The sequence below is a fragment of the Alnus glutinosa genome, chromosome 13 (genome assembly GCF_958979055.1).
Source record: "Alnus glutinosa chromosome 13, dhAlnGlut1.1, whole genome shotgun sequence".
NCBI lineage: Eukaryota > Viridiplantae > Streptophyta > Magnoliopsida > Fagales > Betulaceae > Alnus > Alnus glutinosa.
The window spans coordinates 11,062,337-11,134,425 of record NC_084898.1 but is presented as its reverse complement, the minus strand read 5'-3'; the positions used below and the strand labels follow the sequence as shown (position 1 = coordinate 11,134,425).

The 72,089-nt window shown below is 39.0% G+C and overlaps 1 protein-coding gene, 1 non-coding gene and 1 pseudogene across 2 annotated transcripts; 1 reads left to right on the top strand and 2 right to left on the bottom strand.

The window, feature by feature from the left end:
* Positions 1–22,254: 22,254 nt before the first annotated feature.
* On the bottom strand, positions 22,255–48,162 carry LOC133853890 (uncharacterized; annotated as a pseudogene).
* A 6,144-nt stretch (positions 48,163–54,306) lies between these two features.
* On the top strand, positions 54,307–59,024 carry LOC133853650 (protein NRT1/ PTR FAMILY 6.3). Its single transcript, XM_062289647.1, has 5 exons — positions 54,307–54,509; positions 54,592–54,769; positions 54,867–54,906; positions 55,020–55,591; positions 57,975–59,024. Exons 1-5 carry the CDS (start codon positions 54,395–54,397, stop codon positions 58,843–58,845), a joined length of 1,776 nt encoding a protein of 591 aa, XP_062145631.1. The 5' UTR covers positions 54,307–54,394; the 3' UTR covers positions 58,846–59,024.
* A 12,247-nt stretch (positions 59,025–71,271) lies between these two features.
* On the bottom strand, positions 71,272–71,377 carry LOC133856428 (small nucleolar RNA R71). Its single transcript, XR_009898200.1, has one exon. It is a non-coding gene; the product is annotated as a small nucleolar RNA R71 (small nucleolar RNA).
* Between the last annotated feature and the right edge of the window lie 712 nt (positions 71,378–72,089).

Below are 72,089 nucleotides of genomic sequence, written 5' to 3'. Positions count from 1 at the left end.
CTAGGAATAGGATGACGATACTTTACCGTTATGTTGTTGATGGCCCGGCAGTCAACACACATTCTCCATGTTCCATCCTTCTTAGGAACTAATAGCACCGGGACCGCACAAGGACTCATGCTTTCACGCACATATCCCTTCTCCAATAATTCACCTACTTGCCTCTGAAGTTCCTTGGTCTCCTCAGGATTGCTCCTATAAGCAGGTCGGTTAGGAATTGATGCACCGGGTATGAAATCAATTTGATGTTCAATCCCTCGGATTGGAGGTAAGCCACTAGGTACCTCTTCGGGAAAGACATCTTCAAACTTCTGCAAAAGAGAAACAATATTGCTCGGCAAAGTACCGACGAGATCATTAGTACATAAAAGAGCCTCCTTGTACATGAGTACAATAAGGGGCTGGTGTGAAAATAATGCTCTCTTGATCTCACTTTTTTTTGCAATGTAACTGAATTTTTCCTCTCTTGCTCTCACTATGGCCGAAATCCTTTCTCTTTCTTTTTCACTCTGATCAATGTTTTTCTCTCTTTCTTTTTTTTTCAACTCTTTTTTTCCACTTTCGGCCTTCCTTTCTTTTTCTTTTTTCTTTTCATTTGATCTTTGTAACTTTAGTTGGTCCTCCATGACCTGTTTTGGAGTTAATGACACAAGAGTAATGGGTTGCCTTTTAAGAGTGAAAGAATACCTATTTGTGAATCCATCATGCGTAACCCTCCGATCATACTGCCATGGTCTTCCCAACAATAAATGGCATGCATGCATAGGAACCACATCACAAAGCACCTCATCCTCATATTTGCCAATGGATAATGCCACCAACACTTGCCTTGTCACCTTGATTTCGCCACATTCATTCAGCCACTGAAGCCGGTAAGGGTGAGGATGTTTCAAGGTGGTTAAGGCCAATTTCTCCACCAAATAAGTGCTGGCTACGTTTGTGCAACTCCCACCATCAATAATGACGCTGTAAACTTTGTTATTTACAAAGCACCGAGTATGAAACAAGTTTTCCCTTTGGTTACTTTCTTCCTCCTTAACTTGCACATTGAGAACTCGCCTTGCTACCAATAAATCTCCAACCACAGCATTTTGCTCATCATCGGCATCCTCCAAAGGTGGCATGTCATCATCATCTACTTCTTCCTCATTCTCCGACTCAAGCTCTCCTTGGGCGTTTATCACCATCACCCTTTTGTTTACACACTGGCTGGCTATGTGTCCCCGCCCCTGACATTTAAAACACTTAATATCACGTGTTTTAGAAATAGAAGCCTCGGTGTTACCTGAAGTAGTGGTGGTTGTTGGTTTGGCATTCTTAGAGGGTTCAAATTTTTGCTTATTTTGAAGCTGCTCGTCCCTTTTTGGAGCTGTCTTCCATGGGCTGGTGGTAGCCATAGGTTGTCCCCTCCTAGCCAATCCCTTTCGTTTGAATTGTTCCTCCACTTTTATGGCTTGATGCACCATATCTGTTAACTCAACATAGTGCTGCAACTCGACTATATCTGCAATCTCACGATTTAAACCGTGCAAAAACCTAGCCATGGTGGCTTCTCGGTCCTCTTCTACATTAGCCCGGATCATTGCTACCTCCATCTCCTTGTAATACTCATCCACACTCTTGGAACCTTGAGTTAACCTCTGCAACTTTTGATACAATCCCCTATAATAATGGTTGGGTACAAAACGCCTCCTCATAAGCATTTTCATCTCCTCCCAAGTGTCCACGAGTGGCTCTCTATTTCTCCTCCTATTAATCAGTAATTGATCCCACCAAACAATGGCATAATCTGTGAATTCAATTGCAGCCAACTTAACCTTCTTTATCTTCGAGTAGTTGTGACAATCAAACACCATCTCCATTTTAGTTTTCCACTCCAAATAAGCTTCAGGATCATTTTTACCTTGAAAAGACGGAATTTTAATCTTTATGTTTCCTAAATCATTATTCCTCCTAGGCCTACCCATCCTAGCTTCTCTATTCCCATACCCACGCTCAAACCTGCCTCGGTTCAAATATGGCTCATCAAATTCCTCCAACTCCGCCTCTTCCTCAACATTCCGCCACGGAACACGCCCACCTTGTTGCCTATTGGGATTGTCTTGTTGCTGTCCCCTAGGAGTTTCTGCTTCTACCCTGTCCAACCTCTCGTGAATAGGTTCTAATTCAGCCCTCAACATACGCCTCATCTCCCCTAACAACGCTTGCATTTGGAGGTTCGAAGCTGCGGGTTGTCGAAATTCTTCGGTTGTGTCTTCTTCTTGATTATTGGACATGTTTAGAATCTGCAAAACAAGGTTAGAATCCTCACAAGCACTCCCTCACGTGTTTCACTCAAGAATTAATACACTTACACTCATGTTTTCACTCTAAACGGCTTTTACCCTCTTTTGGTCTCACACACTCTTGCCTTTTTTCCACTCTTTTGTGTCTTCTTAGTTCTTAATCGAACTTCAAGAAACTAATTCAAAATAATCCAGCAGCAATTGAGAAATAACCAAAACTCATCAAAAAGGTCAAGAACTTGAATAATGTGAGAAACAAGATAGAAAGGAAGAAATTTTCTTACTCAGAAAGGTCAAGAACTTGAATAAGGTGAGAAACAAGATAGAAAGTAAGAAATTTTCTTACTGGAGTCGAGTACTTTTTCTTTTCTTCTTTTTTTTTTTTTTTTTTTTTTTTTTTTTTTTTTGCTCTTTTTTTTTTTTTTTTTCTTTTTTTTTTTTCACAGCAGGGAACAGGAGATTAAAAAAAATAGAAACAATAATAAAAGATAGTCAAACTTGCCTTAGAACCAAGGCTCTGATACCAAAATGATATGAACTCCACCAACAAATGTGATGAAACCCGATAGCAATGATGGTTTGAAACCCCAAGATCGTGTAGACAAGAATTGTTGAGGCTTGACCCGTCACCTAACTAGATGAGAAACCAAGACTACGAAGGATTGAAACGCCACACCAAGAATCTGAATCTCTTCAAGAATCAAGGTGATAAGTTTGGTTGTTTGAACGCCACAAGATTAACTTGATAAGCTCAAAAAGTTCTTTCAAGAACAAAGAGGAACACAAGACCTCACAATAATAATTTTCTGAAAACAAAATTCTATATTCCTTACAAAATTCGTTATGCCCATATATATACTTGGAACAACCCTCCAAGAATAGGAAAAGTCTTAATTATAGCTTTAAAAGCAACACAAGTGCCAACATAAACAAGTCCCAATATTTTTAGGTCTCTTTGGACTTCTAGAGGCAACCAAAATAACTAAATGACTAAATTCATAACCAGCCAAGACCAAGTTCATTCCCCTATTTAATATCCTTGAAACTCAATGAGTTCACACCCTTTAATGGTCAAACCAAGCTGGTCACGTTTTTGCATGCTAATTATCCTCTTCAACTGCTTTGATGACATGGACTAAGCCTTGATTATTATTTGAGCCCATCTTGGTCTTTTTAGAATCAGCCCAATTCTCTTGGATTAGCCCATTTAGTGCTTCCTTCAAACGTTTGGCTCTAAGTCTTGTAATTGGGCCACTAGGAAGTGACAAAGGGTCTTGCACAACTTCAGCCCCATTCCCATGTGTATGATCAGCATGTCCAGCTCCTTGGTTTCCATCATTCTCCCCCTCTTGAGAAGGATTTGTCCTCAAATCATCACCTACATCAAATGGAGACAAATCAGCAACATTAAAGCTTGCACTAACACCATACTCACTCGGTAAGTCAAGCTTGTAGGCATTATCATTGATGCGCTCCACTACTTGGAATGGTCCGTCACCCCGAGGTAGGAGTTTTGAACGCCGTTTCTCTGGAAAACGTTCCTTCCTTAAGTGTAACCAAACCCAATCTCCTGGTTCAAATACTACCTTCTTGCGTCCCTTGTTGGCTTGATGGACATATTGTTGAGTCCTCCTTTCAATGTTCAGCCGTGCCTTTTCATGAATCATCTTTACAAATTCTGCATTCTTTTTGCCATCTAAGTTCACACGTCACTCAAAGGTAAAGGAGTTAAATCCAAAGGTGACAATGGGTTAAAGCCATAAACAATTTCAAATGGTGAAAACTTAGTTGCAGAATGTATACTTCTATTGTAAGCAAATTCAACATGTGGCAAACAATCTTCCCATGTTTTCAAATTCTTTTTAATGATAGCACGCAACAAAGAAGACAAAGTTCTATTTACTACTTCAGTTTGACCATCCGTTTGTGGATGACAAGCAGTAGAAAACAACAATTTGGTTCCCAACTTTCCCCACAAAGTCTTCCAAAAGTAACTCAAAAACTTTGCATCCCTATCAGAAACAATGGTCCTAGGCATGCCATGTAACTTAACAATTTCTTTGAAGAACAAATCAGCTATATGTGATGCATCATCAGTTTTATGACAAGCAATGAAGTGTGCCATCTTGGAAAATCTATCTACCACCACAAAAATTGAATCTCTCCCCCTCTTAGTCCTAGGTAAACCTAAAACAAAATCTATAGAAATATCAGTCCAAGGTTCACTAGGTATTGGCAAAGGGGTGTACAAACCATGGGGTTTCAACTTAGACTTAGCATGTTTACACGTGATACACTTCTCACAGATTCTTTCCACATCACGTTTCATATGAGGCCAAAAAAAATGATCATGCAAAATTCCTAAAGTCTTAGCTACACCAAAATGACCCATCAAACCACCACCATGAGCTTCTCTCACAAGCAATTCACGCAAAGAACACATAGGCACACACAGTTTATTTTCCCGAAACAAAAATCCATCTTGCCTATAAAACTTATCAAACGCCACTTTTTCACATGCATTGAACACATCAGCAAAATCAGAATCTTGTGCATACAAATCCTTAATATATTCAAAGCCAAGCAATTTTGTATCTAAAATGGAAAGTAAAGCATACCTTCGGGACAATGCATCAGCCACCACATTTTCCTTACCTTGCTTGTATCTGATCACATAAGGAAATGTTTCAATGAATTCCACCCACTTGGCATGGCGTTTGTTCAACCTTTGCTGTCCTTTCAAATGCTTCAAAGATTCATGATCTGTGTGAATCACAAATTCCTTTGGCCATAGATAGTGCTGCCAATTTTCCAAAGCCCTTACCAAGGCATACATTTCCTTATCATAAGTGGGGTAATTTAGGGCTGCCCCACTCAACTTTTCACTGAAATAAGCAACTGGATGACCACCTTGCATCAAAACAGCTCCAATACCTATTCCTGAAGCATCATACTCAATTTCAAAAGTTTTAGCAAAGTTAGGTAAAACAAGCAAAGGTGCATTAGTTAACTTTTCTTTGATCAGATTAAATGCATTTTCTTGTTCTTTTCCCCACTTAAACGGCACATTTTTCTTGATGACTTCAGTAAGAGGGGCGGCTAAGCTACTAAAATCACGCACAAACCGTCTATAGAAGCTAGCTAAGCCGTGGAAACTCCTCACTTGGCTGATTGTTGTAGGCGTTGGCCACTCTTGGATTGCCTTCACCTTTTCCTCGTCCACCCCAATTCCTCTCTTACTAACAACAAAACCAAGAAACACAAGCTTATCCGTGCAAAAGGTGCACTTCTTGAGATTAGCAAACAACTTTTCTTTCCTCAAGATTTCCAAAACAGATTTTAAATGCATCACATGTTCTTCCAAGTTTTTGCTATAAATTAGGATATCATCAAAATACACAGCTACAAATCTGCCAATAAATGCACGCAAAACATGGTTCATCAAACGCATAAATGTGCTTGGCGCATTAGTTAAGCCGAAAGGCATCACTAACCATTCATACAAACCATATTTAGTTTTAAAAGCAGTTTTCCATTCATCACCTTCCTTCATCCTAATTTGATGATATCCACTCTTAAGATCAATTTTTGTAAAGACACAAGAACCATGCAATTCATCCAGCATATCATCTAACCTAGGAATAGGATGACGATACTTTACCGTTATGTTGTTGATGGCCCGGCAGTCAACACACATTCTCCATGTTCCATCCTTCTTAGGAACTAATAGCACCGGGACCGCACAAGGACTCATGCTTTCACGCACATATCCCTTCTCCAATAATTCACCTACTTGCCTCTGAAGTTCCTTGGTCTCCTCAGGATTGCTCCTATAAGCAGGTCGGTTAGGAATTGATGCACCGGGTATGAAATCAATTTGATGTTCAATCCCTCGGATTGGAGGTAAGCCACTAGGTACCTCTTCGGGAAAGACATCTTCAAACTTCTGCAAAAGAGAAACAATATTGCTCGGCAAAGTACCGACGAGATCATTAGTACATAAAAGAGCCTCCTTGTACATGAGTACAATAAGGGGCTGGTGTGAAAATAATGCTCTCTTGATCTCACTTTTTTTTGCAATGTAACTGAATTTTTCCTCTCTTGCTCTCACTATGGCCGAAATCCTTTCTCTTTCTTTTTCACTCTGATCAATGTTTTTCTCTCTTTCTTTTTTTTTCAACTCTTTTTTTCCACTTTCGGCCTTCCTTTCTTTTTCTTTTTTCTTTTCATTTGATCTTTGTAACTTTAGTTGGTCCTCCATGACCTGTTTTGGAGTTAATGACACAAGAGTAATGGGTTGCCTTTTAAGAGTGAAAGAATACCTATTTGTGAATCCATCATGCGTAACCCTCCGATCATACTGCCATGGTCTTCCCAACAATAAATGGCATGCATGCATAGGAACCACATCACAAAGCACCTCATCCTCATATTTGCCAATGGATAATGCCACCAACACTTGCCTTGTCACCTTGATTTCGCCACATTCATTCAGCCACTGAAGCCGGTAAGGGTGAGGATGTTTCAAGGTGGTTAAGGCCAATTTCTCCACCAAATAAGTGCTGGCTACGTTTGTGCAACTCCCACCATCAATAATGACGCTGTAAACTTTGTTATTTACAAAGCACCGAGTATGAAACAAGTTTTCCCTTTGGTTACTTTCTTCCTCCTTAACTTGCACATTGAGAACTCGCCTTGCTACCAATAAATCTCCAACCACAGCATTTTGCTCATCATCGGCATCCTCCAAAGGTGGCATGTCATCATCATCTACTTCTTCCTCATTCTCCGACTCAAGCTCTCCTTGGGCGTTTATCACCATCACCCTTTTGTTTACACACTGGCTGGCTATGTGTCCCCGCCCCTGACATTTAAAACACTTAATATCACGTGTTTTAGAAATAGAAGCCTCGGTGTTACCTGAAGTAGTGGTGGTTGTTGGTTTGGCATTCTTAGAGGGTTCAAATTTTTGCTTATTTTGAAGCTGCTCGTCCCTTTTTGGAGCTGTCTTCCATGGGCTGGTGGTAGCCATAGGTTGTCCCCTCCTAGCCAATCCCTTTCGTTTGAATTGTTCCTCCACTTTTATGGCTTGATGCACCATATCTGTTAACTCAACATAGTGCTGCAACTCGACTATATCTGCAATCTCACGATTTAAACCGTGCAAAAACCTAGCCATGGTGGCTTCTCGGTCCTCTTCTACATTAGCCCGGATCATTGCTACCTCCATCTCCTTGTAATACTCATCCACACTCTTGGAACCTTGAGTTAACCTCTGCAACTTTTGATACAATCCCCTATAATAATGGTTGGGTACAAAACGCCTCCTCATAAGCATTTTCATCTCCTCCCAAGTGTCCACGAGTGGCTCTCTATTTCTCCTCCTATTAATCAGTAATTGATCCCACCAAACAATGGCATAATCTGTGAATTCAATTGCAGCCAACTTAACCTTCTTTATCTTCGAGTAGTTGTGACAATCAAACACCATCTCCATTTTAGTTTTCCACTCCAAATAAGCTTCAGGATCATTTTTACCTTGAAAAGACGGAATTTTAATCTTTATGTTTCCTAAATCATTATTCCTCCTAGGCCTACCCATCCTAGCTTCTCTATTCCCATACCCACGCTCAAACCTGCCTCGGTTCAAATATGGCTCATCAAATTCCTCCAACTCCGCCTCTTCCTCAACATTCCGCCACGGAACACGCCCACCTTGTTGCCTATTGGGATTGTCTTGTTGCTGTCCCCTAGGAGTTTCTGCTTCTACCCTGTCCAACCTCTCGTGAATAGGTTCTAATTCAGCCCTCAACATACGCCTCATCTCCCCTAACAACGCTTGCATTTGGAGGTTCGAAGCTGCGGGTTGTCGAAATTCTTCGGTTGTGTCTTCTTCTTGATTATTGGACATGTTTAGAATCTGCAAAACAAGGTTAGAATCCTCACAAGCACTCCCTCACGTGTTTCACTCAAGAATTAATACACTTACACTCATGTTTTCACTCTAAACGGCTTTTACCCTCTTTTGGTCTCACACACTCTTGCCTTTTTTCCACTCTTTTGTGTCTTCTTAGTTCTTAATCGAACTTCAAGAAACTAATTCAAAATAATCCAGCAGCAATTGAGAAATAACCAAAACTCATCAAAAAGGTCAAGAACTTGAATAATGTGAGAAACAAGATAGAAAGGAAGAAATTTTCTTACTCAGAAAGGTCAAGAACTTGAATAAGGTGAGAAACAAGATAGAAAGTAAGAAATTTTCTTACTGGAGTCGAGTACTTTTTCTTTTCTTCTTTTTTTTTTTTTTTTTTTTTTTTTTTTTTTTTTGCTCTTTTTTTTTTTTTTTTTCTTTTTTTTTTTTCACAGCAGGGAACAGGAGATTAAAAAAAATAGAAACAATAATAAAAGATAGTCAAACTTGCCTTAGAACCAAGGCTCTGATACCAAAATGATATGAACTCCACCAACAAATGTGATGAAACCCGATAGCAATGATGGTTTGAAACCCCAAGATCGTGTAGACAAGAATTGTTGAGGCTTGACCCGTCACCTAACTAGATGAGAAACCAAGACTACGAAGGATTGAAACGCCACACCAAGAATCTGAATCTCTTCAAGAATCAAGGTGATAAGTTTGGTTGTTTGAACGCCACAAGATTAACTTGATAAGCTCAAAAAGTTCTTTCAAGAACAAAGAGGAACACAAGACCTCACAATAATAATTTTCTGAAAACAAAATTCTATATTCCTTACAAAATTCGTTATGCCCATATATATACTTGGAACAACCCTCCAAGAATAGGAAAAGTCTTAATTATAGCTTTAAAAGCAACACAAGTGCCAACATAAACAAGTCCCAATATTTTTAGGTCTCTTTGGACTTCTAGAGGCAACCAAAATAACTAAATGACTAAATTCATAACCAGCCAAGACCAAGTTCATTCCCCTATTTAATATCCTTGAAACTCAATGAGTTCACACCCTTTAATGGTCAAACCAAGCTGGTCACGTTTTTGCATGCTAATTATCCTCTTCAACTGCTTTGATGACATGGACTAAGCCTTGATTATTATTTGAGCCCATCTTGGTCTTTTTAGAATCAGCCCAATTCTCTTGGATTAGCCCATTTAGTGCTTCCTTCAAACGTTTGGCTCTAAGTCTTGTAATTGGGCCACTAGGAAGTGACAAAGGGTCTTGCACAACTTCAGCCCCATTCCCATGTGTATGATCAGCATGTCCAGCTCCTTGGTTTCCATCATTCTCCCCCTCTTGAGAAGGATTTGTCCTCAAATCATCACCTACATCAAATGGAGACAAATCAGCAACATTAAAGCTTGCACTAACACCATACTCACTCGGTAAGTCAAGCTTGTAGGCATTATCATTGATGCGCTCCACTACTTGGAATGGTCCGTCACCCCGAGGTAGGAGTTTTGAACGCCGTTTCTCTGGAAAACGTTCCTTCCTTAAGTGTAACCAAACCCAATCTCCTGGTTCAAATACTACCTTCTTGCGTCCCTTGTTGGCTTGATGGACATATTGTTGAGTCCTCCTTTCAATGTTCAGCCGTGCCTTTTCATGAATCATCTTTACAAATTCTGCATTCTTTTTGCCATCTAAGTTCACACGTTCACTCAAAGGTAAAGGAGTTAAATCCAAAGGTGACAATGGGTTAAAGCCATAAACAATTTCAAATGGTGAAAACTTAGTTGCAGAATGTATACTTCTATTGTAAGCAAATTCAACATGTGGCAAACAATCTTCCCATGTTTTCAAATTCTTTTTAATGATAGCACGCAACAAAGAAGACAAAGTTCTATTTACTACTTCAGTTTGACCATCCGTTTGTGGATGACAAGCAGTAGAAAACAACAATTTGGTTCCCAACTTTCCCCACAAAGTCTTCCAAAAGTAACTCAAAAACTTTGCATCCCTATCAGAAACAATGGTCCTAGGCATGCCATGTAACTTAACAATTTCTTTGAAGAACAAATCAGCTATATGTGATGCATCATCAGTTTTATGACAAGCAATGAAGTGTGCCATCTTGGAAAATCTATCTACCACCACAAAAATTGAATCTCTCCCCCTCTTAGTCCTAGGTAAACCTAAAACAAAATCTATAGAAATATCAGTCCAAGGTTCACTAGGTATTGGCAAAGGGGTGTACAAACCATGGGGTTTCAACTTAGACTTAGCATGTTTACACGTGATACACTTCTCACAGATTCTTTCCACATCACGTTTCATATGAGGCCAAAAAAAATGATCATGCAAAATTCCTAAAGTCTTAGCTACACCAAAATGACCCATCAAACCACCACCATGAGCTTCTCTCACAAGCAATTCACGCAAAGAACACATAGGCACACACAGTTTATTTTCCCGAAACAAAAATCCATCTTGCCTATAAAACTTATCAAACGCCACTTTTTCACATGCATTGAACACATCAGCAAAATCAGAATCTTGTGCATACAAATCCTTAATATATTCAAAGCCAAGCAATTTTGTATCTAAAATGGAAAGTAAAGCATACCTTCGGGACAATGCATCAGCCACCACATTTTCCTTACCTTGCTTGTATCTGATCACATAAGGAAATGTTTCAATGAATTCCACCCACTTGGCATGGCGTTTGTTCAACCTTTGCTGTCCTTTCAAATGCTTCAAAGATTCATGATCTGTGTGAATCACAAATTCCTTTGGCCATAGATAGTGCTGCCAATTTTCCAAAGCCCTTACCAAGGCATACATTTCCTTATCATAAGTGGGGTAATTTAGGGCTGCCCCACTCAACTTTTCACTGAAATAAGCAACTGGATGACCACCTTGCATCAAAACAGCTCCAATACCTATTCCTGAAGCATCATACTCAATTTCAAAAGTTTTAGCAAAGTTAGGTAAAACAAGCAAAGGTGCATTAGTTAACTTTTCTTTGATCAGATTAAATGCATTTTCTTGTTCTTTTCCCCACTTAAACGGCACATTTTTCTTGATGACTTCAGTAAGAGGGGCGGCTAAGCTACTAAAATCACGCACAAACCGTCTATAGAAGCTAGCTAAGCCGTGGAAACTCCTCACTTGGCTGATTGTTGTAGGCGTTGGCCACTCTTGGATTGCCTTCACCTTTTCCTCGTCCACCCCAATTCCTCTCTTACTAACAACAAAACCAAGAAACACAAGCTTATCCGTGCAAAAGGTGCACTTCTTGAGATTAGCAAACAACTTTTCTTTCCTCAAGATTTCCAAAACAGATTTTAAATGCATCACATGTTCTTCCAAGTTTTTGCTATAAATTAGGATATCATCAAAATACACAGCTACAAATCTGCCAATAAATGCACGCAAAACATGGTTCATCAAACGCATAAATGTGCTTGGCGCATTAGTTAAGCCGAAAGGCATCACTAACCATTCATACAAACCATATTTAGTTTTAAAAGCAGTTTTCCATTCATCACCTTCCTTCATCCTAATTTGATGATATCCACTCTTAAGATCAATTTTTGTAAAGACACAAGAACCATGCAATTCATCCAGCATATCATCTAACCTAGGAATAGGATGACGATACTTTACCGTTATGTTGTTGATGGCCCGGCAGTCAACACACATTCTCCATGTTCCATCCTTCTTAGGAACTAATAGCACCGGGACCGCACAAGGACTCATGCTTTCACGCACATATCCCTTCTCCAATAATTCACCTACTTGCCTCTGAAGTTCCTTGGTCTCCTCAGGATTGCTCCTATAAGCAGGTCGGTTAGGAATTGATGCACCGGGTATGAAATCAATTTGATGTTCAATCCCTCGGATTGGAGGTAAGCCACTAGGTACCTCTTCGGGAAAGACATCTTCAAACTTCTGCAAAAGAGAAACAATATTGCTCGGCAAAGTACCGACGAGATCATTAGTACATAAAAGAGCCTCCTTGTACATGAGTACAATAAGGGGCTGGTGTGAAAATAATGCTCTCTTAATCTCACTTTTTTTTGCAATGTAACTGAATTTTTCCTCTCTTGCTCTCACTATGGCCGAAATCCTTTCTCTTTCTTTTTCACTCTGATCAATGTTTTTCTCTCTTTCTTTTTTTTTCAACTCTTTTTTTCCACTTTCGGCCTTCCTTTCTTTTTCTTTTTTCTTTTCATTTGATCTTTGTAACTTTAGTTGGTCCTCCATGACCTGTTTTGGAGTTAATGACACAAGAGTAATGGGTTGCCTTTTAAGAGTGAAAGAATACCTATTTGTGAATCCATCATGCGTAACCCTCCGATCATACTGCCATGGTCTTCCCAACAATAAATGGCATGCATGCATAGGAACCACATCACAAAGCACCTCATCCTCATATTTGCCAATGGATAATGCCACCAACACTTGCCTTGTCACCTTGATTTCGCCACATTCATTCAGCCACTGAAGCCGGTAAGGGTGAGGATGTTTCAAGGTGGTTAAGGCCAATTTCTCCACCAAATAAGTGCTGGCTACGTTTGTGCAACTCCCACCATCAATAATGACGCTGTAAACTTTGTTATTTACAAAGCACCGAGTATGAAACAAGTTTTCCCTTTGGTTACTTTCTTCCTCCTTAACTTGCACATTGAGAACTCGCCTTGCTACCAATAAATCTCCAACCACAGCATTTTGCTCATCATCGGCATCCTCCAAAGGTGGCATGTCATCATCATCTACTTCTTCCTCATTCTCCGACTCAAGCTCTCCTTGGGCGTTTATCACCATCACCCTTTTGTTTACACACTGGCTGGCTATGTGTCCCCGCCCCTGACATTTAAAACACTTAATATCACGTGTTTTAGAAATAGAAGCCTCGGTGTTACCTGAAGTAGTGGTGGTTGTTGGTTTGGCATTCTTAGAGGGTTCAAATTTTTGCTTATTTTGAAGCTGCTCGTCCCTTTTTGGAGCTGTCTTCCATGGGCTGGTGGTAGCCATAGGTTGTCCCCTCCTAGCCAATCCCTTTCGTTTGAATTGTTCCTCCACTTTTATGGCTTGATGCACCATATCTGTTAACTCAACATAGTGCTGCAACTCGACTATATCTGCAATCTCACGATTTAAACCGTGCAAAAACCTAGCCATGGTGGCTTCTCGGTCCTCTTCTACATTAGCCCGGATCATTGCTACCTCCATCTCCTTGTAATACTCATCCACACTCTTGGAACCTTGAGTTAACCTCTGCAACTTTTGATACAATCCCCTATGATAATGGTTGGGTACAAAACGCCTCCTCATAAGCATTTTCATCTCCTCCCAAGTGTCCACGAGTGGCTCTCTATTTCTCCTCCTATTAATCAGTAATTGATCCCACCAAACAATGGCATAATCTGTGAATTCAATTGCAGCCAACTTAACCTTCTTTATCTCCGAGTAGTTGTGACAATCAAACACCATCTCCATTTTAGTTTTCCACTCCAAATAAGCTTCAGGATCATTTTTACCTTGAAAAGACGGAATTTTAATCTTTATGTTTCCTAAATCATTATTCCTCCTAGGCCTACCCATCCTAGCTTCTCTATTCCCATACCCACGCTCAAACCTGCCTCGGTTCAAATATGGCTCATCAAATTCCTCCAACTCCGCCTCTTCCTCAACATTCCGCCACGGAACACGCCCACCTTGTTGCCTATTGGGATTGTCTTGTTGCTGTCCCCTAGGAGTTTCTGCTTCTACCCTGTCCAACCTCTCGTGAATAGGTTCTAATTCAGCCCTCAACATACGCCTCATCTCCCCTAACAACGCTTGCATTTGGAGGTTCGAAGCTGCGGGTTGTCGAAATTCTTCGGTTGTGTCTTCTTCTTGATTATTGGACATGTTTAGAATCTGCAAAACAAGGTTAGAATCCTCACAAGCACTCCCTCACGTGTTTCACTCAAGAATTAATACACTTACACTCATGTTTTCACTCTAAACGGCTTTTACCCTCTTTTGGTCTCACACACTCTTGCCTTTTTTCCACTCTTTTGTGTCTTCTTAGTTCTTAATCGAACTTCAAGAAACTAATTCAAAATAATCCAGCAGCAATTGAGAAATAACCAAAACTCATCAAAAAGGTCAAGAACTTGAATAATGTGAGAAACAAGATAGAAAGGAAGAAATTTTCTTACTCAGAAAGGTCAAGAACTTGAATAAGGTGAGAAACAAGATAGAAAGTAAGAAATTTTCTTACTGGAGTCGAGTACTTTTTCTTTTCTTCTTTTTTTTTTTTTTTTTTTTTTTTTTTTTTTTTGCTCTTTTTTTTTTTTTTTTTTTTTTTTTCACAGCAGGGAACAGGAGATTAAAAAAAATAGAAACAATAATAAAAGATAGTCAAACTTGCCTTAGAACCAAGGCTCTGATACCAAAATGATATGAACTCCACCAACAAATGTGATGAAACCCGATAGCAATGATGGTTTGAAACCCCAAGATCGTGTAGACAAGAATTGTTGAGGCTTGACCCGTCACCTAACTAGATGAGAAACCAAGACTACGAAGGATTGAAACGCCACACCAAGAATCTGAATCTCTTCAAGAATCAAGGTGATAAGTTTGGTTGTTTGAACGCCACAAGATTAACTTGATAAGCTCAAAAAGTTCTTTCAAGAACAAAGAGGAACACAAGACCTCACAATAATAATTTTCTGAAAACAAAATTCTATATTCCTTACAAAATTCGTTATGCCCATATATATACTTGGAACAACCCTCCAAGAATAGGAAAAGTCTTAATTATAGCTTTAAAAGCAACACAAGTGCCAACATAAACAAGTCCCAATATTTTTAGGTCTCTTTGGACTTCTAGAGGCAACCAAAATAACTAAATGACTAAATTCATAACCAGCCAAGACCAAGTTCATTCCCCTATTTAATATCCTTGAAACTCAATGAGTTCACACCCTTTAATGGTCAAACCAAGCTGGTCACGTTTTTGCATGCTAATTATCCTCTTCAACTGCTTTGATGACATGGACTAAGCCTTGATTATTATTTGAGCCCATCTTGGTCTTTTTAGAATCAGCCCAATTCTCTTGGATTAGCCCATTTAGTGCTTCCTTCAAATGTTTGGCTCTAAGTCTTGTAATTGGGCCACTAGGAAGTGACAAAGGGTCTTGCACAACTTCAGCCCCATTCCCATGTGTATGATTAGCATGTCCAGCTCCTTGGTTTCCATTAGAGAGAGGTTTAGAAATACCAAGACAGAGAAGCAGCCGCCCGACGTGCTTTAACTGTTGATGTGAATTTTAAATGTACTCGTAAGTGCACGAATCGTTTGCAGTTAATGGATTGCAAGTGTGAGGTCGATCCCACAGGGAATTGCGTTTTTGCAAACAAAATTTAAATCCAAATTAATTTAATCCTAACCTAGTTCCAAAAATTAAGAGATTGTTTTTGTGAATAAAAATCAAAAGCAGAAACAAAATTAACTAGAGTGAATGTAATCAAATAAAAAAAGGCACTAAGGTATCGGAATCCGCACTCACAAACTCATAGCAACATATTCTCATGTTCATCAATACACATCCGAAGTTCTCACCATTCAACTCTTATGTATGTTCTACTATGCTTAAAAAAATCATTAAATCATTCAATGAATCCATTCTTTACACAAATCACAAAAGATATCCGGTTTAAACCAAATCATCAAATGTATCCGTAGAACGAAACACAATGAATATCCAACATTTTGATAAATAAAAACCGAAGCAATCAATTATGTGAAATTATCTCAAATCATCAAATGTATCCTTGAACCATAAAAGATATCCAAGAATCATCCCACAAATTGAAAAGAAGTAAAACATAGGAAAAATTAAACCAAATAAAATCGGATAGTATAAACTTACATGAAAATATTGTTGCTCTTCAATGGTGAGGCTTCATCCTCAACCTTAGTTGAAAAATTAGCTACACATGGCTATGAAAAATAAATTGTAAACTAAAGAAAAACTAAACTAAAAAGAAAAGAATATTTTGTGGTCTCTAGCTTCTCTCCTTTTTCTTAAGCCTTAGAGGTATATTTATAGGGAAAAAAACAAAATCCTAGAAGCCCTAGAATTCCTAGAAAAATCGGAGGTTAGTCTCCTAGTATGAGTAGGAGACTCAAAATTCAATCCAAGAAGGAAAAGGACTCCAAATTTGTCCAGATTTGTGGCCTTTTATTGCGGGGCACTTTTGGCATAGCAGACGTCCGAATTAGGAAAATCCTATTTCTAAGGATTTGTAGAAAATTGAGTTAGATTTCCAACACCACTTGATTCAACCTAATCGGATATTTGAGCTGAAAGTTATGGTCTACATATGCAATATTTGGCATTCATCAACTGTCATCCCCAAAAATATCTACAGAAGCTTCTCAAGATAACAAGAGAAAATATGGGGATAAAATAAACAGTTCCTCAAACAGAATGCAAGGCATGAGTAAAATATGACAAGATAGACATACCTGACATGCACTAGGATTAAGGAACCACAATCCTAGGCATGGGAGACTTCACCTTTACTAGGTAAGTCCACTCCTCCTCAAAGGGTGAATGGTTACATCCTTCCTGACCCATACCTGCTTCACCCGAGGCGGTAGCTTGCAGGTTTTGCCCATGTTGTCCATTCTCCGTAGCATACCTTGTATTAGGTTCAGCAATCCTTCATGGGCATGGCTGCCATTGGGCTTATGCGACTTTTTCTTGTAGCGCTTTGATTTGCCACTCTGATTAGTAGGAACAAACTTCCGCTGATGCTGTAGAGCCTGAAGAGCCATCGGAGGTGTAGCTCTTATTGGCAGCTTCCTCTGAACCTTCAACTTCTAGAGTTGTGGACATTTGGGTCGGATGTGACTGGTGATGCCGCAGTGATGACAGGTGGGCAAGCTTCTTTTGTTTGAATGCTTCTTGACATTCTCTGCAAAATTATGGTTAGCATTCTTATACATAACAGTGCCCTTACCTTCTATATGTCTCCTATGCGGAGGAACATATTTTGATGAGGAAGAATCTTCAACTTTACATTTCTTCATAGCATCCTGCTTGATCCAAGGCCTGTGGGATTTCAACAAACAACAATTTGGCCTAATATGACCAATCTTCCCCCAATTATGACAAGTAGGGACAAACTTACCATGAGCTTGTGTACCTGTGTCTTTGGATTTTGGCATCACACAATCATTCAAGCAATAATTATCCAAACAAGCAGTGTCTACTATCACAGGCTCAATAATAAAGGAATCTAATTCAGAATCAGAAACATGTGAAGTAGAAGCACTCAAATCATCAACAACTAAATTAGGCTTGTTGAAAATATCTGAATGAATACACATCATGCTTTTCAAATTATCACTAGAGAAAACAGAATCTTTTAATTTAATCTCTAGTGAATCAATAATGTTAAACAGCATGGTATTCTCAGATCTCAAAGAGTCAGTTAAGGCATGTGATTCAGACAATTGAACACTCAAAGACTCTTTTTCTTGCTTCACCTTTTTAAGCTCTTTATGTGAAATTTTAGAATGATGATCATTCTTCAATTTATTAAAAACCTTCAAGAACTTAATATCAGAATCCTCATTTGATAACTGAGAAGAATTCATGATAAAAGGTGTAATAAAAAATAGAAGTCATAAAGAGATGAGGATCACACTCAGGAATTAAATCCTAAACAGAATGTGCCGGCTCTGATACTAATTGAAAAATTGAAATGACTTCTAAAAGTAAAGTGTGTGCATAAGTGTCAACAAAAATTAAAGCACAGCGGAAAGTAAATGACACAGAGATTTTTGTTGACGAAGTGGAAACTCAGTTAAGAGAAAAACCACTCCGGGGCAGCCAAACCCAGGAATTCCACTATTCAGAAGACATAGCTAGATACAAGACAGTAACACTCACATGTACCGATGCAGTGGTCGTACCTTGATCTCTGACGTGAAACCTAACACGAACGCTTCCCAACCAGGTTCACCTACCTGAAGGGGTCTTCAATGGAACTCCTTACCTTAGAGCCGACCTCTAAGATAGACTTCGGTTTACAGCACAGCACACTTGTAAAACGGCTTCAGAGGGATTGATGACTTCTCTGAGCTCTAATGGAATTCACACCCTTGGCAAGGCTTTAGAGAAAATATCACGTCTCTAAGCTGTAGAGAATTCACCACCGAATTCTATGTTGAAAGCATGCCTCAAGCCTCTTATTTATAGGCTTTGGAAATCCAAAATCGACTCAAAAACAGAGTCTGAAACACGCGCGTCCGGACGGGAGCCAGGGCCATCCGGATGGGTCAAGTTTTTCTTGTCCGGAAAGTAATTCTGGAATTTTCTGCAGGGCCGTCCGGACGGGCAAATCTTTCCATCCGGACGGAGACCGTCCAAACGCTTCTAGGGACCGTCCGGACACTCAAATTACAGCATTTTTTCTAAGCTTTCCAATGAAGCCAATTTTGTCCCAATCCGATATTTGAGTAAAAAGTTATGATCATAATACCCGAGGGTGTCCGGACGGCTTGATCGAGCGTCCGGACGCTCAACTGCAACCGCCTTTCCAAAGTAGCACTGAAAGCTTCCATACAAGGCCGCGTCCGGACGGTTGCACTTCGGCTGCACGAAATTACCATAATAAGGCTTGGAGCGTCTGGACCTTGAAGGCTAACGCCCGGACGGTTGAACTGGTGCACGCAATTTCCATATATGAAGCTTGATCGTCCAGACCATGAAGGCTGACGTCCAGACAGTTGAACTTGGTATGTACGTTCTTGCCTTATAGAGGACATTGTCCGAACGGGATCACACATCGTCCGGACGGTAGCAGCCGTCTTCCCATAACTGTGTCTTGAGGCAGAAACCTTAATGCTTGTCAAACCCTGAATGGCGTCCGGACGGTATAACCACGTCGTCCGGACGGATGCGCTGGAACACTGGGATTTTCTCGAACTCTGAAGAGCGTCCGGACGATTTGCCATTACGTCCAAACGGATGCAATCTTGAACTGTTTGAAGCTTCTAGACACTGATGGACGTCCAGACGGAAAGATCTTGTCGTCCAGACGGATATTGTTGACTGATGAGCGTCCGGACGGAATACCACGTCGTTCGGACGGCTGACAGGGAACCGAAATAAATCTTTGAAAACTTCACAGAATCTTCTCGAAGAACATTGCTCAAGAGTAGACTCTGGATAAAGCAGCATCCCTGTGAAAGCAGCAACATTACATAGAAGTGATTTTGTCCAACAGAATGTAGCCAACACAAAAACTAACATAAGTGTAGAGTTTTAGATATTTCCCTTTTTCCACTCCTCTATTGGCCTAGGCACGGTTAGCGTTTTATTTGAAGCCTGGGCTTCCTCCCCTTTAACTTTTAATTATTTTCTTTGGGAGCCTAGGCTCCTGGAAACCTCGGTTTCCCTGGTGACCTAGGTACACCAGTTTTTGTATTTATTATTCTCTTTTCAGGTACCTCCTCATTCACTGATAACCTAGGAACTCATGTGAAGCCTCATGTACCCACTTGTGGATCTAGATCCAACAGCTTGTTATTAGACAGATTATTAAAAATAATAAAATATGAAAAGCCACATGCGCAAACAAGTAAATAAAGCAGTAAGCATATATTATAGGAAATGTTAACCAGCTTCGTCCTCAGTAAGTATAGAGATACTTACTAGTTTCTGCTCCAAATATTTTCCTTTACAACTGCATAATAATCATCATGTGATAATAATAGATTAATAAAGCATTTATGAAAACATTATTATTACCATATCTCTTCCTAGATATTACAACGGCCACAGATTTACACATGATCTCGTATCTATTTATTTATTTTAGAGCTTACTTACCAATTCTTATATTAGTACTACCATAATTATCCATTCTTTATGGCATCATTTAACACACAACATACCTTAAAAACAAGAATACAAATGTCATTTAATCAAGTACACATATGAATTTGTCTTCCTTTAATTCACACATCCTTATAACACACATAAATATTTGGAAACACATTCCTTTCTTTAAATACAAATTCATCTCTTTCCTCTTAATATTTATACTCACATATATCTCTTTCTCTCTCTCTCTCTCTCTCTCTCTCTCTCTCTCTCTCTATATATATATATATATATATATATATATATATCCTACAAAGTTATACACCTATTTCTTATTATATATATATATATATCAAAATCTCAACACATATACTCTCACACTAACATTTCTTGATCCATTTTAGAACACAATTTACCCACTCCAAATTACTAATCTCATGTAGTAAACACTCACCCACATACTTACACATATACCCATATGTCCATAATATAAGTTAACCAACTTTTCATACAACATACATATATGCTCATAATTAAAAGCAAGAGCAACTCATAATTTCAAAATAACAATAGAACTACTTGTTCTATGAGAAGTTTAAGGGAGAAAATACTCACCCAAAGTTTTCTAATGACTTAAAGAGTGGAGGAGAGTTGTTGTCCAAGAGAACTCCACTTGTAAAGCTTGGCTTCTTAGTCTCAAATCAAAGGTGGTTTCTACTCACATTTCACTACTGATTTTGTGGGAGAATGAGGGTGGTTTGGAGCTTAAATTTGGCTTGCTAGGTGCTGGAACGTGAGGTGAAATGGGAGGATTTTCGTGCTATTTCTACAGCACTAGAACAAGAGAGAGTTTAGGCTAAAATTTGGTTTCCTCTTCATGAAAATCAACTCCCCATACATCCTATATATAGTACTCTTGAAGGGCTGAGATCAAACCAACAAATCAAAACCTCAATGGACGGATTTGAGCCAGCCAACACCTCAAATTCATAGCTCAAATCTCATAGGTGACTATTTCATATCTTAGTCTATGATTACATGATATCCAAGGAAATCTAGTTGGGTTTCAACCAAAATGGACTAACTAGGCTAACTAAATATGGGTATGATCATTTGGCATCAAGTACAACGTGTGGGTCCCAAATTATTAGGTAGAAAAATCAATTTTCGCATTTAACGAAAACTGCACTGCACAGGGTGAAGTCGCTCGATCGATAATAAAGTCGCTCTATCGACTTCGACCTATAATCGCTCGATCGACCAGGAAGTCGCTTGATCGATTTTAACTTCACTGATCCAACTCTCTACATGCATAACTATATAATTTTATTAGACTATTAGTAATTCTTAAGCCCTATACTTATGTATGCACATATATCAATAACTTAAGTATGGTGACTTTTCCGGGCATTACACTTCGTGGCCCCATATGAAGAAAATGAGGATTCTCAATCTTACTGCTCTGAGAATAGTGAAGTAGAAGATATGCAGTTATCCTATCAACTTCAATATGTAGAGTTCTTAAAACTGAGGGAGAATACAAGTAGCAGGTACTAGAGCTTAACAGCCTCAGGATTGAGAAGACCGCCATGCTCATAAAGATCAATAATTTAGAAGAGAGGCTTCTGGAGACACAGTTACAGCTAGAGAGAGTCTCAGAAGTGTCCAACCGACAAGACCGGACTCGAGTATGTTCCTCCTTCTACTTCTAATATTCCTTCTACCTCCCAGACTATTTTTGTGAAGCTGGTTATTCCCGAGTCTCCACCCTCAAGCGTGGATAAAGGAAAAACCGTTATGGATGGGGAAGTACCAATCATCCCTCAACCTCTGGCCAAGCTTCCTATCAGAGGAAGGCCTCTCACATGTCATCACTTTGGCGAGACAGGGCACATCAGACCTATATGCCCAAATCGGCAAGTTCAGAGGAAGAAAAAGTGGCAGGCTCCTAAAACTCCCATGTGTCACCAATGTGGAGTTAGTAGTCATATCAGACCTAGGTTTCCTCCACCTAAGCCACCCAGGCATCATAGATCTCTGCCCAGAAATCATGTTCCAAGGCATCAGCAGCTGCAGAAGCCTACTCAAGCAAAAAAGACTTGGGTCCCCAAGAAGCTGTATATGGAGGAATAGAATACTGCAGGAAGGGAAATCTCCTATGAAGGACCATCTTCTGTCAGTTCCTTCATACAAGTTCTGGTCAGGTTTCTGGCACTACAGCTAAAGAAGGAAGGACATGACAAGAAAGAGGACACCCACCCCTCAAGGGGGAGCGAACCTACCCAGTAGGTGGTCACACATGCCTAGGATTTTGGTTCCTAAATCCTAGAGCATGACAGGTACACTTGCATAGCATTTTTATAGCATCTTATGAAATATTTGCATGTTTTTATGGAACCATCTTTTCTATCCCTATATTCCATCTTGTTTGTCTTGAAGAAATTCTGCAGGTATTAAATAGGGATGATAGAAAATGTACGTCGAGCGGCTGTTTCTCTATCTTGGTACTGTCAAACCTCTCTCCCTGAGATCATGGTTTGCTTTTAACTTACATGCTTGTACTAAACTATCCTCTTTATTATGAAACTTATTTTTGTTTTCTTTTTTAAATAAAAAAAAAGGTGGATAAAGGATGCAGAGTTTTGTTGTTCTATTACATAGCTTCCAGATATCTTATGTATGTTTAACTGATGTCTCAGTTTTTGATGCATTTATTCTTTTGTCTTTATATAACTGAGAGTTTTTCTTGATATCTGCAAAGTTTCCCAGTTGCATCCATATTATATAACCGGTCTTGTCGGTTGGGCACTTCTGAATAGAGAGCATGTGAATTAGCTTTTCGCCTAAAACTCTCTCTAGTTGTAACTGTGTCTCTAGAAGCCTCTCTTCTAAATTATTGATCTTTATGAGTATGGAGGTCTTCTCAGTCCTGAGACTATTAAGCTCTAGTACCTACTACTTCTATTTCTCCCTTAGTTTTAAGAACTCTACATATTGAAGTTGATAGGCTGACTATATATCTTCTTCTTCACTATTCTCAGAGTAGTAAGATTGAGAATCCTCCTTTTCTTCATGTGGGGCCACGAAGGCTAGGAATTTTTCTTCCTCATGAGTTTCTTATTCCTTCTTAGACTCATTGCTTAGAGTTGCATTAAAGGCTTTCCTTTTTAATTTCTTCAGATTTGCACATTCAATCCTGATGTGCTTGAAACCTGAACACAGCTGTGTGGGGAGCCTTTCTTAGTCTGTCAGAGAACTTCTTCTTGAATTTATTATTTTTCATGAACCGCTCGAAGTTCTTGGCTAACATTACAACTGCGTCTTCATCAACGTCAGAGTCTTCGTCAGATGAGACTCTAGATTTCTTCTTAGGTGCCTTAGATGCTTTAAGGGTAGTAGTCTTTGCCTTTCTGACTGGAGGTAATGAGTATTCATATGTTTGAAGAGATCCTACCAGCTTTTCAATCTTCATCTCCTCCAGATCTTTGCTTTCTTCTATAGTTGTCACCTTAATCCTGAAACACTCAGGCAAAGATCTTAGTATCTTTTGGATGAGTTTTACATCCGAGATTTGCTTCTCAAGACTCACCATCAAGTTTCTTAGGTCACTAATCTTAGTGTAGAACTCTCCGAAGGTCTCTTCTTCTAGCATCTTAATCTCTTCAAATTTAGAAATCAACATTTGAAGCTTGGCAGATTTCACCAGTTTTGTACCTTCATATGTTGTTTCTAGAATTTGCCATGCATCTTTAGCAAATTTACAATTTGAAATTCTTGCGAACTCAGATGGTGAAAGTGCTTGACATAGTGCATGGAGGGCTTTATCATTGGAGAGCCGTGTAATTTCGTCTGTTTCTTCTGGTTCAATCCAACCAGTTTCAACAATTTCCTTGACATCAATTGATTTTAAAAAGAAGTGCATGCAGGATTTCCCATAGCCATAGTTCGTCCCATCAAAGGGCGGAATTGAATTAAGATTTTGAGACATTTATAAAAATAAACAAAATAGAAGTCAAGAGATTACACTCAAGAAATAAATCTAAATTAGAGTGTACCAAGCTCTGATACCAATTGAAAATAAATATTGACTTCTAATTTAACCAAGTGTGTGTGTGTTTGTGTGCAACAAAATATCTTAAATGCGAAATTTAAATAAGACAAGATATTTGTTACGAAGTGGAAACTCTGGGAAGAAAAAAACCACTCCGGGGCAGCCAAACCCAGGAACTCCACTATCCAAAAACAAAGCTAGTTACAAGACACTTGTACTCACAAACCCTTATGCAATAGTCATACCTTTAACTCTGACACGAATCCTATCGTGAACGCTTTCCAACCAGATCTCCTACCTGAAGGGGGTTTTTGATGGATTCCTTTATTTTAGGACCAACCCCTAAGATAGACTTCACACGAATTGTTGAGCACACACCGGCAACGGCTTGAGAGTTAGCGGATCTTCTATTCTCCCTAAACACCCTCTAAAAGCTAAGAGAATTCAATACTGAATTTTATATAATTGACAAGCCTAGGGACCCCTATTTATAGGCCTACAGAAAACCTAAAACTTCTAAGATTCAGACTCTGGCTATCAAGCGTCTGGACGGAAGTTAGCCACCTCCGGACGGTCTTCTATGACATCTTTTAGAAACAGCGCAATTCTATCCTTATCAGGTCCACGTCTGGACGGCTTGGCCGAGCGTCCAAACGTGATGTGAACCCCGTCAAGAATAACGAGACCCAACAACGAAAGGGAACCCAAGACCGTTCTAAGGACAGATTCGAATGGAAAAACCTCGACCCGTTGTTTATGACAAACAAGAACCTCGGTATAAGGAAGACGCCACAAACGGTGGTGGAAATTCTCCGACTCAAGCTCTCCTTGGGCGTTTATCACCATCACCCTTTTGTTTACACACTGGCTGGCTATGTGTCCCCGCCCCTGACATTTAAAACACTTAATATCACGTGTTTTAGAAATAGAAGCCTCGGTGTTACCTGAAGTAGTGGTGGTTGTTGGTTTGGCATTCTTAGAGGGTTCAAATTTTTGCTTATTTTGAAGCTGCTCGTCCCTTTTTGGAGCTGTCTTCCATGGGCTGGTGGTAGCCATAGGTTGTCCCCTCCTAGCCAATCCCTTTCGTTTGAATTGTTCCTCCACTTTTATGGCTTGATGCACCATATCTGTTAACTCAACATAGTGCTGCAACTCGACTATATCTGCAATCTCACGATTTAAACCGTGCAAAAACCTAGCCATGGTGGCTTCTCGGTCCTCTTCTACATTAGCCCGGATCATTGCTACCTCCATCTCCTTGTAATACTCATCCACACTCTTGGAACCTTGAGTTAACCTCTGCAACTTTTGATACAATCCCCTATAATAATGGTTGGGTACAAAACGCCTCCTCATAAGCATTTTCATCTCCTCCCAAGTGTCCACGGGTGGCTCTCTATTTCTCCTCCTATTAATCAGTAATTGATCCCACCAAACAATGGCATAATCTGTGAATTCAATTGCAGCCAACTTAACCTTCTTTATCTCCGAGTAGTTGTGACAATCAAACACCATCTCCATTTTAGTTTCCCACTCCAAATAAGCTTCAGGATCATTTTTACCTTGAAAAGACGGAATTTTAATCTTTATGTTTCCTAAATCATTATCCCTCCTAGGCCTACCCATCCTAGCTTCTCTATTCCCATACCCACGCTCAAACCTGCCTCGGTTCAAATATGGCTCATCAAATTCCTCCAACTCCGCCTCTTCCTCAACATTCCGCCACGGAACACGCCCACCTTGTTGCCTATTGGGATTGTCTTGTTGCTGTCCCCTAGGAGTTTCTGCTTCTACCCTGTCCAACCTCTCGTGAATAGGTTCTAATTCAGCCCTCAACATACGCCTCATCTCCCCTAACAACGCTTGCATTTGGAGGTTCGAAGCTGCGGGTTGTCGAAATTCTTCGGTTGTGTCTTCTTCTTGATTATTGGACATGTTTAGAATCTGCAAAACAAGGTTAGAATCCTCACAAGCACTCCCTCACGTGTTTCACTCAAGAATTAATACACTTACACTCGTGTTTTCACTCTAAACGGCTTTTACCCTCTTTTGGTCTCACACACTCTTGCCTTTTTCCACTCTTTTGTGTCTTCTTAGTTCTTAATCGAACTTCAAGAAACTAATTCAAAATAATCCAGCAGCAATTGAGAAATAACCAAAACTCATCAAAAAGGTCAAGAACTTGAATAATGTGAGAAACAAGATAGAAAGGAAGAAATTTTCTTACTCAGAAAGGTCAAGAACTTGAATAAGGTGAGAAACAAGATAGAAAGTAAGAAATTTTCTTACTGGAGTCGAGTACTTTTTCTTTTCTTCTTTTTTTTTTTTTTTTTTTTTTTTTTTTTTTTTTTTTTTGCTCTTTTTTTTTTTTTTTTTTTCTTTTTTTTTTCACAGCAGGGAACAGGAGATTAAAAAAAATAGAAACAATAATAAAAGATAGTCAAACTTGCCTTAGAACCAAGGCTCTGATACCAAAATGATATGAACTCCACCAACAAATGTGATGAAACCCGATAGCAATGATGGTTTGAAACCCCAAGATCGTGTAGACAAGAATTGTTGAGGCTTGACCCGTCACCTAACTAGATGAGAAAACCAAGACTACGAAGGATTGAAACGCCACACCAAGAATCTGAATCTTTTCAAGAATCAAGGTGATAAGTTTGGTTGTTTGAACGCCACAAGATTAACTTGATAAGCTCAAAAAGTTCTTTCAAGAACAAAGAGGAACACAAGACCTCACAATAATAATTTTCTGAAAACAAAATTCTATATCCCTTACAAAATTCGTTATGCCCATATATATACTTGGAACAACCCTCCAAGAATAGGAAAAGTCTTAATTATAGCTTTAAAAGCAACACAAGTGCCAACATAAACAAGTCCCAATATTTTTAGGTCTCTTTGGACTTCTAGAGGCAACCAAAATAACTAAATGACTAAATTCATAACCAGCCAAGACCAAGTTCATTCCCCTATTTAATATCCTTGAAACTCAACGAGTTCACACCCTTTAATGGTCAAACCAAGCTGGTCACGTTTTTGCATGCTAATTATCCTCTTCAACTGCTTTGATGACATGGACTAAGCCTTGATTATTATTTGAGCCCATCTTGGTCTTTTTAGAATCAGCCCAATTCTCTTGGATTAGCCCATTTAGTGCTTCCTTGAAACGTTTGGCTCTAAGTCTTGAAATTGGGCCACTAGGAAGTGACAAAGGGTCTTGCACAACTTCAGCCCCATTCCCATGTGTATGATCAGCATGTCCAGCTCCTTGGTTTCCATCATTCTCCCCCTCTTGAGAAGGATTTGTCCTCAAATCATCACCTACATCAAATGGAGACAAATCAGCAACATTAAAGCTTGCACTAACACCATACTCACTCGGTAAGTCAAGCTTGTAGGCATTATCATTGATGCGCTCCACTACTTGGAATGGTCCGTCACCCCGAGGTAGGAGTTTTGAACGCCGTTTCTCTGGAAAACGTTCCTTCCTTAAGTGTAACCAAACCCAATCTCCTGGTTCAAATACTACCTTCTTGCGTCCCTTGTTGGCTTGATGGACATATTGTTGAGTCCTCCTTTCAATCTTTACAAATTCTGCCTTCTTTTTGCCATCTAAGTTCACACGTTCACTCAAAGGTAAAGGAGTTAAATCCAAAGGTGACAATGGGTTAAAGCCATAAACAATTTCAAATGGTGAAAACTTAGTTGCAGAATGTATACTTCTATTGTAAGCAAATTCAACATGTGGCAAACAATCTTCCCATGTTTTCAAATTCTTTTTAATGATAGCACGCAACAAAGAAGACAAAGTTCTATTTACTACTTCAGTTTGACCATCCGTTTGTGGATGACAAGCAGTAGAAAACAACAATTTGGTTCCCAACTTTCCCCACAAAGTCTTCCAAAAGTAACTCAAAAACTTTGCATCCCTATCAGAAACAATGGTCCTAGGCATGCCATGTAACTTAACAATTTCTTTGAAGAACAAATCAGCTATATGTGATGCATCATCAGTTTTATGACAAGCAATGAAGTGTGCCATCTTGGAAAATCTATCTACCACCACAAAAATTGAATCTCTCCCCCTCTTAGTCCTAGGTAAACCTAAAACAAAATCCATAGAAATATCAGTCCAAGGTTCACTAGGTATTGGCAAAGGGGTGTACAAACCATGGGGTTTCAACTTAGACTTAGCATGTTTACACGTGATACACTTCTCACAGATTCTTTCCACATCACGTTTCATATGAGGCCAAAAAAAAATGATCATGCAAAATTCCTAAAGTCTTAGCTACACCAAAATGACCCATCAAACCACCACCATGAGCTTCTCTCACAAGCAATTCACGCAAAGAACACATAGGCACACGCAGTTTATTTTCCCGAAACAAAAATCCATCTTGCCTATAAAACTTATCAAACGCCACTTTTTCACATGCATTGAACACATCAGCAAAATCAGAATCTTGTGCATACAAATCCTTAATATATTCAAAGCCAAGCAATTTTGTATCTAAAATGGAAAGTAAAGCATACCTTCGAGACAATGCATCAGCCACCACATTTTCCTTACCTTGCTTGTATCTGATCACATAAGGAAATGTTTCAATGAATTCCACCCACTTGGCATGGCGTTTGTTCAACCTTTGCTGTCCTTTCAAATGCTTCAAAGATTCATGATCTGTGTGAATCACAAATTCCTTTGGCCATAGATAGTGCTGCCAATTTTCCAAAGCCCTTACCAAGGCATACATTTCCTTATCATAAGTGGGGTAATTTAGGGCTGCCCCACTCAACTTTTCACTGAAATAAGCAACTGGATGACCACCTTGCATCAAAACAGCTCCAATACCTATTCCTGAAGCATCACACTCAATTTCAAAAGTTTTAGCAAAGTTAGGTAAAACAAGCAAAGGTGCATTAGTTAACTTTTCTTTGATCAGATTAAATGCATTTTCTTGTTCTTTTCCCCACTTAAACGGCACATTTTTCTTGATGACTTCAGTAAGAGGGGCGGCTAAGCTACTAAAATCACGCACAAACCGTCTATAGAAGCTAGCTAAGCCGTGGAAACTCCTCACTTGGCTGATTGTTGTAGGCGTTGGCCACTCTTGGATTGCCTTCACCTTTTCCTCGTCCACCCCAATTCCTCTCTTACTAACAACAAAACCAAGAAACACAAGCTTATCCGTGCAAAAGGTGCACTTCTTGAGATTAGCAAACAACTTTTCTTTCCTCAAGATTTCCAAAACAGATTTTAAATGCATCACATGTTCTTCCAAGTTTTTGCTATAAATTAGGATATCATCAAAATACACAACTACAAATCTGCCAATAAATGCACGCAAAACATGGTTCATCAAACGCATAAATGTGCTTGGCGCATTAGTTAAGCCGAAAGGCATCACTAACCATTCATACAAACCATATTTAGTTTTAAAAGCAGTTTTCCATTCATCACCTTCCTTCATCCTAATTTGATGATATCCACTCTTAAGATCAATTTTTGTAAAGACACAAGAACCATGCAATTCATCCAGCATATCATCTAACCTAGGAATAGGATGACGATACTTTACCGTTATGTTGTTGATGGCCCGGCAGTCAACACACATTCTCCATGTTCCATCCTTCTTAGGAACTAATAGCACCGGGACCGCACAAGGACTCATGCTTTCACGCACATACCCCTTCTCCAATAATTCACCTACTTGCCTCTGAAGTTCCTTGGTCTCCTCAGGATTGCTCCTATAAGCAGGTCGGTTAGGAATTGATGCACCGGGTATGAAATCAATTTGATGTTCAATCCCTCGGATTGGAGGTAAGCCACTAGGTACCTCTTCGGGAAAGACATCTTCAAACTTCTGCAAAAGAGAAACAATATTGCTCGGCAAAGTACCGACGAGATCATTAGTACATAAAAGAGCCTCCTTGTACATGAGTACAATAAGGGGCTGGTGTGAAAATAATGCTCTCTTGATCTCACTTTTTTTTGCAATGTAACTGAATTTTTCCTCTCTTGCTCTCACTATGGCCGAAATCCTTTCTCTTTCTTTTTCACTCTGATCAATGTTTTTCTCTCTTTCTTTTTTTTTCAACTCTTTTTTTCCACTTTCGGCCTTCCTTTCTTTTTCTTTTTTCTTTTCATTTGATCTTTGTAACTTTAGTTGGTCCTGACCTGTTTTGGAGTTAATGGCACAAGAGTAATGGGTTGCCTTTTAAGAGTGAAAGAATACCTGTTTGTGAATCCATCATGCGTAACCCTCCGATCATACTGCCATGGTCTTCCCAACAATAAATGGCATGCATGCATAGGAACCACATCACAAAGCACCTCATCCTCATATTTGCCAATGGATAATGCCACCAACACTTGCCTTGTCACATTGATTTCGCCACATTCATTCAGCCACTGAAGCCGGTAAGGGTGAGGATGTTTCAAGGTGGTTAAGGCCAATTTCTCCACCAAATAAGTGCTGGCTACGTTTGTGCAACTCCCACCATCAATAATGACGCTGCAAACTTTGTTATTTACAAAGCACCGAGTATGAAACAAGTTTTCCCTTTGGTTACTTTCTTCCTCCTTAACTTGCACATTGAGAACTCGCCTTGCTACCAATAAATCTCCAACCACAGCATTTTGCTCATCATCGGCATCCTCCAAAGGTGGCATGTCATCATCATCTACTTCTTCCTCATTCTTCGACTCAAGCTCTCCTTGGGCGTTTATCACCATCACCCTTTTGTTTACACACTGGCTGGCTATGTGTCCCCGCCCCTGACATTTAAAACACTTAATATCACGTGTTTTAGAAATAGAAGCCTCGGTGTTACCTGAAGTAGTGGTGGTTGTTGGTTTGGCATTCTTAGAGGGTTCAAATTTTTGCTTATTTTGAAGCTGCTCGTCCCTTTTTGGAGCTGTCTTCCATGGGCTGGTGGTAGCCATAGGTTGTCCCCTCCTAGCCAATCCCTTTCGTTTGAATTGTTCCTCCACTTTTATGGCTTGATGCACCATATCTGTTAACTCAACATAGTGCTGCAACTCGACTATATCTGCAATCTCACAATTTAAACCGTGCAAAAACCTAGCCATGGTGGCTTCTCGGTCCTCTTCTACATTAGCCCGGATCATTGCTACCTCCATCTCCTTGTAATACTCATCCACACTCTTGGAACCTTGAGTTAACCTCTGCAACTTTTGATACAATCCCCTATAATAATGGTTGGGTACAAAACGCCTCCTCATAAGCATTTTCATCTCCTCCCAAGTGTCCACGGGTGGCTCTCTATTTCTCCTCCTATTAATCAGTAATTGATCCCACCAAACAATGGCATAATCTGTGAATTCAATTGCAGCCAACTTAACCTTCTTTATCTCCGAGTAGTTGTGACAATCAAACACCATCTCCATTTTAGTTTCCCACTCCAAATAAGCTTCAGGATCATTTTTACCTTGAAAAGACGGAATTTTAATCTTTATGTTTCCTAAATCATTATCCCTCCTAGGCCTACCCATCCTAGCTTCTCTATTCCCATACCCACGCTCAAACCTGCCTCGGTTCAAATATGGCTCATCAAATTCCTCCAACTCCGCCTCTTCCTCAACATTCCGCCACGGAACACGCCCACCTTGTTGCCTATTGGGATTGTCTTGTTGCTGTCCCCTAGGAGTTTCTGCTTCTACCCTGTAACCTCTCGTGAATAGGTTCTAATTCAGCCCTCAACATACGCCTCATCTCCCCTAACAACGCTTGCATTTGGAGGTTCGAAGCTGCGGGTTGTCGAAATTCTTCGGTTGTGTCTTCTTCTTGATTATTGGACATGTTTAGAATCTGCAAAACAAGGTTAGAATCCTCACAAGCACTCCCTCACGTGTTTCACTCAAGAATTAATACACTTACACTCGTGTTTTCACTCTAAACGGCTTTTACCCTCTTTTGGTCTCACACACTCTTGCCTTTTTCCACTCTTTTGTGTCTTCTTAGTTCTTAATCGAACTTCAAGAAACTAATTCAAAATAATCCAGCAGCAATTGAGAAATAACCAAAACTCATCAAAAAGGTCAAGAACTTGAATAATGTGAGAAACAAGATAGAAAGGAAGAAATTTTCTTACTCAGAAAGGTCAAGAACTTGAATAAGGTGAGAAACAAGATAGAAAGTAAGAAATTTTCTTACTGGAGTCGAGTACTTTTTCTTTTCTTCTTTTTTTTTTTTTTTTTTTTTTTTTGCTCCTTTTTTTTTTTTTTTTTTTTTTTCTTTTTTTTTTTCACAGCAGGGAACAGGAGATTAAAAAAAATAGAAACAATAATAAAAGATAGTCAAACTTGCCTTAGAACCAAGGCTCTGATACCAAAATGATATGAACTCCACCAACAAATGTGATGAAACCCGATAGCAATGATGGTTTGAAACCCCAAGATCGTGTAGACAAGAATTGTTGAGGCTTGACCCGTCACCTAACTAGATGAGAAAACCAAGACTACGAAGGATTGAAACGCCACACCAAGAATCTGAATCTCTTCAAGAATCAAGGTGATAAGTTTGGTTGTTTGAACGCCACAAGATTAACTTGATAAGCTCAAAAAGTTCTTTCAAGAACAAAGAGGAACACAAGACCTCACAATAATAATTTTCTGAAAACAAAATTCTATATCCCTTACAAAATTCGTTATGCCCATATATATACTTGGAACAACCATCCAAGAATAGGAAAAGTCTTAATTATAGCTTTAAAAGCAACACAAGTGCCAACATAAACAAGTCCCAATATTTTTAGGTCTCTTTGGACTTCTAGAGGCAACCAAAATAACTAAATGACTAAATTCATAACCAGCCAAGACCAAGTTCATTCCCCTATTTAATATCCTTGAAACTCAACGAGTTCACACCCTTTAATGGTCAAACCAAGCTGGTCACGTTTTTGCATGCTAATTATCCTCTTCAACTGCTTTGATGACATGGACTAAGCCTTGATTATTATTTGAGCCCATCTTGGTCTTTTTAGAATCAGCCCAATTCTCTTGGATTAGCCCATTTAGTGCTTCCTTGAAACGTTTGGCTCTAAGTCTTGTAATTGGGCCACTAGGAAGTGACAAAGGGTCTTGCACAACTTCAGCCCCATTCCCATGTGTATGATCAGCATGTCCAGCTCCTTGGTTTCCATCAACCAACACTTGTGGGGCTCGGCCAATCTTGGATTGCACGTACCTTCTCTTCATCAACCTGTATACCTTGTGCACTAACAACAAATCCCAAAAATACAAGCTTATCGGTGTAAAAAGTGCACTTCTTCAAATTAGCAATCAACTTTTCTTTCCTTAGCACATCTAAAACGGATTTCAAATGTAGTACATGATCGTCTATGTTTTTGCTATAAATGAGTATATCATCAAAATAGACAACAACAAATCTGCCTATAAATGCACGCAAAACATGGTTCATAAGTCTCATAAAGGTGCTCGGAGCATTAGTCAAACCAAAAGGCATAACTAACCATTCATTCAAACCATATTTTGTTTTAAAGGCGGTTTTCCATTCATCTCCTTCTTTTATCCTAATTTGATGATAACCACTTTTTAAATCAATCTTAGAAAATATGCAAGAACCATGCAGCTCATCTAACATATCATCTAAGCGTGGGATAGGATGACGATACTTTACCGTTATGTTGTTGATGGCTCGGCAATCAACGCACATTCTCCACGTCCCATCCTTCTTAGGTACAAGTAAGACCGGAACCACACATGGGCTCAAGCTCTCCCTCACGTGCCCTTTCTCCAACAATTCACTTACCTGCCGTTGAAGCTCCTTTGTCTCCTCGGGATTGCTCCTATAAGCTGGTCGGTTTGGGATGGTTGCACCGGGAACTAAATCAATTTGATGTTCAATCCCTCGGATTGGAGGTAACCCATGTGGTGTTTCCTCGGGGAAGACATCCTCATACTCTTGCAAAAGAGAAACAATAGAACTAGGCAAAGCAAGGCCAAGTTCGTTATTGTTTAAAAGTGCCTCTTTGTACAAAAGTACAATCATCGGCTGTTTTGAAAACATTGCCCGCTTGATCTCACTCACTTTTGCATAAAAATTCTTTTGTTTTCTCTCTGATTTTCTCTCAAGGGCCGAACTTTGATTTTCTTTCTCTCTCATTTTTCTCGGCCTCTCTCTGTTTTTCACTCTTTTTCTTTTGCTCACTCTCTTTCTTTTGATCACTCTCCTTTTGTAATCTCACTTGATCCTCGTATACTTGCTGCGGTGTCAATGGTACAAGAGTGATTGATCATTGATTAAGTACAAAAGAGTACTTGTTCGTAAAGCCATCATGCTTCACTTGCCTATCGAATTGCCATGGATGCCCTAGCAATAAGTGTCCCGCCTGCATCGGTACTAACACTTCATCTTCATATTTACCGATTCGAAATGCAACTAACACTTGCTTGTTCACCCTTATCTCACCACTATCATTTAGCCATTGCAACTTGTACGGTCTAGGATGTTTTATCATGGGCAATCCCAATTTCTCCACCATAATTGTGCTTGCAACATTAGTACAACTACTACCATCAATAATCACACTACATACCTTGTCTTTAACGTAGCACCTTGTGTGAAAGATGTTCTCCCGCTGTACTTCATCAACTCCTTTTGCTTGCAAGCTCAATGCTCTTCTCGCCACCAATGTCAATGCGTCAGGGGCTAAATACTCCTCATCGGAAACATCCTCCAATGGCGGCATGTTGTCGGTGTCGGAATCTTCATTATCGGTCACAATTTCTCCATTGGCTTGCAACACCATGGCTTGCTTGTTTGGACATTGACTTGCTATGTGGCCCCTGCCTTGACATCTAAAACACTTAATATCACGATTCCTAGAGGTAGAGGCTTCGGTTTTACCTTGAGGAACGTGGCTGGTAGTCACGGACTTGGGCTCGGGTTTGGGCGTTTGTGACTTGTCCAGCGGCTTGGCTTGACTCATATTCCAAGAGGTAGAACTAGAGTTATGGCCTGCACGTGTCCCACTCCCTCTCTTGAGTTGTTGTTCCACTTTGATAGCCATATGCACCATATCTTCCAATTCCACATAATGCTGCATCTCTACCTTATCATGGATCTCCCGGTTTAAGCCAAGTAAAAATCTAGCCATTGTAGCCTCCCGATCCTCCTCTACATTAGCACGGATCATAGCAATCTCCATCTCCTTGTAGTAGTCCTCTACGCTTCGACTCCCTTGTCTAAGACCTTGTAGCCTTTTGTACAACTCTCGGTAGTAGTAACTTGGAACGAACCGCTTTCTCATCACTACTTTCATCTCCTCCCATGTGTCAATTGGGCGTTCTCTATTCCGCCTCCTGTTTATCACAAGCTGATCCCACCAAGTAATAGCATATTCAGAAAATTCAATCACAGCTAATTTTACCTTCTTTTTCTCGGAGTAGTTGTGACAATCAAACACGAACTCCATCTTCTTCTCCCATTCAAGATATGCCTCAGGATCAGATCTACCTTGAAAGGACGGAATCTTCATCTTAATACCACCCAAGTTGTTATCTTCACGATTCCTAGCTTCTCTAAATCTTCCTCCAGGTCTCCTATTGTTAACAATGGAACCCCGATCTTCTTCTTCATCAAAACCAGACCCATAACGCTCTTCATCCTCCTCCCTCGGTGGAACTCTTTCCCTTCTACGAAAATTACGACCGTTTTGTGGTTGCTCCTCACGTCTATTCTCCATCTGATCTATCCGTTCGTGAACCTGCTTCGTCTCCATCTTCATCACTCGCCTCATCTCACTCATCATGGCCTCCATAAACATTTTCGGATCGGCCAATTTTGTATCACCTTCGACAATGCTCTTACCACTATCGTGAGACATGATTGCTGCAAAACAAAGGTTAGAAAGAAAAAAAAATCCTCACGAATCACTCCCTTACGTGTTTACACTCAAGAAGGTGGATCACTCTCCACTCGTGTTTCACTCAAAATAATATGGCTTTTACCCTCTGATGTTCTCACCACTCTTGCCTTTTTCCACTCGATAATTCTCTCTTAGTTCTTTTGAAACTAAACAAACAACTCAAAATTTCCAGCAACAATTCACCCAGAACTACTCAAGGAATTTCAGATTTGAACACAAGGAATATGGAAATTTTCAGATTAGAAATAGAAGGAATATGACAGTTTGGAATTTTGGAAGCACAGAATAATGAATTTTTTTTTTTTTTTTTTTTTTTTTTTCTAGTCACAAGCAGCAATAATAATTGTAATTGCCAAAAACGATTGATCAGATTTCAACAAGCACATGAAACTATACAAAGGACAATTGAAAGCGACGTGTAAATCAAAGATGGAAGTTGCAGATATGGAAAGAAAATCCAAATCTTGAAATTATTGATCTGAAAATTAAAGCAAAGATTCGCGTAATCAATTAAGAATGGAATTCAAATCTGAAAATTTCAAATCTGAAAAATTAAAGCAAAGATTCGCGTAATCAATTAAGAATGGAATTCAAATCTGAAAATTTCAAATTTGAAAAATTAAAGCAAAGATTCGCGAAAATCACAAATCTGAATTTTGACAAGATTTTTTTTTTTTTTTTTTTTTTTTTTTTTTTTTTTGATGATTAGCAACTGGCTTTTAAGAATAATGAAATAAAATTTCAAAATAGTGATGTGAAGGGATATGCAAACCTGAACTAGAAACTGAGCTCTGATACCAAATGATGTGAACCCCGTTAAGAATAACGAGACCCAACAACGAAAGGGAACCCAAGACCGTTCTAAGGACAGATTCGAATGGAAAAACCTCGACCCGTTGTTTATGACAAACAAGAACCTCGGTATAAGGAAGACGCCACAAACAGTGGTGGAAATTCCGTTTGATAAGTCGAGATGAACGCCACGGGAAATCCCGATAAGTTCGAGTAGTTCTTCAAAGAACCAAAGAGAATAAAACCTCACAAGTTTTATGAATCATCAATGTCTCTATTACATGGTAGGTACACCTATTTATACAAGAAAATTAATTGCGGAGAAAGTAGTTCTAATCCTAATAAATAAAACAAATCAATTCCTAGCAAGGAAAGAAAATAAGTCCTAATCTAAAAAGTGAACAAATCAAAATATACTTAAATATCTAACTTAAATAAGGCGTGAAATCATTCTAAATATGGCACTCTTCATATTTCCATGCCGGTTCACCATCAATTATCTTTGTGGTCCAACATATTTCCATATAGCCCACCATCAATTATTCCGCATCAATTTGGTTTAGATTTTCTGCGATTGTTTTCTTGCCAATTCTTGGCCTTGACCGGATTCTTCTAGAACTTGAATCAATGTGACAATTTTTTGTTGGCCACGTGGATCATGCTCAATGGGCCTCCACAAATTTGCTTGAGCCCATAACTCTTGGATGAGTTCGTTGAGCACATCCTTAAACTTCTTTGCTCGTGCTCTCGTAACCGGCCCAATTGGTACTTGAACGAGATACTTCAAAGCGGTGCCTTGATTTCCATCATTCCCTTCCTCTTGAAAAGGATTTATCCTCAAATCACCACGCTCGAGGACTTGGAAAGGGCCATCTCTTTTTTTTTTTTTTTTTTTCGTGGTCCTCTTCTTCTTTGTTTAAGGATCCAGCTTCTTCTTTGCAAGGAACTGCAACTCGCCCCTTTTGTCTCAGCTACAGTTCCTTTCCATTTTCCTTTAACAACAGATTCCCGGTTTACTTCTCTTTTAATGCAAAATCTGGAACTCTCGGGTATTGCCACAGCATGCTTCAATTTTTTTCCAGCAGCAGATTTCCGATTTCCGTCTCCTTCAACCGAAAGTCCGAAAATCTCGAATCCCATATTCATTCTTCCTCCGCCAATCAAACCCAAGTGTGCTCCTCTGTCCACCTCGCTCACAGGAAACTGTCGTTCATCGGCCGGTGCCTCTGCATCCGTCATAGAATCACATGGAGGCTCGCCCCTGTGCTCGATGGAAGATTCTGGGCTGCCGTGGTTCACACCGAAATCGTCGTTCAGTGGGTAATCGCCGTCTGGGGGGCGTTTGGGTGGCCGCAGACGACCGGAGAAATAGCCCGGTGAAGAAGCTTGCTTCGTCGGACCTCCCTCCATTGTTCCAGCTTCTGGGTCTTGTCGCCGGCCAGGGAACGACGCTCTGGGCCACGGCCCAGTTTGGGTCGGCTCCCCGAGCCTCCTCCTTGCCACCCAACGCCGATTCGCCGGCTTCAAGGAGCGCCGGGTGTTGCGCCGAAGCCCCTCTCTCAGCCCCTTCGGATCTCCCCTGCCCGAGCCCTTGTCTCCATCCCCACGACCCGACATCTTCACACCCAAATCAGAAACAGCAGGGAACACGGACAGCTTTCTCTGGGCTTTTGAATCCCTTGTGGCGTCCTTTCTCTCCACGAAATTGCTTGATTTGAACCTTCTCTTTTTCTTCTCCTGAACCAATCACAATGGAAGAGATTGGCTGGGCTTTGAGGTTTCTGTGGTTGGTACTGTGGGTGGTGGATTGGCTTGTTGATGGGTAAACTTGGTGGGATTGTTGGATGGGAATTGAGTGGGAACGTATATGTTTGTGATGATGGTGAGGGTTGGGCTTTCGGTGTTGGCCAAGAGATGTGTTTTTGCTGGGTTTTGGCTGAGATTTCGGGGAGGGGTGGTGATGAGATTTTATGTGGGTTGATGGTGTTGTGTGTTATGGGCGATGGTGCGGCTAACAGATGTGGTTGGGGACTGTCTTGAGGTTCTGCGACGGTGGGTACGGTTAGTGGGGTTGTCTTTTGTGTGGGGTTGGGTTTTGGGTCCTTGCAGGATGGTTCTGCCGGGTTGATTTGTGGTGGGGTTGTGGGTTTTGGCAGTTGTTCGGGTGGGTTTTCTAATGAAACAGATGAGAATCGTACCTGACGTGCCGCAATTTCATCTCTCCATTGCTGGAAAAATTGATCTTTTCCACCGGTTAAGTTCTGCCCATGATTCTTTGGAGAGTGTTATAGACATAGTTGGCTCTGAACTAGAAACTGTGCTCTGATACCAAATGAAGTGAACCCCGTCAAGAATAACGAGACCCAACAACGAAAGGGAACCCAAGACCGTTCTAAGGACAGATTCGAATGGAAAAACCTCGACCCGTTGTTTATGACAAACAAGAACCTCGGTATAAGGAAGACGCCACAAACGGTGGTGGAAATTTCGTTTGATAAGTCGAGATGAACGCCACGGGAAATCCCGATAAGTTCGAGTAGTTCTTCAAAGAACCAAAGAGAATAAAACCTCACAAGTTTTATGAATCATCAATGTCTCCTCGATTACATGGTAGGTACACCTATTTATACAAGAAAATTACTTGCGGAGAAAGTAGTTCTAATCCTAATAAGTAAACAAATCAATTCCTAGCAAGGAAAGAAAATAAAGTCCAAATCAATTCCTAGCAAGGAAAGAAAATAAATAAAGATCTTAGGTAGGTAAAGAAAATAAGTCTTGCAATCCGATCCTTCTAAATTAACGAACAATCTCAGCAGTTCTTAGCCTTGACCGGATCCTTCTAGAACTTGAATCAAGGTGACAATTCTTTGTTGCCCACGTGGATCATGCTCAATGGGCCTCCCCGAATTTACTTGAGCCCATAACTCTTGGATGAGTCCGTTGAGCACATCCTTGAACTTCTTTACTCGTGCTCTCGTAACCGGCCCAATTGGTACTTGAACGAGATCCTTCAAAGCGGTGCCTTGATCTCCATCAAAACGGCCTTCGCTAAAACTCCTTTCTGTGTTCAAACGGAACAATGGAATATTCTGAAATGCTGGACAACGTTTGGACGTGTTGCCACGTCATTCGGGCGACTTGCAAAGACTTCCCAAATAGTGGCGACTTCTGAAATCCAACTCCGTGTTGAATGTTGATTGACCTAGCCGTCCATACAGTGTTGCTCTGTCGTCCGAATGTCTTCAAAGCAAACTGCTGGACACTATGGGGCGTCCGGACGTCTTCAAAGGCTCGTCCGAACGGTTGCACAGGAACCGGTTAATTTAGCTTAGAATTTGCAAGGACTCTTCATGAACATCTTCTAGAAGCTTGTGATCAGTCACATGCTTTGATTTGAACACTGTCTGAATACATGAAGATTTTGAATTAGGAACCGACCATCCTGTTAATTCACAACCAATATATAAAGTGTTTTTTGTTATCCAGAATGTGGCCAATATAAAATACTAACAAATACAAATTTCTTCTCATGACGCTTACTGACACCCTAAACACTAGCAATCTTTTTCTCCTATTACGGTTTTGAGGGGTAGAGATGCCATTTTGAAAATATGGCCCTAAACCCTAGCATTCTTTTTCAGGATAATTGCACCATTGGTTCTGGGGTTGGCCTAAATACAAATCACTCCTTGTGGCACAAAAAGTTCATGGAGGGTCTCTGTGGTAAATTACGAATCACTCCTTGAACCAGTTTTTCGTCCACCAAGTTAGTATTATTGGCCTCATTCCGTTTCGACAAAATAATTTGTATGTAAAAGATGCTGTTTTACAAGGGATTCCACTATTCAGAAGAGTTTCAGAAGATTCTGCCTGCAAGTTAGAAAATCTCCAGTTCCCTGTCAGCCGTCCGGACGATCGTGCCATCCAGTCCGGACGCCCATCTGTCCACTATTCCATCCATCCGGACGCCAGACAGACCAAGCGTCATCCGTCCGGACGATGTGCATTTTTCGTCCGGACCTCTACTATATCGAGAAGCTACTGTTCCAGCATTGCATCCGTCTGGACGTCTCAGCAACCCGTCCGGACGCCTCTCAGTGATCGATCAGCTTCAGATTCTTTCCAAGTTCAATTTAAGGGAAGATTGCTTCAACCATCCGGACGACGTGGATTCCCGTCCGAACACGCTCATACATAAGGCAAGAATCGCAATTCAAATATTACCGTCCGGACGACAGTCAGCCTTGGTCCGGACGCGCGTTCATTAGTTAAGGAAATTTCCGATTCAACTTCAACCGTCCAGACGCGCGCATAGCAGATATGGAAATTGCATGTTGAAGATCAGCCGTCCAGACGCTCATCCCCCATGGTCCGGACGCGCGAAGCCTTATAAGGAAATTACTTGCAGCGGACGTGCGACCGTCTGAACAACAGTGTGTCACCGTCCGGAAACAGCTCTTAAACAGGAAAGATTTTTCAGAGAAATTTTCAGAAAAATCTGTCGCACAGTTGTCCGTCCGGACGACCCATGTTCACCGTCCGGACGATGCCCGCATATATCACTGCAGTCGCCCATTCTACACCTCAGCCTATAAATAGAGTTCCCTGGGCATTGAGAACTGCAAGAATTGGGTATTGAATTCCACAAGTGCTCAGAGAAGTTATTTTGAGAGATCGTTGAGCTGATTAAGTTTCCTCTGAAACCATTGCAAGTGTGTTGTTGTTGCTACGCTACAACTGAAGTCTATGGTAGGGGTTGGCGCTAAGGTAAAGGATTCCATTGAAGACCCCTTCAGGTAGGAGACCTGGTTGGGAAGCGTTCGTGTTGGGTTACACGTTAGAAAGCAAGGTACGACCACTACATCGGGTATATGTGAGTGTTACTGTCTTGTATCTAGCTCTATCTTCTGAATAGTGGATATCCTGGGTTTGGTTGCCCCGGAGTGGTTTTTCTCTTAATTGAGTTTCCACTTCGTCAACAAAAATCTCTGAGTCATTTAATTTCCGCATTATTATTTTTGTTGACACTTTGTGCACACACTTGCTGTTTATTTTAGAAGTCAAATTTCATTTTTTCAGTTAGTTTGTCATGTCATACCCAATAAGAAATCGACATGTGGCCATTACAATAAAAAAAATATAAATAAATAAAACTTAAAAATTATTTTATTCTTTTTAAAAAATAGAAAATAGCAAAAGGGTGGATGCCGGTGGTGGCCCGGCCGTGTCTGGGGGTGGCCCACGGCCTCCCCTATGCTTGGGGTGGCCATGTGTTGATTTCTTATTAGGTATGACCTGACAAACTAATAGAATCTGTTAACTTGAGCCGTTTAAACAAAAAAAGGTCTCACATAGAACGTATCACAATCGATCACATAGATCGTACCACGATCAATCACATAGATCGAACGTGGTACGATCTAAGTGTGATCGATCGTGGTACGATCAATGTGATTGATCGTGGTACGATCATGTGATCGATCGTGGTACTATCTATGTTTTACCTAATGACAAAAATACCTTTCATAAAATTATTAAAATTAAAAAAAAAAAAAAAAAAAAAAAAAAAAAAAGTTATAGAAAAAAATAAATAAGTAAAAACTGGTTTTAATTTTTTTTGATCCAGAGCTAAGTAGTTAGTATATATGCTAACTAATAAACACACTTACAAATATTAAGTAACATATGTGACATATATTAATAAATTGAGTAAAAAATGTATTAAAAATTAAAAACTATTGGAGCCGTATACTATATTTAATTAGCTAGTACACTATATGCTTATTTAGTATATATATATAATTTTTTTTTATCAAAAAATTAAAATTAGTGATTGGAGCCTTTTTGGCCAAAACGACTCTAATTAGAGTCGTTTTTGCCATCAAAACGGCTCCAAGTGGAGCCGTTTTTGGAGACAACAACTCCAACTAGAGTCGTTTTCTCTAAAACGGCTCTAACATCTTTTTTAGGGGGGGGGGGGGGGGCTCGATTTAAAAAATTTCATGTGTTTTTAAACTGTCCGCCACGCCCCCCCCCCCCCCCCCCCCCCCCCCCCCCCCGCCCCCCAAAAAAAAAAATTCATGTGTTTTTGAATTTTGATTTTTTTTTTTTTTATTGTTACCCATAAAATCGATCCTATCTCTCTCTCTCTCTCTCTCTCTCTCTCTCAGAGACACCGCCCGATCTTTGGTGCTCAAGAGACCCAGCCGTGGGTCTCAAGAATTTTTCAATAGATGGGTCTACAGTACTTACTTGTGGTTTTTGTGGTCTATGATGTTTGACAGGAAAGTGGGAGAAAGGTGGACTCGAAGGGGCTCAATTCTGCTCCAGGTTCGTTTTGGTTTTACGGGTTCTTGATTTTGTGTAATGGGCGTGGTTTGATTTTCTTGTATTATGTGAGGATTTGGTTTATGGGTTTCGATTGTTTTATGAAATAATGTTTTTATTTGATGTGGGACTGTTGAATTTGGCTTTTGTTTTGATCAGGGACGCCATCAAATGATCCGTCTAGGGCTCCATTGCTTTTATATGGTTTATGTATTATATTTAACCACCACTGGTGGTCCCCTCATTTGTCACTACCATTTTTCATTTCCATTTGGAGCTCTTTGCTTTCCTAATGGCTCTCTGATCAATATTGAGCAGAAAAAGGCCTGAGGCTAGGGTTCGCTCAGCTCCGCAGTCTGCAGACCTTCTCACTGCCCAACCTTCCGTACGACTACGGGGCGCTGGAGCCGGCTATTAGCAACGAGATCATGCAGCTCCATTACCAACTACAACAAGGCTCTCAAGCAGCTACAAGACGCCGTGGCCAAGGGCAACTCCACCACCGTCGTCAAATTGCATAGCGCCATTAAGTTTAATGGCAAAGGTCAATTTCCATCACTCTCTCGCTTATTCTGTTTGCATTCATCTTAATTTAATCTATGTGCGATTGGAAGTTCTTTTCTTTGTGATATTTCCTAGAACAAAATAGGATTTTGGTATAACATGTTTGGTTCATTTTGTACGATTTATTTTGCTAATTTGAAAGAAGACGCTAGAGTTGATCTTCTTTGGGTTTGGTTTGTGACCTTTGTTGATGGGTATTCTGATTTGGGGTTATTTTTGATCGGATGTATATGATGTACTGAAAAGGTCTAAAGGGGTTATGATATATACATGTATATATATATATATAATTTCTTTTTATTTAGAGTCGTTTTAGAGTCCCTAAAATGACTCCAAAAAATATTATTTTTTTGTAAAATTTTTTATTTAGAGTTGTTTTAGGGACCCTAAAACGGCTCTAAAAAAATTAATGGTTTTTTTTTTAAAAAAAAAAATATATATTTAGAGTCATTTTAGGGTCCTTAAAACAGCTCCAATTAGTTAGAGTTGTTTTGGTCCAAAACGGCTCAAACCGGTTTGAGCTCTTTTTGCCAAAATGACTCCAACATATTTGAGGCGTTTAAAAAAGTGGCTTAAATCGGTGTGAGCCGTTTTTATTTAAAACAGCTCAAATTTGAGCCATTTTAGTCCAAAACGGCTCGAACCGAGATTTTAATATGCGATATGTTGAGCCGTCTTGAAAACGGCTCAAAACATTTAGAACCGTTTTAAGGCCTTAAAACAGCTCCAAAAAAATGGCTCAAAACACCTGTTTTTTTTGTAGTGCCTCCATGAACTTTTTGTACCACAGAGAGTAATTTGTAATTTAGACCAACCCCAAGGACCAATGATGTAATTATCCATTCTTTTTCTCCTATTAGGGGTTTTGAGGGGTAGATGTGTCATTTTGAAAATATAGGGTTTAACCTAAAGTTTTGCTATAAAAGCCCAAACTAGGCACCACTTTGGGGGCATCTCGGTATTCACCTTTGTATTTAGAATTCAGAATTTATATTTATTCAGAGCCTGTTTTTAGCTCTGTTCTTCCTTTTCGCAATTTAATTTCTGTCTTTTTTTTATCTTTTCCATCTCTTTAGTTTCTTTTATTTTATGTTTAATTTAGTTTAATTTTTGTCATTCTACCTTCTCCATGTCTTTTATTTTTTCTTGTGTTAGTTTTACTTCATGTTTTCATTACAAGATTATTTGATGTTTTTAGTCATGAGAAGCTAAAATCCTCATCAATGATAACACCAACATTCTTGTCATGAAATTTATGAATTCGATATTTTATAAAATTCAAGTTCTAATTCAGTTTATTGACTCATGTTTTTAAATTGAATATTTTATTTTCTAGTGGATATTTGATGTGTTTCAACCGATGGATACATTAATTGATTCCAATTAGAATAGATATCTATTGTTATTTGTTTCACAAACGGATACAATGGATGATTTGATCTCAAAGGGATAATCGTTGTGATTTATTTTAGAGTTGGATTCATCAAAGGATTTATGATTTATTAAAGAACTTGAATAGCCAATTCATTTTAATCGGATTTATAATTAGCATGCAAGAGTGTGGTGTTTGATTTGGTTTGGTGGATTCCAAAACCTTAGTGCTTTTCTTTGTATTGAGTTAATCATCTTTTCTTTTGTTCTAAACAAAAATCCAAAAACTTCGGTACTAGGTTAAAATAGGATTAATTTAAGTAGAAATTGATTTTTGCAACGCAATCCTGTGGATTTGACCTCGCACTTGCACACACTATATTGCAAACGATTCGTGCACTTGCGAGTAAATTGAAACTCACAACAATGTATTTATAGCAAGGACTTGAGTCGATTTCCTCCGAACATGGAGGAAATGGATTCTTTGATCGTGGGGTCTCTATGCATCCCAAACGTGGGTCTTCACATTCCGGATCGTGGGTCTTTCGTGTCTCGGGAATGTGGGTTCCGGCATTTCTGAAAAATTTCTAGATTTCTCGGGATCTTAGTTTTTCCATGGCTTTTCGCAAGTTACTCCTGAGTTCTCTGGACATGCGTGTCCCAAGCCTTGGCTGCTTAATACCCATCTCCCGAGATCGGACTATCCCAGGAGTTCTACTGTCAATACTTCTTGGGCCGGTACTGACTCGAAGGTCCCTAATTCTAAGGGTGGGCCAACCTGAGTGGGATTATTCCCAATAGTTACCCCCCAATTCATTTTCCTGAGGCATTTGGATAATGGGACTACTTTATCTTGAAAAGTCCGAGCTTTGACTTCTTCTGAAATTGCCTGATACCTTTGTGGTTGTCTTTCTGTCTCCCGGGATAGAACTACCCAGGATCGTGCTTGCTGAAAAACCTGCAAATCTAAGAGTTAAATCCGACCCCCAATTCTTTCTTGTTTTCTTTCCAGGGTTGTCTCCCTAGCTACCTGTTGAAAACCTGCAAAACCGAGGGTTAAATCTGACCCCCCATTCTTTCTCGTTTTCTCTACAGGGTTATCTCCCTGGCTCCAGGCGAGGACTAATCTAGAAGACGTGTCTTCTTGTTTTCTCTGTAGGGTTGTCTCCCTAACTTCCGGTGAGGACTAATATGGAATACCTGTCTTCTTGTTTTCTCTACAGGGTTATCTCCCTAGCGGATGAGGACTAATCAGGATGACTTGTCTTCGTGTTTTCTCTGTAGGGGTTATCTTGCTGGCTCCAGGTGAGGACTAATCTGGAAGACGTTCCGTTTGCCAGGTGTTTTAATCCGGCCCCCCGTTCTTGCTTTCTCCTGTGAGAAGTGACATCAACGGGTTTTCGGTCTCTAGACTGAGGACGCTCCAATGTTTAAGTCAACTCTATTCTTTTATTCTGAAAAATACTTATTCCCAAAATCTGGGAAAATTTTCTTGTCTTTATTATAACTGAAATAATAACCTTGTTCTTTGAAATATAACACAAAATAAATAAGAGTTTTTCTCGGGACTCCCGACTAGCTTTACTATCTTACTATCCAATCTCGGCTATAATCTGTTGGTTCTCCCTTCCTTCTTCATCCTCCATCATTATCTTGATCCCTCTCTTCCCGCTAATGGTCTTGGGGATAATAATCCCGAGGCTACTTGAAGCCGGACAAAATAGTGATTATTTTGCAGGCTATTCAACAGGCAGCTTGCAAGGAAGAAAACATAAAAAATTATCCCCAAAACATAGAGACAATCTCTAAACTTAAATAAAATTATCAATAATCAATCGTCCCGGAAAAACGCCCACAAGCCAGGCTAATATAGCTGAAAATTCGACCTTTAGTTGGGTTTTACCAAAAATAGCAAAACCCTAATAAAACGAAATACATAAAATAAAATATATTATTCTAAAAATATTCTTCAAATATTTTGTACGATTCTTTCCATTCTCGGGCTGATCTTATTACAGAAATAATCTTCAAATCCTGTGTCTGATTTTCTCCTGCATCAGTCTCACTGGGTTGGAAAGAATTCGTCCTTGAATTCAAATCTTCTTGTCCTCGATCTTTTGGATGGTCGACCAATTCATTCCATCCCGTATTTCTCAATACTAAAGTAATTTGAAACAAGTTGCAACCCATCACAACGACTAGCCTTTCTAAATTGAAATAAATCAATCTTCTCACGTCTTTCATTTATTTTCTCCAATTCACGCTCCATAACAGTATTCAAAGAATTATCAATTCTTTCTTGACCACAAAAATTAAAATTGTCAACTAACACGTCGAAACCAACATCTAATTGATTACTAGGTAAATTTGATAGAAATCTTTCAATCCCAATGAAATCAACATAACTAATTTCCTCATTACTCAACTAAAATCCCTCGTTATGTAGACTTTCATCAAACACATGGCAATCATTATTTTCTTCAACAAATTTTATTGCATTAACCAGAAAACTTACCTCATTCAATAAATCCTCTTCGTCAGGATAGATGTCGTCATAAATTGTTGGAGAGACCCAATCTACTACAGATCCTTTCTCTTGATCATACGACAAAGAATCTCCCACAAGATCTTCATCATTGATATCGGTATCATAAGTTGGTGGAGAATCCCAATCCACGAACCCTTGTGAAGGATCTTCAACATCTTCATGTTCAATATCATCATGAACATCTCCATGTTTGAACTCATCATCAACGAACTCGTCTTCTTGGAATTCTTCATCAACAAATTCTTCATCCCGACCTCGTTGTTCCCGAACCAGAACAGGATTGTGATACGGGTTCTCGAAATTGGATTCTGAATTGCGATCGTCAATATCGCATTTCGTAACCATGTTTTGCGCCGCTAGACGTTGGGTTAACTCTACAACTTGCCTCTGCAAATCCTCAATCATCACATCCTGAACGTTACGATCACGGTGCGGAACTTCCTCGATCGGAACCTGCCCATGACGACCACCATGACCATAACCACTAGCCATCGAAACTGATGAAGAACTTGTCTTAGGAAAGTGCTGAAGATCTGATACCAATTGAAGCTGGACAAAATAGTAATTATTCTGCAAGATATTCAATAGCCAGTTTGCAAGGAAGAAAACTAAAAAAATTATCCCCAAAACATAGAGACAATCTCTGAACTTCAATAAAATTATCAATAATCAATCATCCCCAAAACCCTAATAACCCTAATAAAGCGAAATACAGAAAATAAAATATATTATTCTAAAAATATTCTTCAAATATTTTGTATGATTCTTTCCATGAAATATATTATTCTAAAAATGTTCTTCAAATATTTTGTATGATTCTTTCCATTCTCATGCTGATCTTATTTAAGAAATAATCTTCAAATCCTGTGTCTGATTTTCTCCTGCATCACTATTGACCCTAGGGCTGGTAGTCCCGGTGATTACCATTCTTTATGAGCTCCTTTATCAACAACCTTAGGGTTATGCACCCCTCGGTGAAATGACCTGTCTGTTCATGGAAATCACAATATTTATCTTCATTCCTTTGATGAGGGTTACCTGGTATCCTCGGGGGCCGGTGAAACTCCGGGTCTCTCCTGATTTCCATGAGGACTTCTGATATCTCAGCATTCAGTGGTGTAAAGTTGTAATCTTTGAATTTCTTTACCGGCCTCTAATCTTCATCAACCTTCCTGGATTCTTTTCTTTTTCTTTCGAGGGATCTATCTCGGGATGGCCGTGAACTGGCAATAGCCTTCAGCGTTTCTTCCTTACTGATGTATTCCTCTACTTTATCCATCAGTCTCTACAAGCTGCTCGGCTATTTCCGGGCCAACTTCTTCATTATAGGCTCCACGGGTGAAATGCCTTGGTAGAGAGTGGTGTAAACTATGCCCTCGATTGGCTCCTCAACCACCATCTTCTCCTGATTTAACCGGGTCACAAACTCCTTCAGAGTTTGGCAGATGGGCTGGTGAAATCTTAACAAATATCTAGATGGCTTCTTTCGTGTACGAGAAGCTAGGAATTTTGTCAAGAATGTCTTGCTCAACTTTTTGAATGTGTCAATAGAGTTGGGCGGGAGCCTCCTAAACCAATCCCAAACATTCCCTGAAAGATTCAAAGGGAAAGCCTGGCATGCAACTTCATCGAATGTCCCGTAAAGGTCTCATTGAGCTTGGAAATTCTCCAAGTGGTAAAGAGGATCCCCATCTCCAGCATAACTCATGATCTGAGGGACCTTGAACTTCTCAGGTAGTCGAAAATATGTTACCGTTATGGTGAAGGGTGGGTCGGTACCAGACAAGAGCCTGTCCATAACTATGGACTTATTGTTATCCTTCCTTCCCATCTCCATATTCCTTCGTTCTCAGTGATCATGCTTTTGGAAGTTATCTTCTTGGTGATCGTCCTCTCAACGATCCTCCACCCGAGGAATGTGGATGTGAATATGGCTCTGATGCTCTTCTTCTTCATGCTCATCCCAATTCACCAGGAGGTGGGATTGTTCTGAAATCCTTGGCTGTAACTCTTTCTTCTGCAGTGTCAAGGCTTCAATTCGTGTTTCCATTGCCGTTATGTGATCCCGATCTCCACCGCCCGGTGGAGGCAGCGGGTGATTCTGAGCTCCTGGATTTGTGTTAGGCTGCAAAATATGCTTCGGCTGGGATCTCCTTTGCCGGTTAGCTTCGCTTCCAAAGCGTGTGTTCATCACCGTTGCGGATTTTTTTTTGAGACAAAATATCTTTCCCACAGACGGCGCTAAACTATTACTACAGCTTTCGATATGGCGCGAACATGGTTCTTCCTTCTAGGTTCTTCAAGTTTTTCCAAGATCTTGCAAAACAAATAGAATTAAGAGACCCTTCTAGGGATCTCGCTCAGATGCTTAAGTTAGCTTCTAAGAGAAAAAAAAGTGTGCCTAATTCTCCAAAATATTTGTGCCTTAATCACAATAAATTCCGCTTTTTAATAACTGAGTGTATGCACGTATTTATAGCAAAGACCTAAGTCGGTTTCCCCCGAACATGGAGGGAATTGATACTTTGATCGTGGGTCTCCATGTATCTGGAACGTGGGTCTTTCCTGTCTCAGGAACATTTGCGGATATCTCGGGATCTTAGTTTTTCCATGGGTTTTCACAAGTTGCTCCTGAGTTCCCAGAACATGCATGGCCTGAGCCTTGGCTGCTTAGTATCCATCTCCCGAGATGAGACTATCCCAGGAGTTCTGCTGTCAATCCTTCTTGGGCCGGTACTGACCCGAAGGCCCCTAATTCTAAGGATGGGCGGACCTAAGTGGGATTATCCCAAATAGAGATCTAAAAGATCAAAATTCTTCCATACTACTTGTACCTGTTGGTTTGTAATTGGCCGCATTCTGTTGGACAAAATCACTTCATTGTAATGATGCTTTTTAATAGGGATTCCGCTATTCAGAAGTGTTTCCAAAAGATTCTGCATAGTTTGCAAGTCAGGAAATTCGGTTCCCTGCCAACCATCGACGACGTGTCATACCATCCGGACGCCCAGCTGTCCAAAGCACCAGCCGTCCGGACGATGTGTCATACTGTCCGGATGCATATCAGACTAAAGCATCATCCGTCCGGACGATGTGGATTCCTGTCCGGACCGTCCTCTGTGTCGAGAAGCTTCGAACTGTTCTAGCTTGCATCCGTCCGGACGATTCAGCAGCCCGTCCGGACGATCCTCAGTGTTCGATCAAGCTTTAGGATTTTTTTCCAAAACACAGATATGGGAAGATTGCTGCAACCGTCCGGACGACGTGGATTTCCATCCGAACGCGCTCATCCATAAGGCAAGTATCGCAATTCAAATCCAGACGTCCGGACGTCAGTCATCATGTTCTGGACGCACGTGCATTTGATATGGAAATTGCATGCATCAAATCAGCCATCCGGACGACCATCCTCCTGGTCTGGATGCTCGAAGCCTTTATATGGAAATTACTTGCAGCGGACGTGTGATTGTCCGGACGACAAGGCACCACCGTCCGGACGCGGCTCATTTCAGGAAAGAATTTCAGCGAAATTCTCGGACAATTGATCGCACAGTTGTCCGTCCAGATGGCCTATGACTGCCGTCCGGACGGCGCCCAGTTTTATCAAGCCAGATGCTCATTTGAACTGTCAGCCTATAAATAGAGGCCCCCTAGGCTTGAGAACAGCAAGAATTCGGTATTGAATTCCACTAGTGCTTAGAGAGCTATATTGTGAGTCTATTGAACTGAGTTGATCTCTCTGAAGTCGTTGCTGTGTGTGCTGTTGCTGCGCTTAATCTGAAGTCTATCTTAGGGGTTGGCCTTAATGTAAAGGATTCCATTGAAGATCCCATCAGGTAGGAGACCTGGTTTGGAGGTGTTCGTGTTGGGTTACACGTTAGAGAGCAAGGTACGACCACTACATCAGGGGTATGTGAGTGTTACTACTTTGTATCTAGTCTTGTCTTCTGAATAGTGGATATCCTGGGTTTGGCTACCCCGAAGTGGTTTTTCTCATCTTGAGTTTCCACTTCGTTAACAAAAATCTTGTATTATTTATTTCCGCATTATTTTGTTAACACATTGTGCACACACACACTTGCATTAATATTAGAAGTCAATTTTCATTTTTCAGTACCATTAAACTTAATTTGATGAACTGCCTTCTCTAAATAAACTGAAATTTTAGGTCGACTCTTAAAAATTAATGTTCATGATATTGAAACAGAAGATTCTATATTCATAACCCAATACCTACTTGATTATTGGCATGCTCATTGACAATGGTTCCAATTATATCATAGCGAGAGAAATGGTACACACATTCTCACTCTCACACTTTTAAATGCATATTTTTTGACGTGGCAGTAAAAAAAAAATGATTTTCGATGGATCATTATTGAATTTCGCATCTAATAATAACTTTCACTGTCATGCAAGAAAATGTGCTCTAAATATATTTTGAATAGAATATTATTGATTTATATTTCCTAGTTTAGGTCGATTTGTGTTTCCTTCTATAAGTTGATTTAAGTTTTCTTGTATAAGTCGCCTTATTCAACTATAAATAGGAACCTATATATTGTAAACAATCAAGTTATTGAGCACAATGTAGCCCTTAGGGCTAATTTGTAGTGGTGGACGTAGGTGTCTAACACCGAACCACCTATAATTCCTTGTGTCATTTTCTCTCTCTTTCTTCCGCTTTTATTCTTGTATTTTAGATTTATACACAAATCTCAACATGGTATCAGGGCCATCTTTCCTTGGCCTAAATAGTCCAATCACACCACCACGCACCGTCAAGAGTTTCTGCCTTTGAAACTCTGCCCCTCCGAAGTCGTCTAATGACCTTAGTAGAAGCGCCAATTGATAGATCTAAAGCTGACGTGTCCATCGCCACCGAAATCACCACCATAGTCATCCTTACGCGCCTCCATGCGCTGCCCTAAAATACTGCTCGTTCAGCCACACGTTGCCACAAACACCAATACCTTCAGTGCTCCCTTCGTTTAACAAATCTGACTCTGGTGACTCCATATCTGTCAAAATCATCCCGAACTAACCTGTGACGTGCCCACACGCGTCATACAAATGTTTCTGTCATTTGAGCCTGCACCTTTGCCGGCCACCACGCGCCACCATCTTCAGTCTTTTCCAAAGGAAGATATCAGATTTCTTATTGGAAGCTATCGATCTGTATCCAGCACGCGCCCCAACAAAGTTTTACATGCGGTCACGCGCTGCCTCTACCTCTTTGCGTATACTCCACACGGCACATCTCACCCATCCAGCTCTTGTGCGTTACATTGGATCCCAGCCTACGATTCTACCTGCACCTGCGTTACACCAGATCATAGCTTGCAAGTTCACATGTATGCACCACACTGGATCACAGCCTTGAGGTCCTACTCTACTTTTGATGTACTCACCTACACTAGATCATATGCTTCACCCAAGCTCACAAGCTTAGAGCGCTCCTACATGCACCAGATCCGAGCCCATCAAGTGGGTTTCGAAGAAAAAAAAAAGGAGCGGTTCAAACGGACCACTTCACATGTGCCACACACCATTTCGGGATTGGTGCGCCAACTCAATAACCGCCCACATGGGCTCATCTTTTTATTTTTTTCTTCTTGGCCAAGCAATCTGCCCCTAGTCGGTTCTTGGCCCACAACGCCTACCTATAACCGCCCAAGTGAGCTTTTTTTTTTTTTTTTCTTCTTCTTGGCCTACAGTCGGTCCCTAGTCAGTTCTAGACCCACAATACCTACCGATAACCACCCAATTGGGCTCATCATTTTTTTTCTTCTTCTTGGCCAGCAGTCGGCCCCTAGTTGGTTCTTGGCCTACAGCCTCTATCGATAACAGCCCAAGTTGGCTCTTCATTTTTTTTTTCATGACCCGCAGCCGACCCCTTTTCAAATAAATAAAAAATAAAAAAAATGGATTATTTATTTTTTAGTTTCAGGCCCAAGTCCGCTTCCGTCAGTCTTCACCATTGGCTACCACCTGCTGTCATGACTGGCCTTCCGGCCGCCATTCTCTTGTCTCATTTGGTAGCGTTCGTCAGTCTTCACCATCGGTTGTCATCTACTGCCCACTAGCATCTTGTCTCCTTTGGCAGCGTCTGTCAATCTTCACCACCGGCCTCTGTTTTCTATTTTTAAACTTAAACTTCTAAAAATTTTCACCTTAAGTTTGAAGGGAGATGTTAGAATATATTCAGAATGTATTCTAAATATATTGCGAATATAATATTATTGATTTATATTTCCTAGTCTAGATCGATTCGTATTTCTTTGCATAAGTCGATGTAGGTTTACTAGTATATGTCGACTTATTTAATTATAAATAGAGACATTTGTATTGTAAATAATCAAGTTATTGAGCACAATATAACCTTTAGAGTTAAAGTAATGGACATAGGTGTCTAACATTGAATTACTTACAATTTTTGTGTCATTTTTTCTTTTTTGCTTCCGCCTTTATGATAGTATTTTAGATTTATACACTTAAGAGCGCGGAGGTGGAACGTCCGTAACATTTCTGTTGCCATGGAATCAAACTTATATTACAGCCTTACACGCGTCACTTCATGGAAAACTCAGAATTTTTTTAATGTCTTTGAGCCCTAGCGCGCTACAATAGGCGTCTAGCCCCGCACCTGCTGCGCCGGAGCGAGATTTAATCAATCCTCTTGATAAAGAAATAAAACAAGGGCACATATTGCAGAGCTCAAACAATGAGTGAACTCCCTGGAACACAAGGGAAAACCCTCCCAGATGCCTGGGACTACAAAGGCCGTCCAGCCGAGAGGTCTAAAACCGGTGGCTGGACCGCAGCGGCCATGATTTTAGGTCTCACATCCATCATTTTTATTCATCTACCTTGCTCTTCTACCATACTACTAATCCATTACTCTTTCTTCAATATATATAGGTGGAGAGGCAATGGAAAGGTTAACAACGCTGGGTATTGCCGTCAATCTGGTGACTTATTTGACTGCTACTATGCATTTGGGAAATGTTACCTCTGCCAACACGGTCACCAACTTCCTTGGCACCTCTTTCATGCTCTGTTTACTCGGTGGCTTTATAGCCGACACCTTTCTTGGCAGGTTCAATTGATACTCAAAATTCAGTAATTCACTCTTCGTATTCTTCCCTTCCTAAAACTTGCTCAAAATTAGCTTGATTTGCTTTCCCTTTTCGCAGGTATCTCACAATTTCCATCTTCGCCATTGTACAAGCAACTGTAAGACTTCCATTTTTGGTTTTTTGTTTATATATATATATAGGCATCTGTAGGACTTCTTTTTAATTGGCTATGTGCCATTTTTTTCATACCCTTAACTTTTTGGTGATTAGGGTGTCACAATATTGACAATCTCAACCGTAATCCCCAGCCTTCGTCCACCTAAATGCGCTGCCGACGGCGTTCGGCCCTGCATCCCGGCAACCGGCACGCAGCTAGTAGTTCTTTATTCAGCGCTATACCTGACCGCCCTCGGCACCGGTGGTCTAAAATCAAGCGTGTCAGGGTTGGGGTCGGACCAGTTCGATGATTCGGACAAAGAAGAGAGACTCCAAATGACAAACTTCTTCAACTGGTTCTTCTTCTTCATAAGCATAGGTTCGCTAGGCGCGGTTACAGTTCTTGTGTACATCCAGGACAATCTGGGGAGGGACTGGGGTTACGGAATTTGCGCATGCGCCATTGTGCTCGGCTTGGTTGTGTTCTTGTCAGGTACGAGGAGGTACCGGTTCAAGAAGCTCGTGGGTAGCCCGCTGACGCAGATTGCTGCGGTGTTCGTTGCCGCCTGGAGGAAGAGGAATTTGGAACTTCCTTCGGATTCATCGTTGTTGTTCAACGTTAACGACATTCAAGGTGAGGAACCGTGGAAAAAAGAGCAGAGGTTGCCCCATACCAAGCAATTCCGGTTAGTGGTTAATTACTACACCCTATGTACCTCAACTAACTGCTTTTCCATTTCCCTCTCTCTTTTTTTGTCTTGTTTGACTACTATCAAAAAATTAATCGTGTCTCCTTTTGAAAATATATAAGATTACATTTTCACTGTTTTGTTAATTAATTAGGGATTTGACTTCGGTACTGTAGTTTTGAACTACAGCACATCTGCTATAATAAAATGGGCGGTCAAGATTTAACAAGACAATTTTAACTCAAAAGACGCATATGCCGTTTGTGTCCTTATCTGGCTACATTAACTGTATCAGAAAAGACGTCTACTTTGAAGAAATACCACACACCGGCTTCTTTCTTCTTCCCCACTAAGTAACAAATATTTGTGCATCTCCATGGATTCAAACTCCTTAGAACTCAAACTGTTGTCCTGCAAAGATTTGATAGCATTCAATTTTTTCCAAAAAGTCTTAGCTTATGCACTCGTCTCAATAGCCAGAGATATATGGTCGTTAAAAAAAACTTAAGCGGGAGCAGAATCAGCACCAGAAAACTCTGGCTAACGGAGAAGGAGATGAGAATCCTAAATGGAGTCAATTAAACCTTGATGCCGCATAATTGACAACCTGTGATGTCTGCACTCTGACAAAGAATAAAGAGGCGACGTGTTGTAGAAGAGAAGGCAACGGAGAAACTGCCACGTTTCCCTTAAGAGTCCTAATCAGTTGAGCCATGCCAACCCAAAAAATATGTTTGCTAGTGTGATTTGAGCTTGAAATATGTTCCACCGATATACACTCGATTACAGAGGTGATAGATGCATAAAGCCCAATCTTAAAAAAGCAAAGACCCCCCCCCCAAAAAAAAACTTTTGAGTTAAAAATGTCTTGTTAAATCTTGACCGCCCATTAATTCATTACAGTAGATGTGCTGCTGTAGTTTTGAACTACAGCAAGCCGGATCCATTAATTAGGGAGCTTCATATTAAATATCTTACTTATTGGACCATTAATTGTTTGCTGAGTAGCCTTATCTCTTCTAGTGGGCCATAATCGTAACCGATGGACAAGCACCAGAATTATTATTATTTATTTTTTATTTTTTATTTTGAAATCAACAAGCACTAGAATTATTGATTTGGGTAGGTGACGTCTTTTTAACTTAGTGACCATCCAGAAAGGGACTGCCTAGTTTCATTGGACAACCACCCTCTCTAGAATATCCTCTCTATTCTATACTATACATAATTTTTTTAAAAACCATAATATTAACTTTAATAATTTATATATAAAATTAAATTTAATTGTATTAATTTCAAATTTTAACGGTAAAGTAAATGCTAACTCGATCTTTCTGTTTGATCGACGTCCTTAATTTTAAGTGAAGTCTAATTGATGGGAATAGTTAAGTAAGAATGGTTAAGCGCAAATATATATATATATATATATATAGTAATCTGTTTGTGGTATGAAAAAGATATTATCTAGTTTTCATATTCGAAATCAGAGAACCAATTAATTAAAAAAAAAGAAAAAAAGAAAAAAAGAAGAAATCCATGCATGCCAGCATATCCGGCGCCCTTCACTATGATTAGCTGTAACATGCATGCCCATGCCGTAGTTACAAAGGGTTATCAAAGACAAAAGGGAATCATGGCACGAGGTGCTATATATGCCTATACATGCCAGCAGACAGCAGTGTCTCTCAAATCGATTCTCACGCCTCTTGTCACCCACCCCAGTCCCCAGCTAATGCAGTCACGGACAGATTAGCTTTGTATTCTCTATCTTTCGTTACATCATATTCTATTAATAGAAAAAAAGCACTTTCAGAGAACTGTCCGCCCATAAATGGGGGCTTGATATGAACGGAAAAGTAGTAATCACGTGATCCACCGACTTATCTTCGCCCATCAATCTTTACATAACAATTCTATTTGCTCTCATTCCTAATTTATTGAGCTGCATGAGCAACTACAGGAATGAGAATTTTTTCTTTTTTCTTTTTTTATTTTTTAATTTATATAAGAACAAAGTTGGTAACTTTGGTGCGCCAAAGTCCAAGCTCTCGTTTTGGACTATGGCAGTGGGGAAAGTAAAAAGGTAATATTTTAATGATACAGAAAAAAATAAGAGATGTCGTTATTGTAAAATAAATTTGAATCCAAAAAATAATAATAATTTAATTAGTTTCTTAAATTTAAAGAAAAATAGATGAAAAGCTATTGAAAATGCTCTTATATTTATGCATGACACCGTTGTTAAAAACCATTTAAGATTTTTTTTATATATATATATTTTTTGAACTAGCTAATTAATAATAGTGGCGTATGTATAGCTTATAATTTCTTTTTCTTTGTTAAATTTTCATGGCCGGCTTTCTCGATCCTATGCATGCAGTTTCTTGGACAAGGCAGCAATCAAGGGCCTGGAAATAGGTAGTGGCATGACCGTCGTTAACAAGTGGTATGTATCAACGTTGATGGATGTTGAAGAAGTGAAATTGGTGATTAGAATGATACCCATCTGGGCCACCACTATCATGTTTTGGACAGTCTATGCCCAAATGACCACATTCTCCGTCTCACAAGCCACCACCATGGACCGCCGCATTGGCTCGTTTCACATCCCCGCAGCATCCCTAACAGTCTTCTTCGTAGGCAGCATTCTCTTGACTGTCCCAATTTACGACCGAATCATCGTTCCCATGGCAGCAAAATTCCTCAGAAACCCACAAGGCCTTACCCCACTGCAACGCATAGGGGTTGGCCTTGTCCTTTCAATCTTTGCAATGGTGGCAGCAGCACTCACTGAACTAAAGCGTTTGAGAGCCGCACGATCCCATGCCTTAACGGATGATCCAACAGCTGTGATCCCATTAAGTGTGTTTTGGCTGGTTCCCCAGTTTTTCTTTGTGGGATCCGGGGAGGCCTTTACGTATATAGGGCAGCTTGATTTCTTCCTAAGGGAGTGCCCGAAAGGGATGAAGACTATAAGCACTGGGCTATTTTTGAGCACACTTTCGCTGGGGTTTTTCTTTAGCTCTTTACTGGTTACTATAGTGCACAAGGTGACTGGGAACAAGAAACCGTGGCTAGCAGATAATCTCAACCAGGGGAAACTTTACGATTTTTATTGGCTTTTGGCAATTTTGAGTGCTTTGAATTTGGTGATATATTTGGTTTGTGCAAAGTGGTATGTGTACAAGGACAAGAGGCTTGCTGAAGAGGGAATAGCGTTGGAGGAAGTAGAGCCTAGTTCCCATGCATAAGAGTTTCTCTCGCTTTCATTTTAGTTTTTTATTAAATCAACCCCTTCCTCCTTCATTGTGTTTGCAACCTTTTTTGTACAAAATTAAGAAGAATGGAAAGAATATCCGCTTTTGGGAACACAGCAGATGAACAATGTATATCAAAATTCTGAAATGTTTTTAATTAGAAGTGTTTGACATGAGAGACCGAAAACAGAGTTTGTAAACAAACAAAAACAAAAACTTCAAGCAATGAAGGAACTGTATATTTTCTTGATGATATATGATTGTTCTGCTCACAATGCAGTCTATTTATACATAAAGAATGGGAGACAAATAACAAATCTTGTATCGACACTCATTAACACGATGAAATTGGGTATGGAAAGATTGCACTAAATATGGAATATGTTAAGCGGGAGATTGGACATGTATATATATATATATATATATATTCACAGCTACGTTTAAATAGTGTGTTGTAGATGAGTTTATATGTATATGCTTCCAAGCGGGAGATTGGAACATGTATATATATTCACAGCTACGTAGTACTTGTTTACAAAACACAATTTTTACCTTATCAACTACGAAATGTTTTAAAATGAAGTATTATACTAATGGTAGTTGTTATTGTAAACGTATGATAGAAATAAAGATATGTCGGCTCATTACGAAAACTTAGTGAGTTTTATACTGTTGAGACCGTGGACTCACTATTTCACTTATGCGGACGTGGGTGACACAATAATCATGTAAATGATTTTATGTTGCAGATTTAGGCGTCATGTGCGGTAGATTGTGTGCGAGCTTAGAAGTCGTCGAAACATTTAATAGCTGATAAAGTAAACACTAGTACTCTATAAGCAAATAGAAACATTTCCACGTTGCTATGATCATATATACGCATTCCAATCTACCGCTTGAAAGCACATATATATGAACCCATCTATCTCATGTTATACATCTTCATATCATATGCCATCCAGCCGTAGCTATATACATATGCTCTGTTCTATTCAAACTAATAGGCAAATTGATACGTCTATCATGAAAACTCATTTAAAACATAACTTAAATCATTATCATATAAAACTATGCCATGCATGCTTTTATGTACATTTCATCTTTACATTCTTTCTTTCTCATCACTCTAGGACTTGTTTCGACAGTTTCTAGGATATCCTTTCGTATATATACTTAACATCATGAGGGGCTTGTCCCTAGGTAATGAGAGCTTGCAACTCACTCCTTCGAGGACTTGTCCTTCATAAAATCATCATTACATTTCACTCTAGGACTTGTTTCGACGGTTTCTAGGATATCCTTTCGTATATATACTTAACATCATGAGGGGCTTGTCCCTAGGTAATGAGAGCTTGCAACTCACTACGAGGACTTGTCCTTCATAAAATCATCATTACATTAACAATATCGAAGGCTTGCCCTCATGAACTTGTCCATTAGTGTGATGTTGGAGGCTTGTCCCAATACTTTAATCTCTTATGCACTTTCTCATTCATGTTCATTCTCATGCTTTGTGCTATAAAATCATCTTGCTTTCACTTTCATATACATGCTTTCAACATCATATCACTTTCATACCTCACAAAAACATAACATGAAATCCTTTACACATCATCAAACTTGTAAAACAAATATCTTTACTCAATCTCATAAACATTCCCATAAATCATGTCTCATTCTCATTTCTATAAATCATACTTTAAAGTTCATCAAAACACATCTCAATATCTTTGAAAGCATTGGAAAGATACTCAAAATACATGCTATTATAAAATATCATTGGCTTGAATTAAAGCAAACATATCATTTAGGTGTGACAACCCATTTTTTTTTTTTTATACAACATACAAAAGGAGTGATCACAATTGCCATGTTGCAAAGCCAACATATGGTACATTCCCCATAATATGTACTTGATATACGGAGTCAACGACTATGCAACATAACACATATAAACATGATTTGATTAGCGGAAGGCACGTCTATCAACATAACTATTAATTACACAAAAGAGCCATACATAAGACTATCTATTTAAGGCTTATCAAATATTAATTACATACTCAAAAGATTGGCTCTACAAGTACAAGTGTCACAGGCGACACGAGCCATATAAAAAAAGACTACAAAATGCAGACTACCCTCGAATCCATGACATATGACCGTCGCGATGAGCTTCAATCATAGCAACCCATACACTAGGCAACTCGGTTATCTTATACATCCGCGATACCTGCAGCCAAAACACAAACATCTATATGGTTGTGGTGTTAACCACATCCGTGCATATGAAAGTATGAATTCACCACTTCAGCAGTATAAAACTGTGGTCTCAGTAATATAAAACTCACTAAGTTTTCACATAGAACCGACATTTCATTTTATCATTCATTTACAATAACAGCTTCCAGTTATGGTTATGAAAATCTATCTCTTGGAAACAAATCATATCTGATAAGGTAAACACCGATATTTCAGAAACACGTGAAAGTGTACTATGCAGCTATGAACGTATATAAGCATTCCAATCCAACGCTTGGAAATTGCATATATACAAGCCCTTCTACAACATATTATTTTTATTCTAAGTAGCTCAGCCATACACATATAAAAGCATTTCTATTTGGGAAAAACTAGCATACAAGTACATCTAAGCAAAAAACGAGTGGCATCATCCCTAACTATACAGAGATACAAACATTTCCAAATCTTGGGAAACACGAGAATCTAAGCACAATCTAGCTTGGTGCACATGAAATATCTTATATAGTCTAGCCAAATAGAAATATGCATATATTCTTTGCCATTAAAACTCATATGCATATTAGTACGTCTAGCATGAAATCTATTACATATAGTCATGAAAACATCTTAAACACCACAAACAATGCTATGCATGCTCATGTATATTTGTATTTCACTTTGGGACTTGTCCCGTCGGCTTTAAGGATATCCTTTCGTGTATACTTAGATAACATTATGGGGCTTGTCCCAAGGTAGTGAGAGCTTTCAACTCACTCCTGCTAAGGACTTGTCCTTCATAACGCTATTAAGATTCTATTTACAGCATCGATGGCTTGCCCTCTCTGACTTGTCCGTCTGGAGACTTGCTCGATTCTTATAGTGTCTTATGCATTTCTCTCACACCTATGCTCATGCTTCATGCTCAAACATTGAATACATTTACATTTCATAAAACATTAAAAATGTAATGTCATTTTCTCAATCACAATTTACGTAATTTAAATCCCAACTGCAGCAGGCATCAAAACACATTAAAACCTATCTCAAATCATTCTTTCATATTCATAATCTCAAAACACATAAACATCATCGACATAACTAAACATATTTGAAATTATTGAAGTCATCCAAAACACATAATCAACATATTGTCGGTTTGATATAAAAACCATCATATCATATCATTCTATAAAATACGTAAATCATATCATCTTTTCTCAGTGAGTAGAATACTCACTTTGGCTGCATGGATGTTGGGGCTCACTTATGGATTCCTAGACATCGACTTGCAATGCACAATTGTAATTCAACACATTGAACCACATCTTAGTAATTTGAACTCAAAACGTCTCAAATAGCATTTGAATCGCTCAAGGGCTATACCCATGGAATACCCATATAATTTCTAGGGTTCCAATCACCTACTCAATCACAAATAACACTAACCCATGAGGATAATCTTAGGGTTAGGCACTTAAAATTACAACTTAGACAAATACCCAAAAAGTTAGGGTTCTGAAAAACTTACCGAAATTCACCCAAATGCTACCCGGAGCTTGAGGAACGTTTAGGAAGCTCCAAAACATGCAAAACCTAAAGAATATTGAAGATTAAACTCAAACATATCAAGATTTAACCCAAAATCCGAAAAGACGAGTTTAAAAATTTACCACAAACCAATTGGTTAAAACGTAGATCTCTTCACATAGATCACGTTTCCGAAGTTAGAATTGTGGTATGTGATAAGCTGTAATACCCTGTATTTTAAGATATTTAATAAAATATCTTAAAATATGATTTAAGACCTAATAATAAGGCAAAAGAATAACTATGAATATTTATGAAAACAAATATTCATTTATTAAGAAGTGTTTATAGTTTCAATCTAATAAAAGTTCAAACGGATCTTAAATTTTGAAATGACAGAAATAGGGTCAAACAAACTCCGTTTTGGTCGATTCAAAAGCCAGAACGCTCGTCTCGAAGTCCTCTAGCTGCCCGTAGAATTTCATAATTTTTGGACTTCGTTAAGGATATGAAAACACCTGTAAAACATGGTACCCTTAATTAGGACGAAAGTTTAACATTATAATTTGTGGGCCCATTTTAGTTCTTCATGAACCCAGCCCATACAACTAGCCCATTTCTATTGCTGTGCTGTCCACAAACCCAGCCCAACTCCACGTGATAGGCTAGCCTTCATATACAAGTTGACAAATTTACACATAAAAGCTTCAGTTCATTTGGACAGCACGACACCCATGTGCAGCCCCCTTGCACACTTAGTTCCATTCTCTTTCTTTGCAACTGCTCACCCCCCCTCTAGCAAGCTTGCTACCCAATGTAATACCCGGGAAAAACACTATGCTTAAGATATTGTCGCATAAATAAAAATATGTGCACACGCATGCATAGGTATAAGGCTTAATAATTTTTATTAGTTTAAATAAAATTATATATTTATACATGTAGAGAAATCGGGTTAGTAAATAAATTACTAACCAAAGTCGATCGAGCGACTCTACAGTCGATCGAGAGACTTTGGAAGCGAAGTCGATCGATTGAATGTTAGATCTATCGAGCGACCTAATATTTGTGGGAAAATAGGATCAATCGAGCGACTTTATAGTCGATCAAGCGATTCTGGGTCGAAGTCGATTAAGCGACTTTATAGTCGATCGAGAGACTTAATTATCCAGTGCGGTGCAGTTTACGTTGACACAGCGATGAGCGATTTTCAACCCTTGATTCTTGTACCTACACCGTGTTCTCATTACCTAAAGATATGAAAATCCTATTCTAGAAGATATGGGAGATTTGGGCTGCGATTTGGAGGATTATTTGGCTCAAATCTGGCCATTGAAGTGTTTTCTTGCTGGCTTGATCTCAGCCATTCAAGATTTCTATATATAGCATGCATGGGTGACTAGATTTCAGCAACTCTTCTTCTCTATATCTTACGTAAACCTGCTGTTCATCTTTTCTTTTAATGCAGTAGCTGGAGCATGAAATTCCCCTCATTTCACCTTACTTTCTAACACCTAGTAAGCCAAATTAAAGCCTCATACCACCCTCAATCCATCACAAACCAGTAGGGAATTTAGAGCTCAAACAATCTCTGTTTTGCATCGAAAATAGAGCATCACTCTCTTTGCTAGTACCTTCCCTTTTCTGGACAGCAACTCTTCTCCACCATTTGAGTCACTTTAAAGAAGCTTTGGTAAGTATCTTCTCCCTTAAACTTCTCAAAGAACAAGTAGTCCTATTGCTGTTTTGAAACTATGATTTGTTCTTGCTTTGATTATGTACATATATGTATGTTGTGTGAGAGTTTGCTAATTTATATTATGTATATATGTGTTTATGTGTAAGCATGTGGGTGTGTATGTTTACTACATGAGGAAAGTAAGTTGGAGTGAGTGAATTGTGTTTAAAATGGATCAAGAAAATATTAGTGTAAGAATGTTTGTTGAGGTTTTGATATGTGACATATATAGTAAGGAAATGGGTATGTGACTTTGTAGGAATATATGTGTGTTTGGGTTTATTAACTTATAATGTGTAAATATATATAGAGATATATGTGTGTGCAAATAATAAGTAAGGAGAATGAGATTGGAATAGAGAAGTGGAGTAATAAAAAGAAATATACTTGTGTGGAGAGACAATGAAAATGTGTGATAATTTAGAAGGCTTGAAGAAAATATGTGTACGTGTGTGGGTTATATGTAAATAAATATATACTAGTTGGAATTAAGGGTTAATAAAAGAAGATATTTAAGTTTCATTACTCAATAATTTAAGATGGCGTTCAATATCTTGATTAAGAGAACCAAACATCAATACCGTCAACCAATTTATAAATGGAAATATTAAGATGATTGTTATAATAATTTCTTGAGGATAAGTATAGTAATAATAAATATTGTTATAGTGCTTTTTATTAATCTATTGTTATTACAATGTAATTATGCAGTTGTTGGGAAAATCTTTAGAGGAGAAACTAGTAAGTATCTCTATACTTACTGAGGACGAAGTTGGTTGACTTTTCCTATAATATATGTTTACTGTTTTATGTACCTGATTGCGCATGCGACTTTGCACGTTTTATTATTTTTAATAATCTATCTAATAACAAGCTGCTGGATCCAGATCCACAGTGGGTACATGTGGCTTCACATGAGTTCCTAAGTTCTTAGTGAATGAGGAGGTATCTGAAAGTGAATAATAAATACAAAAACTGGTGTACCTAGGTCACCAGGAAAACCGAGGTTTCCAGGAGCCTAGGCTCCCAAAGAAAATAATTAAAAGTTAAAGGGAAGAAGCCCAGGTTTCAAATAAGACGCTAACCATGCCTAGGCCAACAAAGGAGTGGAAAAAAAGGGAAATACCTAAAACTCGGCATTTAAAACTGTCATATCACTCTTTATGATTATGTTTATATTCAATTTATGGCTATGATTCGCGACCATAGATTATATATTGCACATACATATAATCATGAAGCCATTGCATTATGTAGCATTTATTAAATCAGCATTCACATTGTTATGGGAAACAGTGGACTCACTTTAGTATTTTATATTGTTGTTTTCTTCCTATAATGTGTGATAATTCAGGTTATGAAGAAGAGGAATATCAGGACTGTCCAGACTCTTAGATGGTTCCTGATACTGGTTTTTGTGAGGCTAGATTGCCTTTCTTTTTGGGAACTACCCCGTTATAGTTCATTAACCTAGCTCAAGACAATATTTATAATTTTGCAGTTATGTAGATATTTTACCTTGTATGACTATCTTGCCCTGTGAAGCATTACTACTACTGCTTTGTATAATTATACTAATGAGCTTACTATATCTATTTTGAGGTATTTCAGTAGAAGCTCTAATGTGTCATTTAATTCCCAAGTCTATATTATATCTATTTATAATATGTTGCCAATATTTAACTCTGATAAGTTAGTAATATCACGTGAAAATTCAAAAAATTTCACTTACGCGTTACACCCAAGTTCTAGTTTCAGCCATTAAATGTGATAAAACAAGCAATCAAAGAGAAACCAGCAAGTTGGAAACCAATTTTAGTTAGATAGAGATAAGGAGATATTTTGAGAGTAATCATTATTTTTGATGAGACACCAATACTTGCTCCCCAAGTAGATGTTATCAGCCATTAGATTCAATCAAATTGGTGTTATCCCAGCCGTCCGAAGCTTCTATATAATGAGATGCACCCTTTCTCAGTTTCACGCATCTTCTTCTTCTTCCTTCTTCTCTGTTTCAACAAGGTACTCTTCTCTTCTCTTGCTCAGTTTTTTAGTCACAGCAGAGAAGCCCTCAACCTCTTCCCTGTCCTTCGTTCATTTCAGCAAGGCAGAAAACCCAATTCTCTTCTTCTCCCTTCCTCTCCCTGTGTGTTACGGTCTGTGGCAAAAAAACAGAGCAGAAAACTCTATTTTTCCTCTCTTTGTGTTGCTCTCGGCCAACATGAATTCTAACAACCCAAAACACAAACTCTCCCCTCCTCCTTTCTCGGCTTGTAACAGAATCAGCAAAGAAAATTCTGTCCCTCTCTCTTTCTCATTCAGCCAGTAGCTTAGAAAGGTAGAAATCTCTCTCTAAACTCTGCTTCTCTTTCTCAACATGTGACTCTTTCTTTCTCTCTTTATCACGGCTGCTCAAACACAGCAAGAAGAATTTAGCAAAGAAACAAGAAAATGAATTCTCAAGAACTCCCCACCGTAAGCCTTCCTCTTTCTCCTTTGTGTTTAGTCTTTTAGTAAAACAAAAGAGAATGATAGAAGAGAGGTACCAGGTTCTGATCCTAAAAGGAAAAGATAAGGACAAAAAGAAATTTAGGGATCCTAAAATATGAAAGGAAAAGAAAAAGAACTATAAAAAAGTAATGGAATAAAGAGACATTTTAATATCTCAAAATACCATTTTGAGATATTTGTTGAGGCTTTGATTTATTTTATGTAATTTCGAAGTCATTAACTTTGTTTTAATATTTTGTGATTTTACAGTTTTTATTATTTGAAGTATCTAATGTTTTAAGTTATGTTTTAATATGATATTTCAAATGGCGTATTTAGATAATAAATTACACTGTTGTGGTGCCCGAGTAAAAAGTAAATATTTTATAAAGCGTCGTTACGCTGCCCAAATATTTAAAGTATTTTTAGGCATTATTAATATTAACGTCGTTATTTTGCCCAATTTCATAAAAGAATTAATTATGTAGTTATTCTAAATCCACATATTTTTAAAGTATAAAACCCGTTAATTATATTAATGAAGTTATTAAGTTTATTTGATTTAAAATAAGCCATATGTTGGCTAAAAACTATTTTGGTATCTCACTGTTTCAATTAGAATAACTGAAATTCTATTATGGGTTGCGAAATTTTATTGTAAAAATTGTGAGTTTTAACTATTATACCTATTTTTATAAAATTGGTATTACGAGATCTATTTTGATAAATAAATATTTAAAGGCCTTGATAAATGTCGTAATAAAGTCCGCATAAAATGATTAGTAATAAAATGTAATTGGACTAATTTTATATGCTCTTACCATGTCAGAATAATAATAGGATTAAGAAATCAGAAATGAGAAAATGATTAAAACATATTATTAATGAATTATATTGATTCACTATTGTGTGCATTGAATTATATTGCAGTGTATTCTTGTGTATTCTGTTTACGATGTTAATGAAAGGGAAAAGAATGAAGAAAACAAAAAGAAGAAACACTTTGTTGCTCTCACGGGTTGCATCTCTTTTAAAATGAAAACAGAAAAATTCTTTGTTTCGTGTCCTACAGCAAGGGTGCAGTTTTAGCCCTTTTTCTAAAAGCCTTTGTCACCAATTGTGTGGAAATCCTTTTGGAAGCAGTAGACGGTAAGTATCGTTATACTTACTGACACCATGTTGGTGGACTTTTCCTTAATATTATGAACACTTATTTATTTATTTGTCTGCGCATGTGATTTTACATATTTTCTATTTTAACTAAACTGGTTAATAAAAAAGCTGGTGTGCAAAGGCCATCAGTAGGGCATAAGCCCTGTGGAAGATCTAATAAAAAACAATACTGGGATGCAAAGGCTAACGGTATTAATATAATAAGATTTGAGCATAGGCTCTGGATGAAAGAAGCATAGGCTTCAAATATTAGAAGCATAAGCTTTAATTTGACGGATAAGCTTAGGCCCCTGATAAAAGAAGCATAGTCTTCAATTTGACGAATAAGCATAAGCTCATGATAAAAGAAGCATAGGCTTTAAATATACAAAGCAAGCATAGGCTTCAATTGGAAGGAGCATAGGTTCCTAGAATAAGCCGTTAACCGAGCAAAGGCTACAATTAGAATTAAGTAAGAATAAAGTTGTCGCTTTAATGAATAAAACTCTGCATATAAAACTATCATATCATTGTTTTATTATTATTATTATTATTATTATTATTATTATTATTATTATTATTATTATTATATTCAATTCATGCCTAGAACATGAATTGCATATATATATAATCATAGAGTTATATTTCATTGTGTTGCATTTTATAAATAAATCAACATTCATTATATTATTGGAAACAGCTGACTCACTTAGGTATTTTTGTATTATTATTTCTATCTGTATTATTTATTAATACAGGGTTTGAGGACAAACAGTATCAGGACTATTCAGATGCTTAAATGGTTCCTAGTGGAGGTCTTTTGAGACTAGGTTGCCTCCTGTATTGTGGACTCTTGGATGTGATGGACTACCCTGCTTAGTTTATCCTTTCATGCACATGTGTCAGACTCTTTTCATATGTTTATTTGGTGCTATGATATTTATTACGGTATGATTGATATTTTTTTTAAGTGCCGCTTGTGGCACATATGTTATCAATTTAAATGTAATTATTATATCAGAACGAAAAGGTATTATTTTATATATTGAGGTTATTCAATCAGCTCTGATGTGTCATTGTAAAAAAGAAAATACATATTCCGCTGCCAATAATTAACTCTGATGATGTCGTAATGTCATGTGAAAATCAAAATTTTCACTTACGCCTTTTTGTAAAAGGCGGGGAGTTACATAAGCGCCGAATGTTGCACATTCTAGCCTCTTAACTCGCGTATGTTAAATTTCTTAGCATTGTTATTTGTTTAATTTTGTTTTGTTTTCATGTTTTAGGGCCTTATAAAATAAATGCAAGATATTTTTGAAGTATGCTAAAGTCCGGGGATCGAGCGCACAAAAAGATGGGATCAAGCACACCTATGATAAAGCGCCTCAGCATTTAGGATTGAGCGCAATACTCTCGAGCAGACTTCCCTTGGGCTCGAGCGCATGCGAGCATGCTGTACACGACAGGAGTCCTATTTCAGCTTGGATTGGAATTTCAAAAAAGGAAAGGGGTTTTACTTATTCCACTCGGACTAGGGAGCCTATTAGGATTTTTTTAGGATTCCTGTGGCTTCTAGAGCTTCTTTAATCCCTATAAATAGGCCTCTAACATTTGAAGAGAAAAGAGACAAGCTTTGGGGAAGAATCAAAGACTACTCAAGAAGGAGGTTTTCTTTAGTTTTTCTTTTCCTTTATTATTTTCTTATGAGGAGGATTATTTCCATCCAAATTATGTGTAACTAAGTTAGGGCTCGATTGAAGCCCTAATCATGTCTCTTTAAGTTTTTCAATCTGCCTTGCTACAATTTATATATTGATGCTTAACTTGATTAATTTTAGTTTCTTGAATTCCTCACATGTTTATGTTAGACCAGCATATTCTTGTGGTATGGATTTGTTATTTACGTCAATTTGGATGACCGACTCCTTGGCATAATAGAGTAACCAAAGAACCCCGCCACAGGTTCTTGGATTAATCAACATAAAGACAACTGGAATAGATACCATGTTTTAATCTGAGTGTGTTTACCGATTTCCATAGATTTATGCTTTCTTGAAGAACAACTTAGTAGATAACATGCTGAATCCTTCAAGGAAGAAAAGCGTTAGAGAAGATACCATACCTAACTCGTTGCTTAGGGAAATCAATAGCTTTAGAAGAAGATACTATTCCCTTGTAGCTGGTAAAAATTAAGCATTATGTTATGATTTTAGTATTGTGCATATTGCGAATCTTATTTGAGTATGATTAGCAGTAGATATCGAAGCCCCACCCTTTCTTATTATTTTAATCTAATATTTCATCTCACTTCATTGACGTATCGCTTTTAGGAATTTCTCTTTAAATACAATTTATACCAATCCTCATGGGAATGATCTCATATTTGCCTGCTATACTATTGTTTTGATCTTGTACAGTTGAAAGTAAAACGTACAAATATATATATCTATTTAATTAGGTAGATATTTGCACAAAAATTTTTTTGCACCATTGCCAGGGATTGTGTAAAATTGCGTTGTAAAAGTTTTTCCTTTTATTTTCGTATCACTGTTCATCTAAAAAAAGAAGTTTATCTCATATGTTTCTGAGTTATTTTCTGCAGAATTTTGGATCTGGTCTTGCGATCGAGCACACAAGCTATATTGCTCGAGCGCAATTGTGATCAAGCGCAATAGTTCCTGGGTTCAAGCGCATTGCCAGACAGCAGTACTGAAGCTGTTGTCTACTACAGTGTTTTCTGCTTATGCAAGGTCATCGATCTAAGAATTTCGACATTATTCCATACGATCGAGAGATCGAACGCACTATTCGACAATCTCAATGGCAAAGAGACAACTCCGAGACAGGAAATAGATTCGAAGTTGAGGATGAGATGGCAAAAGTACGTATAGAGAATCCACCTGAGCAAAAGCCAATGAAAAACTCTTTCATACCTCAGAATCTAAATTAGCCATCATGTATTGCATTCCAGCCAAATCTAAAAAGCAATTTTAATTTATCTCCTCATCTGCTCAATATGGTTCCACATTATAGAGGCACACCTATGGAGGATTCTTATCTTCACATTTGGGACTTCTTTGATCTCTGCAAAACACAAAACATCCATGGCTTAAATGCGGAAGGAATCAGGTTAATTCTTTTCCCTTTTTCTTTAAAAGATAATGCTAAGTAATGGTTAAATTCTTTGGTTGCATGGTCTATACACAATTGGGAAGAGTTAGCCACAAATTTCTTGAAAAAGTTCTTCCCGACCCAAAGGACTAGGCAATTAAGGAGTGAGATTCAAACCTTCCCACAAAAAGATGGAGACCTATTCTTTGAGGCATGGGAACACTTCAATGAGCTACTTCTCAAATGCCCACATCATAAACTATCTCAAGACTCTCAAGTACAAGCTTTTTATGAAGGTTTAAATGATTCTAACAAAAGTTTTGTAGATTCAGCTTGTGGAGGCGTGCTAATGGAGAAGAATAGCGAGGAGGCCATAGAACTCTTTGAGACTTTAAGCGAGAACTCTCAACAATTCTCATCCCGAGGGAGGCAAGGACTCAAAGGAAAGGGGGTATATGAAGTGAATATCAATGGCGGAGTTCAAACTCAAATGGCTACCAGGGAGAAAAAGCTAGAAATGCTAATGAAAGCCATAACTACTCATTCAACATATTGCTCAAGTTGAGGTATGTGCTATATGTTCTCATTCTAACCATACCACTGAGACTTGCCCCATGTCTTCATATACATATCAGGAGCAAGCGAACTATGTGGGTTAGAATAACTATTCTCCAAAGAACAATCCATACACCAACACTTACGATGCAGGGTCGCAAAACCACCCCAATCTTTCATGGAGTAACAATCAAAATGTGTAGAATCCACATGGGCAACAATGAAATTTCTAGCAGAGAAATGTATATCAAGCTTCACCACAAGCGGTTCAACCGAATCTGGAGCCAAAGAAGAATGACCTTGAAGATGCTCTACTCAAATTTTTGACTGCACAACAACAGACCAATGGTCAAGCAAGTCAAGCTATTCAAAAATTGGAGGCCACTACAAGTCAAGCTATTCAAAGACTGGAAGCACA

Excerpts from the sequence above, each read along its gene's own strand:
- LOC133853650 (XM_062289647.1), top strand. The coding sequence starts at position 54,395 with ATGAGTGAACTCCCTGGAACACAAGGGAAAACCCTCCCAGATGCCTGG. Across the intron at positions 54,770-54,866 it reads GCCGACACCTTTCTTGGCAG|GTATCTCACAATTTCCATCT; the intron begins GTTCAATTGATA and ends CCCTTTTCGCAG. Across the intron at positions 55,592-57,974 it reads CCCCATACCAAGCAATTCCG|TTTCTTGGACAAGGCAGCAA; the intron begins GTTAGTGGTTAA and ends CTATGCATGCAG.